We start from the raw sequence: 70,125 nt of genomic DNA on the forward strand, positions 1-70,125 counted from the left end.
TGTCACATGGATTTTATTTTAGCTATGTTGTATTTTGTATCGTCCATCTCTCCACCAGCGGAACCCTGTAAGGATGATGTCACATGGATTATATTTTAGCTATGTTGTAGTTTGTATCATCCATCTCTCCTCCAGTGGAAGCCTGTAAGGATGATGTCACATGGATTATATTTTAGCTATGTTGTAGTTTGTATCGTCCATCTCTCCACCAGAGGAACCCTGTAAGGATGATGTTACATGGATTATATTTTAGCTATGTTGTAGTTTGTATCGTCCATCTCTCCACCAGAGGAACCCTGTAAGGATGATGTTACATGGATTATATTTTAGCTATGTTGTAGGTTGTATCATCCATCTCTCCACCAGCGGAACCCTGTAAGGATGATGTCGCATGGATTTTATTTTAGCTATGTTGTAGTTTGTATCGTCCATCTCTCCACCAGTGGAACCCTGTAAGGATGATGTAACATGGATTATATTTTAGGTATGTTGTAGTTTGTATCATCCATCTCTCCACCAGTGGAACCCTGTAAGGATGATGTAACATGGAATGTTGTTGTGTGAAAACCACAGTTGGAGAAGGGCTGAGCGCCTTGCTGGCTGCTCCTGGTGGGGCTGTATTACTGATGTACTCTTGTTCTACAATAAATACTCTTGAAACATCTCAACAAGCTTGGAGTGATTACTACACTCACAGGCCAGGGAGAAGAAGCGCGTGCTGACCCGGAAGTGAAACTGTTCAGTTTCTTACAGCAGAGGAAGGTGAGGAGAGGAGGGCCAGAGGGAGGGGGGAACAGAGGAGGGGGGCAGAGGGGGGAGGGGCAGAGGTGGAGGGAGGAGGGGGCAGAGGAGGGAGGAGGGGGCAGAGGGAGGAGGAGGGCGCAGAGGGGGGAGGAGGGGCAGAGGGGGGAGGGGCAGAGGAGGAGGAGAGAGAGGAGGGGGCGAGGAAGGGGAGTGGGGATAGACGGGGTGGGGGACATGAGGTGGGGGCAGGGGGGGATTGGCAGAGGTGCAGGGAGGAGGGGCGTAGAGGGGGGAGGAGGGGCGCCAATAGGGGGGAGAAGGGGGGCAGAGGGGGGAGGGGCAGAGGTGGAGGGAGGAGGAGGGTAGAGGGGGAAGGAGGGGGGCAGAGGGAGGAGGAGGGGGCATAGGGGGGAGGGGCAGAGGAGGAGAGAGAGGAGGGGGCAAGGAGGGGGGAGGAGGGAGGAGGGGGGCAGAGGGGGAGGGGGAACAGAGATGGGGAGGAGGTGGCAGAGAGGGGGTAGAGGGGGAGGGGCAGATGTGGAGGGAGGAGGGGGCAGAGGGAGGAGGGGGGGCAGATGGGGGAGGGGCAGAGGAAGGTGAGGAGAGGAGGGCCCGAGGGAGGGGGGAACAGAGGAGGGGGGCAGATGCAGGGGAAAGGGGGGGAAGGGGGTAGATGAGGGGAGGAAGAAGGCAGAGGAGGGGTAGGATTGGGAGGAGGGGCAAAGGAGGGGGGAGGAAGGAGGAGGTGCCCAGGGCAGAGGTGGGAGGAGAGCCCAGAGCAGAGGAGGGAGGAGGGGCTGGAGCAGAGTAGGAAGGAGTGGGAGGGAGGTGAGGGACAGGGGAGGGGGCGCTGGGGCAGAGGCGGGGGCAGGGGAGGGTGGCTGGATCAGAGAAGGGGGAGGGGGGCCAGAGCAGAGAGGGGAAGATGGGCTGAACAGAGGAGGGGCTGGTGCAGAGGATGGGGGGAGGGGCCAGGGCAGAAGAGGGGGAGGAGGGGGCCAGTGTAGAGGGAAGAGGAGGGCCCAGGACAGAGGGGGAGGAGGGGCTGGAGCAGAAGATGGGGGAGAGGGCCCGAGACAGAGGATGGGGGAGGGGGGAGGAGGGCCCAGGGCAGAGGTGGGGGAAAGAGGAGGGAGGAGGGGCTGGGGCAGAAGAGGGGGGAGGAGCCGGGGCAGAAGAAGGGGCTGGGGCAGAAAGGGGGAGGGGCCAGGGCAAAGGAGAGGGGAAGAGGAGAGGGTGAGACATAGGTGGGCTGGGGCAGAGGTGGCGGAAGAGGGGGGAGGAGGAGCCGGGGCAGAAGGGGGGGTGGAGGGGCCGGGCAGAAGAGGGGGAGGAGGGGCCGGGGCAGAAGAGGGGGGAGGGGCCAGAACAGAAGAGGGGGGAGGAGGCCCTGGGCAGAGGAGGGAGGAGGGAGGAGGGGCCCGGGCAGAGGGGGAGGAGGGGCCTGGGGCAGAAGGAGGTAGGAAGGGCTGGGGCAGAGGGGGGTAGGAGGGGCTGGGGCAGAGGATGGAGGAGGGCCCAGGGCAGAGGTGGGAGAGGCCCGGGACAGAGGGGGGAGGGGCCCAGGGAGGAGGGGCCGGGGCAGAGGGGGGAGGAGTGCCCTGGGCAGAGGGGGGAGGAGGGGCCCAGGCAAAGGAGGGAGGCCCCAGGGCAGAGTATGAGGGAGAGGCCCGGGTAGAGGGAGTAGGGCCCCGGGCAGAGGAGGTGGGAGGGGGGCTTGGCAGAGCAATGAGGAGGGCCCGGGGCAGAGGTGGGGGGAGGTGGGGCCTGAGGCAGAAGAAGGCAGAGGGGGAGTGCCTAGTTGGCGCAATATAAAACTAAAAAACAAAAACCAGTGGGTGCAGAGAGTTGAGCAGCATTGCAGGGGGCAGCACCAGGCCTCCTGCAGTCCTTGTTTGCAGCAGTGGTAGCACTGCATGGTGCAGCACATGAGCTCATACAGATGTGAAGTGCTATGACTTGGGGTCAGATGCAGGGGGCAGCACTAAATGCTCACACAGTTGTACGACTCATAGCGGGGTAAGTTCGGCGTTAGATGTAGTGTGCATGCATGAGCCTCTCACCCTCGTCATGCAATCTATGAAGTGTGAATGCAGTTCTTGTAGTGCCAACTCTCATAGTTTCCCTCTCTGAAGGGGTATTTACTGAGGGGTCTCTTTCGGTTCCCCGGGGTGCTTCTCTTTCGGTTCCCCCGGGTGCTTCTCTTTCAGTTCCCCCGGGTGCTTCTCTTTCGGTTACACTGGGTGTTTCTCTTTCGGTTCCCCCGGGTGCCTTTCTTTCGGTTCCCCCGGGTGCTTCTCTTTCAGTTTCCCACAGTGCTTCTCTTTCAGTTCCCCTGGGCGCTTCTCCAAAGGTTCCCCAGGTTGCTTCTCTTTAGGTTACCCGGGGTGCTTTTCTTTAGATTCCCCAGGGTACTTTTCTTTCGGTTCCCCGGGTGCTTTTCTTTTGTTTCCCCAGGGTGCTTTTCTTTTGGTTCCCCGGGGTGCTTCTCTTTTGGTTGCCGCAGATGCTTCTCTTTCAGTTTCCCAGGTGCTTCTCTTTTCTTCTCTTTTGATTTCCCTGGGTGCTTCTCTTTCGTTTTTCCAGGTTGCTTCTCTTTCGGTTCCCCGGGGTGCTTCTCTTTTGGTTGCCCCAGTTGCTTCTCTTTCGGTTTCCCTGGTGCTTCTCTTTTGGTTCCCCCGGGTGCTTCTCTTTTCTTCTCTTTTTCACAGAGCAGTGAGGCCAGGAGTGAAACCAGACAGTAGTGACAGCAAGCACACAGAGCGGAGGCGCGAGGCCCCAGGAGTGAAACCACACAGTAGTGACACCAAGCACACAGAGCAGTGATGTCGGGCCCTAGGAGTTAAACCACACAGTAGTGACACCAAGCACACAGAGCAGGGAGGCCAGGAGTGAAACCAGACAGTAGTGACAGCAAGCACACAGAGTGGTGGTGACAGGCCCCAGGAGTGAAACCACACAGCAGTGACAGCAAGCAAATAGACCAGTGACGCCAGGAATGAAACCACACAGTAGTGACCGCAAACACACAGAGAAGTGACGCCAAGCCCAAGGAGCCAAACCACACAGTAGTGACACCAAGCACATATAGCAGTGACGCCGGGCCTCAGGAGTGAAACCACCCAGTAGTGTCAGCAAGCACACAGAGCAGTGACGCCAGGAGTGAAACCACGCAGTAGTTACAGCAAGCACAAAGAGCAGTGAGAACAGGCCCCAGGAGTGAAACCACACAGTAGTGACAGCAAGCCCACAGAGCAGTGATACCAGGAGTGAAACCACACAGTAGTGACAGCAAGCACACAGAGCAGTGACGCCAGGCCCCAGGAATTAAACCACACAGTAGTGACACCAAGCACACAGAGCAGTGACGCCAGGCCCCAGGAATGAAACCACACAGTAGTGACACCAAGCACACAGAGCAGTGACGCCAGGCCCCAGGAATGAAACCACACAGTAGTGACACCAAGCACACAGAGCAGTGACGCCGGGCCTCAGGAGTGAAACCACCCAGTAGTGTCAGCAAGCACACAGAGCAGTGACGCCAGGAGTGAAACCACGCAGTAGTTACAGCAAGCACAAAGAGCAGGGAGAACAGGCCCCAGGAGTGAAACCACACAGTAGTGACAGCAAGCCCACAGAGCAGTGATGCCAGGAGTGAAACCACACAGTAGTGACAGCAAGCACACAGAGCAGTGACGCCAGGCCCCAGGAATGAAACCACACAGTAGTGACACCAAGCATACAGAGCAGTGACGCCAGGCCCCAGGAATGAAACCACACAGTAGTGACACCAAGCACACAGAGCAGTGATGCCAGGAGTGAAACCTCACAATAGTGACAGCAAGCAGACAGAGCAGTGACGCTAGGCCACAGGAGTGAAACCACACAGTAGTGACACCAAGCACACAGAGCGGTGGCGCCAGGAGTATCACAACTGTCGCAACTGGGCCCCAGGCTGCCAGCACTGCTCAGTGTTTGGCGATTTCAGGATCCTTTTGTTTTGGTTCCCTGGGTGCTTCTCTTTTGGTTCCCCCAGGTGCTTCTCTTTCGGTTCCCCCAGGTGCTTCTCTTTCGGTTTCCTGGGTGCTTCTCTTTTGTTTTCCCAGGGTGCTTCTCTTTTGGTTCCCCAGGATCCTTCTGTTTTGGTTCCCTCGGTGCTTCTCTTTCGGTTCCCCCGGGTGCTTCTCTTTCTGTTCCACCCGAGTGCATCTCTTTCAGTTCCCCCTGGGTGCTTCTCTTTCTATTCAGCTAGTGGCAGGATTATAGAGGACTTGTGGGTGGGAGACTGAGCCTTGCCACTGTCTGCAGATGTCTAATGCCATGGGTCTACTATCCTGCAGTCCTGGTTGGACCAGACTATGCTTTAGTCCTTAGGCCGTGGACGTGGCTCTACGGATCTGGGCCCCGGGCTGCCAGCACTGCTCAGTGTTTGGCGATTCTGGGGTGCTTACACCATCCCCCTTGTTAATGTTGGTCCAGATTTTACTAGGTTCCGCTGCACTTTCTGGTTCTGTTAATTCAATTATTCTCAGTAAATCATCACCGTTTCATCTGCTCTCTCATGCAGGATCGTTCACTTTTTAACCTTGTGCACGCGCACCCTCTGCAGCCGCTTTGTTTGGGGCGGAGATAAAATGGGCAATCTGCACCATTTTGTCTTGATTAAATGAATTGCTGTCCTTACTCAGAGCCCAAGGGAGCGGCAGACAGAGCCCTATTGTGAGTGGAGGACTCGTCGTTTTGTGCCAACTCACATGCTTGTGTGATGTTTAATAATTGTGAGTCTACATGACCCACTGTTATATATGACTCCCTTCATTTAGCAATAGCTCATTAACAGCACATTCCATTATGATATTTTCATACTAACAGGGCTTAAACCCAAACTACATGTCCCAGAATGCTATGTATCCTTGCTAAAAGTTAGGACTTGATGTGTACTGAGCAATGGGGTCACTTTGCGACCTTGTTATAGAACATCAAAGATTCAATCTGGTCTGAGTGTGTGGTTTCAAACTCCTTTATATTGTGAAAGGGTCCAGAATGGGTCCCTTTGGGATTCTTACTCATTTTCACTAATACGTGCTTGTTTTTTTATTTTTTATTTGGGGGAGATTATCACTCTAATGGATTAACAGTTGTGCTAGAAGGAAACAAAAGCGTATTCTTACAGAAAAATATTAGTTTCATCTTTTGTAATACATTCCCAAGCTCTTTTGCTCACAGCTCTATACATTGAACTCTTTGATTTCCAAACTTTGTTCTCCAAAGTATTGTGAGGGTTTTATTAAAGCAGATTTATAAAGCCCAGCTAATTACCCACTGTGGTATCCAGGCACTGGTAGCCATGCTGCTCGGGTGAATACGTTGAACAACCAGGTCTGGAGTCCCTCCCTGAATGGAGGTTGAGGCCGGAGGGGGAGGCTGTAAATGCGAAAATACCTCTAATTAGACCCTTATGATTTCATTAGGTGATTATATCACAACATATTTCACAGAGGATGCAATGTGAGGGAAAAGATTTTTATTTTATTTAAACATGTTAATATTTTTTTTACTTTTCGATTTTTTCTCTTTTCGTCATTTTTAATACACACTCATTTCTTTATAAAAAAGGAATTGATCAACATTTTATATAGTACACTTTTTCTGGCATATGTTTATAGAAAAAAATCCTATTCAAGAAAAAGAACCTCTTTTCATGATACGGAACCCCAAAAGTTCAAACCATTCATTCTGTCATACATACTACTTCACTCACTACCACAACCTATAACAACAGACGTTAATAGAAATACACAAAAATACAAAAAAATATAAATGTATATAGCTGAGAACCCCTATAGGTCTTACAAAGTCAAGAGTTCAAGATCTTTCACTTTATACATTTACCATTTCTCTAAATTTCTTTTCTTCTTTTTCATTTTTACATTATGAGTCTCTGCGAAGGGGTCTCAGATGCGTACGGCCGGAGGGGGAGGCTGTTCCAGGACTTCGCTGCGAGGTAGGAGAAGGAGCGTCCCCTACGGTTGCTTCGGCGTATGCAGAGCGGTGTGAGACAGGGAGGTGGAGCGCAGATGTCTGAAGGGTTGATGGAACCTTAGGGGGTGGTTGACATATGCTGGTCCCTGGTCCTTGGTTTTGCAGGGCTTTTTAGTTGTGGGTCAGCGTCCTGAATTGACAACTTTTGTGGACAAGGAGCCAGTATAGTTTCTTGAGGTGTGGGGTAATGTGGGTATTCTTGGCCACTGAGTTCTGTGTGGTTTGCAGACTCTTCAGGGTGTGTGGTAATTCATGCATAGGGTGTTGCCGTAGTCCAGGCGGCTAGTAATGAGAGCTTGAGTGATAGTGCTTCTGGTGCTGATTGTGAGACATTTGAAGATCTCTCAGAGCGTGCAAAGAGTGAAGTAGCAGGCGGAGGAGACTGCGTGATGTGTTTTTTTTGGGTGAGTTGGTCCAGGAGGATGTAGAGGTTCCGGGCATGGTCTGTAGGAGTGGGTGAAGGTCCTAGGTCAGCAAACCACCAAGAGTCGGTGTTCCCGAAGATCAGTTCTTCTGTTTTTACTGTGTTGAGTTTGAGGCACTTGTTTTGCATTCAGTCGGCGATGCTTGTTCAAACTAGCTTATGAAACTATAACTTACAGTTCATTGAGATATTAAGGGTTTGTAGAGCCCCGGGCAACACATATTTGGGGCTCCCTATTTGGAATACATTTGAATTTATTATCACTTGTAGGCTCAATTGAAGTCCCTATGATGCTAAAAAAAAGATTGAATCATGTTAAACCTTCAGAACCCGGGGCCGGCAAAAGCATCTAAAAGCCCAGGCTGAATATAGTCCACCAGTCAAGTACTATCAAAAGAAGCTTGAACAAAAATTGATAAAGATATTTATTTTTGAGTTTGGGTCTAGATCTTTTACTTGCAAAAACATTTTAAGTGGATATCCAGCCAGCTTGTTATTCCCATTGCAGGGAAACCTGCTACGTTTAGTGGACTAGTGCATAATATTACAATAAAAAGACCTATGCATATAGCACTTGAAATTGTAGCTTTAGTTGCAGAAAATGTGTTACCGTAAATATAGCCTTCACCATTGGCATTCCTGCTACAGCAACGAAAAATCAAAGCACTGCTCTGAGGATTTTCACAGTCCCATCTAATAACTATCCCTTTATGTGTCTTCCCCTTCCTTGTCGATCTTCACTTTTATATATGTATAAACCTCTCCAGCTAGACAGTTATCTGTGACCCTGCTAAATAAGATAATGGGGCCGGCCAGGACACAGGAGATGTACAGAGACTTAAAGAGAACAGTAGAGCCAGAGACATGAAGTAGAGGTGGAAGCGAGAGACGGAAATTATGTAGAAGATATGGGAGGTGGAGAGAGGAAAAGTATATAGAAAAATGTGAGGTAGCTAGATGGAATGATGAAGAATCGTAGATAGAGGAAGATGTGAAAGAGAGGTAGAAAAATAGGTAGAGTTTAGGGAGAAGGTAATGTAGAAAGACAGAAGAGGGCAGTTTTCCAAGGGGGGAGGTGAAGAGAGAGGCAATGTAGAGGAAAGGTGAATTAGAGAGAGGTACAAGCAGCAAGAAGTAGACGATGCACAATAGAGAGTGCAAAATGGGAAGGGATAGAGCACAACATTTCAGGTTACAAAAGTAGAGAAGGGTGAAGTGTAGAAAGAGGAATCCGCTGTAGAGCGAAACAAGGAATTTGAAAACATAAATGAACTGGAGAAAGATAGGTGATGTTAAAATGGAGATATCGAGTTGTGGGAAAATTAAAGAGGAAGAGACAGTTAGGTAGAGCGATCCGGACAGATAAAGTTTGAGAGAGATAGTTGAGATGGAGGGGGTGAGGTGAAATGGAGAAGGAGATCCAGAGAATGATGTGTGTTTGAGTGAAAGAGCGAGTGATGGAGAGAGAAAGAGAGAATAGTTAATGGTTGAGGTAGAGCAATTGAGGTAGCCAGCAAGTAGTAAGATATTTCGAGATGTGAAGGAAATGGAACAGAGGTAGAGGGTGAGAAAGGGAGTTGGAGAGATTAGGTAGTAAATGAATAATTAGTTAAATCTAAAATATATTCAGTGAGTGAGGGGTTGGTGGGGCAGAGAGAGGTGAGGCAGAGAGAAATGAGCTAGAGAGCAGAGGAGAATGGTGAGGCACGGAAAGGGATGAGAGAGAAGGCGAGGGAGGTAATGTAGTAGGACATGGAGAGAGGATGGAAGTGAGGTAAAGCTGGAGATGAGTTTGAGTGAGAAGTTAAATGGAAGGAGGAGAGAAACAGGGATGTAATAGAGAAACAAAATAAGTGTGGTACAGAGATAGGGATGAAGTAGAGCGAGTTGAGTAAGAGAGCGGGGATTAAGAGTGATATAGATGTAGGTACGAGAGACTAAAGAGAGAGAGAGGCAAGGGCATGAGAGAGAGGTATACAAAGGGTGAAAAGAGTGACACATATTGGATGAGAGGTGAGGTAGATGAAGCTGAGCTAAAGATTTCAGAGATAAAAGAGAGGGTGGAGGTACACAGAGAAGTATAGATATGTTAAGCGGGACGGTAAGGTGAAGTACGGAGAGAGTGATAAGACACACTCATTTCACTGTAATTGTCACTAGCTGCTGGATCTTGTGAGGGGTAAGACTAGGCAGATGATACATGCAAAAGAGAATGTGTGGTTTAAGGCTGGGCAGACCAAGCATGCACAAGAAAATGTGAGGGTTAAGTCTGGGCAGACGACGCATGCACAAGAGAATGTGAGGGTTGAGGCTGGGCAGATCAACCATTAACAAGAGAATGTGAGGGTTAAGGCTAGGCAGACCACGTATGCACAAGAGAATGTGAGGGTTCGGGCTGGGCACACCAAGCATACACTAGAGAATGTGAGGGTTGAGGCTGGGCAGACCAAGCATGCACAGGAGAATGTGAGGTTTAAGGCTGGACAGACCACGCATGCACTGGAGAGTGTGTGGGTTAAGGCTGGGCATACCAAGCATGCACAAGAGAATGGGAGGGTTAAGTCTGGGCAGACCACGCATGCACAAGGGAATGTGAGGGTTAGGGCTGGGCACACCAAGCATGCACTAGAGAATGTGAGGGTTGAGACTGCGTAGACCACGCATGCACAGGAGAATATGAGGGTTGAAGCTGGGCAGACCAATCATGCACTAGAGAATGTGATAGTTGAGGCTGAACAGACTAAGCATGCACAAGAGAATGTGAGGGTTGAGGCTGGGCAGACCAAGCATGCACAAGAGAATGTGAGGGTTGAGGCTGGGCAGACCACACATGCACAGGAGAATGTGAGGGTTGAGGCTGGGCAGACCAAGCATGCACAAGAGAATGTGAGGGTTGAGGCTGGGCAGACCACACATGCACAGGAGAATGTGAGGGTTGAGGCTGGGCAGACCAAGCATGCACAAGAGAATGTGAGGGTTGAGGCTGGGCAGACCACGAATGTACAAGAGAATGTGAGGTTTGAGGCTGGTCAGACCAAGCATGTACTAGAGAATGTGAGGGTTAAGGCTGAGCAGACCAAGCATGCACACTACTGAGCAGATGTATTATTTTTTAGTGCAACACAGTGCACCAATTAGTTGGAGCACAATGATGTGCGAGGGGGAGAAAGCAGCGCTGGGCCAGATTTATGAAATACTGCACGCTGCTGCTCACTGCCCCAGCACAAGTACACAGTCTACCTAGTGCCACGCAAAACCTTTACACCGTAGGACAGAGGTGTGTGTGCTGTCCAGCATAGGATTCATACTGGGAACACACCATTCCAGTACAAAATCATATACATAAAGTAATCCTTACACACTCCACAGGTAGTGTTTGTGCTGTGAAGTGCAGCGCACATGCAATGTGTGGAGTGTTTAAAGAGGTGACAAAGTTTCTCTGTGTTATCACCCGCTTCGGTGGCTTTTTTATTATAAAATTCACAGATCCTCAGTACTCTCACAATGCGATATTGAAGCGCCGTACATTTTTCCATATTTCCGCGCATTGCTAATATATGAAGTATCGCGTGTCCATGGTGGTGATAGAAAGGAGGAGTTTATTTCTTACAGAATGCTCCATTCGCAGATCTGCTTCCTCCTCAGATACTGACACCTTCCAACTCCCTCAACAGCATTCCACATTGGGTGTTGCCTCAGAGACTCTGGGATGTTACAGCTCTGTTGAAGAGGCTGCAAGAACTTTGTGTGAAGAGTGAGCCGTGATTATTTGGGCAGTTGCATGTCATTGTGCAGATCTGTGCCCGCCTTCTGCCCGCCCTCTGTGTAGATCTCTGGGAGTAGGTGATGGCTGTGAATGGCTTAAATGAGCCTAATGTTCCGGGACTAAATGTATGGAAGTGATTTGTGTGTGTGTATGTGCTTGTTTGTGTAACTGGTCGTCTTGGGTGGTTAAATTATACATGAGTCTGAAAGCGACTGATCAGTCTGATAAAAACATTTGCTTCTTTCTAATGTGTACGTCTTTGTACCTGGGGTACAATCTGTGTATGAATTGTGTTTCATGAAATGTGTCTGCACGGCAGAGCTGAATGTCTGTGTAATTGTATGTCTTTGTGCAGCATTGTGTGGAACTGAAGATTTTTGATTTGTTTGAGAGATATCTGATGTGTTACATTAATCCATTTATAAATGAGGTGTGAGGCTGTACAAGAAGAGTTGGAGTTTGTGTCACATCTGTGCGTATCCAGTTGAATAGAGTTTTTCAAGAGCAAATTTTTTTGTGTGCGTGTGTGTTGCAAACATTTTGTGTCTGTGTTGCAAGCATTTTGCCAAAGACAAGCCTGTCTGCTCCCAGGCATGCCTAGCCACATCCTCTCGGACCAGGAGTCGGGTAGCATACTCAAAATGTTGCATATTCAGCATGAGATCTATTGTCTTTCAGGTACAGAGATTTTAGTATCCCCCATGCTTGTCTCAACTTTAGAAGCAAATGGTGTGTATGCCAGCCACACATATAGAGTAATCTGGTACTCAACAGCCCTCACTGCGGACAAACAAACAATAAGACTCTTCTACATCCTCAGATTGAGGAGTCGTTAAAAGCAGCTTAACTAAACCCACCCTCCCTAGGCAAAGATAAGGTGGAAATACTAAAATTATTAGAAACTCCTAAGCCGGATATCCTGTTCTTAACTGAAACCTGGTTGTCAGAGGAATCTACTCCAGATCTCCAGAAGCCATACCCTAAGATAACCAAAAGAGAACGAGCTCAGAGAAAGGAGGTGAGATAGCAGCAATTATTCACCAGTGGATCCGCACATCTCTGAAAAAAATTACTCAAACTGAAGGTGTAGATCTGGTCCCTTTCTCAATTTTGGAATTGATGACTTCAACTCGGTCCCTAAAGATAATGAATTTGCTGAGTGAATAATGTTGAGTTTACACCAACACATTACATGCTCATCTCCCAATAAAACAAAATCCCTTAGATCTAATCTGGGTGTATAATTTGAATCAATCCAATATAATCATCCCTCCTTGCATATGGTCCAATCAGTATTTGATCAGCGTTTGTATTCCAGTAGATTTTTCTAACTTGATCCACAAGTAGCAAATAAAACCATACACACATGGCGACACATTAATACAGAGCCAGTGTTATCAACACTCTCACAATTCCACCCCCGCCACTCTTCCCATCAATTGTATGTATGTATGTATAGGCATTTATATAGCGCACTACTTACCCGTAGGGTCCCAAGGCGCTTCGACCGCTGCGAAACCCTTCCTGGCTTCCCTGAGAGATGGTCCCTTAATGGGTATCTCCAGGGTGAGACCAGGCATCCCCGGCGGTCTGGTGGGGCCGTTAGTGAAGATGAGGCAAGCTAATGCCCAGAGTTGCCGAGTGTGAACGCTGATCAGAGTGGGCACCCAGGCGAGAGAATTATCGAGTCCGCTGACCCTGGTCCAGAAACCTGCCGCGCCGGGAATCGAACCCTGGTCCCGGGCCGTCCTCTGCTCTCGGGTCTGCCGCCTCTAACCAGTGAGCCACACTACTTCACATCAATTGAAAACATTCTCTCCAAAGAAAAATAATCCACATTGTGGCTCAGACAGGCTAGTTATAAACCCCACCAGACCAGTACCCTGGTACAAGAAGGCGAAACCTGCATTGCTTTGACACTGTCTGGAAAGGGATGATAAAGTCCTCTTAATAGGAAAATAATAAAAATTATTTTTTTATATCCTGAATGATTTGTCGCCCCAGATGAAATGAGAACCTCCCTGACTCCCATCGAGGCATTCTGTGACAATCTAAATACTTACAAAAAAATTCTTCAAAGATAGTATATACAAATACAGCAGCAGTAATTCTGAAGTCAAATCAAATCAAAACGAGCTTTATTCGATTTTAGGCATGTACAATCATAAAAGCAGTCAATTAAAAACATCTCATCTCACTTCTAAAATACAATGGTAAACATAAATATGTACAAGTTCATAAAACAGTTCATTTACTGTCGCTATTTCCTGTTCGTCAACATAAAAATAACACATCCCATATATTTTCTGTCGGACACCTAACATTTAAAATGTTCCTTGCTCTCAGTATGCTTTTTAGGTAACCCACCATCGTTCCAATGCGATAATAGTTATCCGACATCTGTAAATACAAAAGAGCTGGATGGCATTGTCTCCATACCCCCTGTTTTAATAGAGGTATAATCCATCAACGTCGTTCATTTATGTAAAATTTACAGAATAGGATTACATGGATAGTTGTTTATGGAGAGATATTATTGCAGGGACACGGGCATTATTCCCTTGACCAATTGTTCATGTTTGGGTGACTAATCAAACGATGGAAGGTCCCAAATCTAAAACATGTTATCACGTTCCTATGGTATCCCCCTATACAGCACAATAAATACGGTTGGATGTTATACGTAATAGTAATTATTTGGTGCTGAACCACCATACGTTTATTCATTTCCAGAGCTAACCTGTTCTCTTCCAGGAAAGTCACACAAGCTGTTTTGAATTCCTTCCGATGTATGGAATTCATTGCTTCAGGTAGGCAAAAGTATTCTGGATGCTCAATATCCTGCATAAAGTTTTTTACGTATTTTAGCCAAGTAATCTTGCTGGCATGGTCTAATTTCATTGCGTCAGTTAGGATTTCCTTATTTAGGCCTGTGCTGGTGGAGGTCTAAATTCTATGCCAGAGCAGCACAGGTTGTACCTTTATTAAGTCTGAGATGTATGATACACCTAACTCGTGTGGCAGTTAAAAACTGGGGCGCTGGTGGGAACTGTCAATATAAATCTTAAGGCGTTTTCAACATGTTGGAATGGTGCACAATCGTGAAATCCCCATATACCCGCCCCAAAGGTTGCTATGCTCACGCATTTAGCCTGGTAGATTTTCAGGAGAATTTTGGGCGGCCTTTTGCCCAGTTTTTCGTAAAATGAATTCAGGCCGCAGTAGACTTCATCAACAAAAGGCTCCTATTCTTGATCACTTGAGCCCAAGACCCAGTACGGTTAAATAGGACACCGAGATATGTAAAATAGTTAATAGGTTCCACCCTGCTCCCTGAAGTTTGAAAGCTTCTACACTTTTGTTTCCCTCTCCCACAAGTCATTATAAAGCTTTTCTTTGCATTCATTTTCAAACCCAGGATGTCCATAACACTAGTATAAAAAGTAAGACCCCCATGTAAACCAATCTGTGTACGTGCCATAAGTAACGCATCATCAGTGTGGAGAAGGGAGACTATCGGACGCTTATTTACATATGGCGGGTCCCTAGCGTTTGACACCTACTCCTGTTCCAATGCGTTGGTATAAAGAGTGAACAGGAGTGGTGCCAAAACGCATCCTTGCCTCACTCCCCTCTTCACTTTGAAGAGTGCGGGACACTCTCCCTTAAGTCCATAACAAACTTTAGCTGTGGTACCAGAGTATTACTGTCTTAGAAACTGGATTAGTATTGGGTCGACCTTGAGATCACTAAGAATGCCCCACAGTTTGCTGTGTATAATGCAGTCAAATGCGGCAGTAAGGTCGACGAATGCCAAATAAAATGTCCCTGATTTAGCCTGAGTGTACTTTCCAATTAAAATACTAAGATTAAGAGCCTGCTCGTTGATTCTGAAACCAGATCTAAAACCATAGTGTACATCACTTAAAATATTATTTTCTTCTGCCCGTGTTTGCAACCTATCTAAAACAATCCTTCCTGCTACTTTCATAAGTGACTCTAATAAGGATATCGGGCGGTAGCAGGCGCGATTTTCCCGATTCCTCCTTCTTAAAATTGTGGGACAATGATCGATTCGCACCATGTATCTATAAATCCTTTTGCACAGCATGCTCATAAACCTGTGTTAATATTGGGGACCACAGCTGCGGAATTGACCTAAATACATTAATTGGTACCCCATCCAGGCCTGGGGCCTTGCCACTCTTGCTTGCATTTGTGGCCATGGTTACATCTTCCAGCATGATATAAAAGTCAATAGGCAGAAAACCCTGGTGGTCCCCAGCCCCCTGCCTTCCCCCCTAACCCCCCTGAGGACTAGCATGCAGTCTGTTTCCATCTCTGTGGCATTCAGTAGGGAGTAAACATTTAAAAAGAAGTCCACCCAAGTTTTTTCATCAATTGCTACCTCAATAGAAGGCACATCGGGCTTGTTAGTAAAAAAAGGAGCGTTCACGCCCTGCCAAAATAGGGAGCTGTTTTTACTCGTTGAAGCTTCTTTAATGTTCTCCCAAGCCTTCTCTTTCATTTCATTTATCCTAGTTTTTCTAGCTTCATTGTACAGCTTCCTACATTTCCTATTTTCCTCCTTATCTCTTACTTTCTTATGTAGGGCTTTTTTTTCTGATGTCAAGTATAAAAGAACTCCACCACCTTATCCTTGTTTGAAGAAATAAACAAGCTTCATGAATTTATGATCAAGGTCAAATCCGGGTCACCAATGACCCTTGCCCTCCAGCAGTCATATAATCTCTGACCTCAGCAATCAATCAATCAGCATTTGTAAAGTGCACCCCTAATGGTGTCTGGGCGCTGAGGCTGCTGTGTCTCCGTCAAAAAGCGAGGTCTTGAGCAATCCCCTGTAGAGCGTTTTCATCAATTCAGCAGCTCAAGCTTTCGTTCCAAATGTGTTTCAAAATTCTGTGGAGCTCACGATACTGAAAGAGCAGGGAGAAGTCCCGGATATAACCAAGAATTATAGGGCAATACCTCTGCTCCCTTAACCTGCAACAACTATTGGTCAGAGAACTATCTTCAAGAGGTTCCAGGCTTTATAGCTACACCAGCTCTCAGATAAATCTTATCAATGGAATATCAGCCTCACCACTCCAGTCTCAAAATATGATGCAATTTGATGATTACTTGATGAGGTTGAATAAGCTAAAACCGTATGTGGACAAAACTGAGATTGTAATTCAAAAGAATAAGACCAACCTTTGGAAACAACTTTACTCACCAACAAAAATGAGATTGTTGCCGGAGCCTAAACCCACAGCTAAAAGCCTCTGAGTGATAATCGATAGTAATCTTAGCAAGATCCAGCTGCTGGAGCAGTAGGATCTAAATGCAGATTTATGCTGAAACTGCTTCAGAAACTAACCCCACTCCTCCCACTTTAGACAAGAAAAGCAATAGTGGTGGCTGCAGTCCTATCTAGATCGCATTATGCCAACCGAGTATATCTAAGAATGCCCAATATCACCATTCATAGATTACAAGTAATTCACAGCGACGCAGCTTGTGTACTACATCATCTTCAGAGGTGGGCACACGTCACACCTATATAGAAATAACAAATCCAGTCTACGACCCTCTGTCTGAGCCCTAATGGGTTGAGAGGTCTAGCCCCTCACTTCATTGCAAGATACACCCGCAAAAATACTTACGATCGCACTTGAATTTACTTGCTATTCCGAAATTACAGAAGATCAGATCAGGTGGACGCAGCTTTGTGGTACAAGCTCCTTCCATACGGGGCTCTCTCCCGGCTAAATCCATTTGAATCTAACTTCAAGTGTTTTCCCAGAAATCTAACAGTCCACAAGCCTACTCATACCACATTCTTCCCTGGTCTGATTCGTTGTCTTCTATTTTGCATATTTCTTATTCAATTCCAAGAAACCCCAGGTTGAACATGCTCTCTTTATATGTAATGACATAACAAGCGTTTTGTAGATCCTGTAGAGGTTTGGTATGTTGGTGCGTGCTTCCGTCACTGAACTGAATATTGCAAAAGAGAGCTGCACAGTGCAAGTGAGAATGATAGAGCAGTCTTGTCTACTAGGGTATTATAAGCCTTTCATTGCTGCAAGGCTGTTACAGTATAAATTATTTTTACAAAAGTTTGCAATTTGAGCAGACCAAGGAACACACATAGTGTTGGAAATGCATTTCAAATCAGTGCCTTTCATAATATATGAACTATGTTATGGATATTGTTGAATTTTAATGATTGATTTTTTTCTGGCTTTAGAAATTCGCAATTTCCTCTGATCACATTGGGGTTGGTGAGATAGGAAGGAATATTTTGGCCTAGTGGTCCTGTGATAACGTGTTGTCTTTTCTCTTTTCCTCTCCTCTGTAGACACTTGAGACTTGAAAATCAGAGTACCAGAATGGGCAGAAGACGGGCTCCAGGAAAGAAAGTGACAGCGCAGTGTTCACGTGAATCTCTCCATGACATCTCAACTTCAGGATCCCGAAATGGTGCTCAGAGGGACCAGGACCTGGAACCGCTTTCAGAGAACCTCCCCCACATTATCCTTTTATCCATGCTGGAGGAGTTGGAAGCCAAACTGGATAACTTGCTGAATGCTGTGGAGGACGTTCCTTCTAGAGTCGCTGGGCTGATTAAGAAAATCTGGATAGAAAAGGATCAAGGTTCCCTAGATAATGCTGGAGTGTCTTTGGAGATGGTATGTCCAGTGAGCATTAGAGATTGTACTGTTAGCCGCTCTCCTGTGACACCTCAACTGGACAGGCCAGGGGATCCGAGCTTGTGTCTTCAGACAGTGTTTTCTGATGGGCATGCACCAAAGCAGGGGTGTACGCTCTCTTCTCCGACTGATGTTCAAGTGCGTCCATATGAGCCAAACCTTTGTCTACAGCCAGTGTTTCCAGATCGACGTGACCCACGGGAGGACAAGTGCTTGCAACCTGGGTTTCTAGATGTACATGAGTCGAAGCGAGACCAGCACATGCAGCCTGGGTTTCCAGATGTACACGAGTTGGAGCAGGAACAGTGCATGCAGCCTGGGTTTCCAGATGTACACGAGTCACAGCAGGACCAGTGCATGCAGCCTGGGTTTCCAGATGTACACGAGTCACAGCAGGACCAGTCCATGCAATCTGGGTTTCCAGATGGAAATGGACTGCAGCTGGATTGTACTCTGGCCAGATGCTCTCAGATGGATCCTCCAGGCAGATCACTGGAGGCAAACCTGTGTCTTCACTCAGAATTTGTTCTTGGCCAGGCACCAGAGCAAGACCAGAGCATACAGTCAGCGTTCCCAGAAGAGAGAGAACCAGATGGGCACCTGAAGCAAGAACCATCCCCATTGTCTGCTAATAGCTGGGACCAGCAACCAAACCTCTGCCCACACCCAGTATTTCCTGAAGGACACGAACCACAGCAAAACCACCGTATACCACCCGCGCTGCCAGATGGGAAGGAACATGATGATCCCTTGGAGGAAGAATTGATGTGTTTTGATTTCCAAGATCCCCAGGATAACCGCAGCCTACAACCTGTGTCACCTGATGGGATGTCATCAGACGAACACATAGAGTCTGGGCTATTGTCATTGGATGAGTTGGGGTCACAACAAACCCAGCGCCTACAGCAACACCTATGCTTGAAGCAGGATGCGCAGGATCCAAACATGAACTACGAGCTGGAATCTATGCATCCTGAAGCACGGAAACGAGAGCAGAAAGACGAGCTAGAACAGACCTGTGCAGATGCACTGGGTTCAGATCAGAACACGGTGGAACCACTGCACACTGCTGCACTGGATCGAGAGAGAGGATCGGTGCTTCCTGAAGCACAAAAAACAGATCAGAACAACACGGTGGAACCACTACACACTGCTGCACTGGATCAAGAGAGAGAATCGGTGCTTCCTGAAGCACAAAAAACCGATCAGAACAACACGGTGGAACCACTACACACTGCTGCACTGGATCAAGAGAGAGAATCAGTGTTTCCTGAAGCACAAAAAAACGATCAGAACAACACGGTGGAACCACTGCACACTGAGGAGCAGGATTCAAATCAGAACTGCAAGCTAGAACCAGCTTGTACTGATGCACAAGGTTCAGATCCGAGCTACATACTCCAACCACTCCATCCTGAATCACAGCATCAACATCAGAATTGCAAGGCAGAACTGCTCTGTCCTGAAGAGCGGGGTCAGCCTGTGCCCCCATCATGCCTAGAACTGGACACAATTACTGCAGATGAAGACGCCTCCTCAGACTCAATGGAGACAGGACCAACACAGTCACCTTTATTGCCGTCCAGAGCCACTCCAGGTATGTGTTTCACTATAAATGGACACGCAGAAGGAATACTAACACATGTAACCTCTTTAGAATGCATATGGGCAGATTTTAGTAAGTCTCCGAGGGGATTAATATGGTTTGGGTGGGTGGAACCCCCTGAGAGATACTGACCCCCAGAGTACACAGGGTGCAGATGTGTCCCTGCACTCTTCTCTGGTTCCACACAGGACTGCATCCTTCCTGTGCAGAAAGAGGCCTGGTAATGGGACTCTGCATGAGACAAATAGGCCAGTACCTCTCGTCCTTCCTTATTCGGCCCTTATTCCAGGCTGAGGAATTGGAAATAGCGCTATTCATGGGAATTACTGGCTGGAATCAAACTTAATAGTCTGATGCAAGTGATGTGGTGTTCATTGAGAATAGCAGACATGCGCAGTCTAGAGAGGGAACTGTTTCCTGTTGCACAATTACAGTGGGTAAAACGCAGTCATCTCCAGTTCCTGATATAAAAATCCTAGCCTGTATTCAGCCTCAACAGCAGAGCCCACCAGGGATGTTGTTGTCCCAGCAGGGTTCTCCAGGAGTGCACACCTTCTCATGATAGACAGATACACAAAGTGATTTGTTATGTGTCACTGGTGAGTTCACCCTCCCAACCTCTAGCTCAGTCCCAAGTGTGTTATGAATTGTTTTATGTGCAGACAAAAGTAGCGATGATCTCCCTACAGCAACATCCTGCCTTTAGCAAACTCTTTAAGTATGCAAAATCTCATCGCATCATGAGTTAGGGTTTGCACACCGGTAGTGCGAGTTATGGATTATGGTTCTAACTAGAACTTGCATATTGCAGTGGTTTGATCAGTTTTAAGTTTTAACTATAAATGCACTTCACCCTTGTTTTTTAAGCAAATTTATTTTTTATTTTTTTAAAGATCCATTAAGGTGTTATAACAAAACCAACTATAATTTCACTTTAACCTTATTCAGTGAAAATATATTAGGGATAAAGTACCTCCGGCCACACATTATAAGAATATTGCATGTCAGCGAGGAGTTCCATAACTATATAGAGGAACGAGGCCGAAGGCAGAGTAATTTATAAGGTTATGTGACTCCGAGGTGACTTCCAGTAATCTTATAATGTGCGCCAGGTGGTACTTTACCTTTCCTCTATCTAAGGAGTTGAATAAATAAGCTTGTTCTCTCTGCTTGTCACAGTAAGCTAGCAAAATAGAGCAGAAGAAAGAAAATCAACATTCCATGTGTTGCTTTAAACAGCTGCTTCAATTATGTTTTGTTAGACCTAGCATCATTGGTGTGGGTCTCCCTTCCTCTTTTCGCTTCCTATCTTTTATGTTGGATGGATTTAGATGCTCTGGGCACCGTGCCACTGCTAATCACTTGTGCCACAGCACAAATGCTCCCTGTGTAAAGATGACTGTATGAATTAGGATAACCATAATGCCTAGGTCTGTGTAGCATGTTCTAATAGCGAGTTACCCTCCATTTCACTGTTACCATCGTTCTCATAGGCCAGAATGGGCAGGTTGACGATTACCTTCTATAATCCTATCTAACCCCCAGAACCTGATAGGAACTTCAAGTTTGATATGTTTATGCTCAGGACATTGAGATACACCTTTTCGTAAGAACCATTTATATATCCCATGTTCGAAAATGGCTCTTCTGGAAATGTTGGTGTTTTCTTGCCTAAGCTTTCCTGTAGGCTTTGCTAGTATATGTATTGGCCATCTGGTTTTGGAGCAGCAGGGCCAGCTGGGTCAGACCTGGCTGGAGAGTTCAAGTTCAAGTTCAGAGATTCGTATAGCGCACTACTCACCCAGAGGGTCTCAAGGCGCTTGAGGGAGGGTGGGTGATTTACTTATCGAATAGCCAGGTTTTTAGTTGCTTTCTGAAGGAGAGGTGGTTCTGTGTGAGGCGGAGGTGGGTGGGGAGAGAATTCCAGGTTTTGGCCGCTAAGTAGGAGAAGGATCTTCCCCCCATGGTGGATCTATGGATGCGCGGAATTGCAGCGAGGGCTTGATTGGACGATCGTAGTTGGCGGGTGGGTGTGTAGAAGGACAGTCGTGTGTTGAGGCATTCGGTCCTAGGTCGTAGAGGGCCTTGTGTGCGTGGGTGAGGAGACGGAACGTTATTCTCTTGTTGATGGGGAGCCAGTGGAGGTCTTTCAGGTGACCGGAAATGTGAGCTTGACGGGGGATGTCCAGTATGAGTCTGGCTGAGACGTTTTGGATGCGTTGGAGTTTTTTCTGTAGTTTGGCTGTGGTTCCGGCGTAAAGGGTATTTCCGTAATCCAGTCGGCTTGTGACCAGTGCGTGGGTGACTGTCTTTCTTGTTTCGGTGGGGATCCAACTGAAGATTTTTTTGAGCATATGTAGGATGTTGAAGCACGATGATGAGACGGCGTTGACTTGTCTGGTCATCGAGAGGGAGGAGTCTAGGATGAAGCCCAGGTTACGTGCGTGATCTGTAGGTATGGGTGCTGTACCCAGGGCCGGTGGCCACCATGAGTCGTCCCAGGCAGAGGGGGAGGATCCTAAGATGAGGACTTCCGTTTTGTCTGAGCTTAGTTTTAAACGGCTGTTCTTCATCCATTCGGCTACTTCTTTCATTCCTTCGTGTAGATTGGTTTTGGCGGTGTTTGGGTCTTTGGTGAGGGAGAGGATCAGCTGGGTGTCGTCTGCGTAGGAGATGATGTTGATGATGTGTTGTCGCGCGATGGATGCGAGGGGACTCATGTAAACGTTGAAGAGGGTGGGACTGAGTGATGATCCTTGTGGTACGCCGCAGATGACTTCGGTGGCCTCTGATTTGAATGGGGGGAGGCGGACTCTCTGGTAAGACTCTCTGAGAGAGAGATCGGTATTCAGAGCATGGGGAGGGGTGACTCTTTGATCTGAGCAAGGCCGTGCCTGCAAGGTGAATGATGGCTCCACCTCCCCCCCCCTCACACTGTGCGTCTGATAGGAGACCCCCGCATTCTGAAAGGGCAAGATGTCGCCTCATAAACCAAGTTCTCCCCGACCCCACCGAACTTGTTCTGACTGGATTGAGTGATTTGTGGCTTTAGAGAACAAAGACTTTTTAGGTATAAAACACTGCCCCGGAACCTTGTCCAGGTGTGTTCCTTCTGGATGTCAAGACGAAACTCTGTCCGAGTGAACAGAGGAAAGGGCTTTTGAAACTTTCACCAAGCTTGCTGAAGAAAATACTCCAGGGCCTGAATCGAGGGCGCCTCCTGCCGAAGTCTCAGGGACATTAGACTTCACCCCGTCAGCCGTCGGAATTCCTGTGTGAGGAATTCTGCTTGCAATCCGGAGTCTCTAGTTCTACTGTGAGGAACGCGGACTGGGAACCTTTGCTGAATCAGTGTGGGGCGCTGCAGCTAAGCGAGAGCTGCCGCAACTGAGAGCCTGCCTGAATTTGAACCTCCGTAACCTTTGCTAAATCTATGTGGGCCCCTGCAGCTTAGAGAGAGCTGTCACCGCTGAGAGCCTGCCTGAATATGAACCTTCGGAACCTTTGCTGAATCTGTGTGGGCCGCTGCAGCTTACAGAGAGCTGTAGCCGCTGAGTGCCCACCGTTGTGCCAGCCTGGTCGAGACCATCCTTCATCCTGTGGGCCGCCGTAGCTAAGAGGGAGCTGCTGCCGCTGAGTGCCCTCACCTTTGCCAACTTTGTATTACTGTGATTTGTCCTGTGGGCCACCGCAGCTAAGAGAGAGCTGCTGCCGCTGAATGCCCGCACCTTTGCCAACTTTGTATCACCGTGATTCGTCCTGTGGGCCGCCGCAGCTAAGAGAGAGCTGCTGTCGCTGAGTGTCCGCACCTTTGCCAGCTTTGTATCATCGTGATTCCTCCTGTGGGCCTCCGCAGCTAAGAGAGAACTGCTGCCGCTGAGTGACCGCACCGTTGCCAATTTTGTATCACCGTGATTCATCCTATGTGCCGCCGCAGCTAAGAGAGAGCTGCTGCCGCTGAGTGCCCGCACTGTTGCCAACTTTGCATCATCGTGATTCTTCCTGTGCGCCGCCGCAGCTAAGACAGAGCTGCTGCCGCTGAGTGCCCTCACCTTTGCCAACTTTGCATCATCATGATTCGTCCTGAGGGCCGCTGCAGCTAAGAGAGAGCTACTGCCGCTGAGTGCCCGCAATTTTGCCAACTTTGCATCATTGGGATCTGTCCTATGGGCCGCCGCATTTGAGAGAGAGCTGCTGCTGCTGAGCGCCCGCACCTTTGCCAACGTTGCCTCATCGTGACTTGTCCTGTGGGCCGTTGCAGCTAAGGGAGAGCTGCCACCGCTGTGGGCCCACTTCTTGCTCACCATTGTCGAGGATTTATATAATTGCTTTGGAAGCCAGATTGGGAGTTGTTCAGGACATGGTTCGCTTAGATGAACTAGGAGAGTTGGATGTTGAGGGCCTTTTCGATGACCTTGGCAAGGGAGGGGAGGAGGGAGATAGGTCTGAGGCTGGAGGTCTGTCGGGTCTGCAAATGGCTTCTTCAGTAGGGGGGTTGATCTTGGCGTGTGTTCAGGTGGCAGGGAAGGTGGCCGTTTTGATGGCGCAGTTGATGGTGCTGCGGCTGCTCAATGGAAGATGTGATACGGGCAAGGATCCAGTGGGGCTCTGGAGTGGATGGTTGAGTGTGTCATCTGTGGTGAGTGGAGTCCAGTTGAGCATGATATGTTGGGGTAAGGCCTTGTTGTACGCGGTGGTGGCAGGCATTGTAGCGGGGTATTGGGTGTCAAAGCTGTCGTAGTTCTGCCTGATCTTGTGGTGAAGAATGTGCTGAGTTTGTTGCAGAGGTCTTAGGGAGGGTGAAACATCTGTGGTCTCGCTGTTGGGCCTGAAGAACTCCTTGACGATGGCAAAGACTTCTGTGTTGTTGTGTGCATAGGCGTTGATTCTGTCTTTGATGGCCGTTTTCTTTGTGGTTTTAAGCAGAAGGTGGTGTGCGTTGACATCGGTTTGCTTGGGTTTCTGGCAATTTGTTGTGCCTCTATCTCTTCTCGAGTTGTCTGCTGGTACGTTTGGACTTGTGGAGGGCTGAAGTGAACCAGGTGGCTTTCTTGAAGTTTGGCCTGCCTGGTGTCTTCTTCAGGGGTGCTGGTGTGTCGGCTCAGTTGGAGATCCATTGATGACGGTTGTGTGCTGCAGTGTTGGCATCTGCTGGTGGTGCGGTCATGCTGAGAAAGTTGACAAGAAGTTCTTCGGTGGCCTTGTTTCAGGTACAACAGATGGGGCAGAGGGGGGTGAGGGTGTTGGTGAACGGTGGGAATGGCTAAGTGCACACAGTGCGGGTTGATCAGGAAGAGTTTGGTGGTGTGGCTGTAGGTGTGGTTCCCACTGACGGAGAAGATGAGGTCTAGCGTGTGTCTGGCTGTATGGGTCTATGTAGTGACTAGCTGCTTGAGTCCGATGTTGGCGAGGTTCTCCAGTAGGGAGTCGGTGTTTTGGTCACTGGGGTTGTCCAAGTGAAAGTGGAGGTCTCCGAGTAGGATGTAATCGGTGGATGCTAGAGCCTGGTGTGAGATGAGGTCTACGATGGCTTCGTTGAAGGTCGGGTGGGGGCTGGGGGTCTTGTAGATTAGGGAGCCACGGAGGGTGGTGTTGGGGTTTCTCTGGATCTGGAAGGGGAGGTGTTCCATGGTAGTCATTGAGTCATTCGAGTAAGTGGTCAGTTGGTGGGTGTTCTTGCGGATGATGGCTTTGCCTTCCCCTGCTCGGTCGACGCTGTATTTGCGGGTGATTTTGTAGCCGCAGGGGATCGCAGTGGCATCACTGATTTTTAAGTCCAACTTTTTGTGCCTTCAGTGGGCATTATCAATAAAGTATGATTGTGAGGTATACCCCCTTTACCCTAAGTAGTGCACTGAGAAATGTAAAGAAATTCAATATTTATAATCTTGCAAGGAAATTATGGCTTTTTTTAACATGTGTTCCAGAGAGTGTCAGTAGTGGGAAAGTTTGCAGATTCGACATCAGTAAGCATCCTATGTGCCCGTGTAATTCCCAATCTTTATTCAGGCCCTTGACTTCCTCGGTACCCAGCTCTGTATTAGATCTTAAATTGATTCTTTTCAATTTCTTCTCTTGATCACCTCCTCTGATATAAGGCCAAAGAAACCGAGCGAGTCTACAAAGATATCATGGCATTTTACAAAATCTCCAGACACTGGTGAATTTAAGTCCGGGTGTTTGATGCCTCTCATGTGCTCCATCACTTGCCAATGGGGAACATCAAGTTGGCCACATATTGTTTTCTGTGTGTGCATTCTTTCACGTATATATACACAGAAATCTGTGCTACAGGTTATGAATTGATTGCTTTTCCTTCCTGTTATGCAGAATAACCTCCTTTATTTTGATACCAGATTTACAAGCCATACATTTCCCTCATTTCTGAAACCTTTTAGATTAGATGACCCCTTTCTTTCATTGGACTATCTATATAGCTATGGGCTTGTTTGTCCTGGATCGGGCTTTACGGTATGTGATGGAGGGATGTGAGGTAATATCGTGTCCAATCACCTGATAAGCTTTTAATATTTTTCAATGTGTACAATTTGTCTTGCTGCGGTGTACCTCGTATCGTATGTAGTGATGAACCTTACGGTAATATCAGGTCTCTCCTTTGGTGTCTCTGATTTAAAAGTAGTTTATTCATGTTCTGGGTTCTCGCTTGGCTGCTGGCCGCTTACTTTTTTCTTCCTTCTCATACACTTCTAGGCTATCACAGTTTCTATGGATCCGTAGCATTTCACCATAGGGGATACTTTCTATCAGTTTCTGTGGATGCACGCTATTCACAACTCCCTGCTTTTTCCTTTCTATGTAGGCTTGTGACCATGTGTGTTTCTGTAACTCAGTATGGATAGCCAGATAATTTATAGATTTATTTCTTATCTAATGAGTGAATTTTCGGTTGAGATCAGTTTTTGTCTGTCTCCGGAGTAATCTTTTAGACTTTTCCCTACTTCCGTCCCACAGCAGGGAAAGGTCATCTATATACCGGATCCAAATCAGCGCATGGTTTGTCATGTTTTCATTCTGTGATGTCCAGACCACCTGTTATGTGCCCGGGTTAGGCCCATGTAGCGCAGTGTCTCATCTCATATATTGTGCCTATTTTTTACAGTAACATTTCTGCTGTGACCTTTTGCACATATTTGCATGCACAACAATTTTGGATTGGTTTCTCTGACACTACTTTGTTTACACATCTAGCTTCGCACAACATTATCATGATGCCTCAAATGCTAAGTATAAGGCCTCTTGACGCACTATGTACAAATATCGTATCTTCATCCACAGGGTGAGAGGGATATCTACATATCTATAACATTGTCTAACCAATACGTACATCACAAAGATGGTTTCTATTATAAATATTGAGCATCCCAATAGATTAGTAGAGGAGGCGCTACAGCTGACATACAGGGTCCGTGCAGGCTGAGACTTCACTATGCAGCGGGCTGGCATCTCCGTGAGGGGAGTTCAGTTTGTAACCAATTCGTGGTCTGCATTCTCTCCTGTCATGTCCCTTAGTGGGGATCTTGGCTTCACACCCACACACACTCTAGATGCACGCAGAGTAGGGGGTGCATAGTAGGAGTCCGCCTGATTACTGCCTTGTTTATATGCCTGCATATATACACTGTTTTAACACCATGGTAGAACTATATCTACTATTTACGTGCTTGTAATCGCTTTCAGCTGCTTCAGTCTACTGATTATTGCAGCTTATGTATTCTATACAAGAATAACGTTGGTTCAATAAATATATTAAAAACGTCCCTCTGTGTTTTCTCTGTATAATTCTCTGAGAGCAAGTAAGCTTGAGTGACTGAGCGAAAGGTTCTGTTCTGTTTCCACGATCCCTGAGGGGGTCAGGGTTGACCCGTTCAGAGGTTGCCAGAAACCACTCGCTTCCTGGTAAGGTTAGGGAGTCTTATTTTGGCACTGTGAGCTAGCTGGTCTCTAGGCCAACTCATCCTGCGGAGGCGCCCAGAGCCAGTCTAGGCACTAATCCAAAGTTTATGTTGTCCAACAAATGCGCAAGTCCTACAGATTAGTGGGAACTACACGACACACCTGTTCCTTCCACCATACCACAAATACATTTGCATAGCTTGAAAAACAGGTGCCGATTGCTGTCCCTGAGATTTGTCTGTAATATCTATTGTTAAATATGAGAATATTGTTATTTAGGCAAAAGTCATGGTCCTAAGCATCCATGTATAGTCATATGGAGATATTGGTCTATTGCAAAAAAAATGTTCGTAGGCTCTTAGACCTTGCGTGTGTTGTATACATAATTAGCAAGATCACATCCTAGGTAATTGTCAAATATGATTGTCTCCTGTGTATATCTTTTGTAGAAAATAATTCTCTCTATCTATACAATATGATTGGAGGCTCTCCACAAGAATCAGCAATACATGGTTTTAGTTTATTGCTGTGCTTTCCAGTGAGCTATTGTTGGAGGGCACTATACGCCCCCTTGTTCTTGCATACATTTGTTAGAAGGTAAAAGCATGGGACAGTAGAGGGTAGTGTTTTACACCAATGAAAATGTTGCCATTCCCATTTCACAAAAATCCGTATTTAATAATTATTGAAAAGCTTTTTGTTCATAATTGCAAACAATCATTAAAACCACATTCTTGCCCCTTATCGGATTACATTGGTTCTTATGTTGTCATTACGTAATGTGTTAATGGCCTCCCTATGTCCATTACTCAAGTTGGATCTGATTCTTCTCCAGTATTAGGGGTGTCTTTCATAGATTCACATGCTTGAATATTTCCCGTCGTCGAAGTGGGAGTCCCACGGTACATAAAAATAGCAATAATGCTAATATAAAATAAGTGATAACATAATACATAATAAAATAGAGATAATACATACTGTAAAAACCTCTGCAATGGTACTTCCATAGGAATACATTATAAAGAGAAAAACTAATTTGTAACATATCAGTGTCATTATGTTAGTCCAAACTGCAGCCAATCAGGCTCAAGCACCCTCTAGAACCTTCTTCTCAGAAGCTCAAGCCCTCAGATTTTCTACCGCACGTCGTGTGAAGGGAGTCTCCCTGAGCTCTGCTCAGTTTTCTTCAAGTTCTATTACTTCAGTTGTTTTTTCTCCAAGATGTCAAGTAAGAAGTCTTTGTTTAGACCTTGCTCTTCCTGTGGGAAACTACGTTTGTTTGAAAAGGACCCCAACCAAAAGTGTATTTACTGTTTATATCCAGAACACAAGGTGGCTGACTGTAAATTCTGTAGAGCTTTTCCAGCAAAGACTCTCAGAGACAGGGAAGGTCGTCTTCTTCTGTGGTTGAAGCACCTTCAGGATAAAGAGGACGTTTTATCAGACGCAGAGAGTTTCCAGTCAAGCTGTTCTACTGTTGCTTTCAAGCGTGGCAGTGTTCAGGAGTTACCTTCTCCTTTTTTGAAGAAGAAAAAGATGGCTTTGACAGTGGCACAAGTAAAACCTACTGCTCCTGTGGCTTCTGTGTCTACGCCCACGAGACCTGGCTCTCAGGCGTCATTTCCAGCCTCTATAAGTGTTGTTACACTTCTAACACCGCGGTCGTCGACGGGCTCGTCGACGACCATTCCATCAACGAGGTTGGCTGCGGTGTCTTCGTCGACGATTACAGTGACGATGACGTCTGCTTCCTCGTCGTCGACGATTGTTTCATCGACGTCTTGCACGTCGACGAGAGCTTCAATCTCCACAGTCTCGTCGACGATCCTGATTGTCTCGTCGGCGAAGAAACTGCCGTCGACGAAGAAATCATCGTCGACATTGAAGGTTCCGACGACGAGTTCCACATCGACGAAGGTCCCGTCGACGCTGAAAGCTCCGTCGACCAGCTCGTCGACGACTCTTTTACCGTCGACGAAGGCTTCGTCGACGAAGAAGATGACATCCAAGGATTCGTCGACGAAGATTCCGTCGACGAAGGCACCGTCGACGGCTGAGGCAAAACGCTCGTCGTCGACGACTACTTTTAAAAAGACACCGTGTCTGACAGCTAGATCGTCGACGGCCGCCGTAGGAACAACTGGCTCGTCGACGGCAACGGCTACGTCAACGGCAGTTTTGCCTTTACCTTCAGGATCACAGCAGGAACACACAGGATCCACGTCAGGAATGGGTTCTTTCGCCACTATGCCCCTAGTGCCTTTGCCTTCTATGGACAGTTGCAAGGAGTCTACTCTCCAATTGCCACCTCCTACTCTCCAGCCACCCTCACCAATGATGGCTACTGACCACGAGACGGAATCTATTGGGGACGACGATGTCCTTGGTGATGCCCATAGTCCATCGGACTTGATTATTAAATGTCAGGACACGAGTTCTGAGGACGATGAGGAGGAGGACGTTGACCAACAAGAGGAACAATATGTACAAGTTCCTATGGCAACATTTCCGGTATCTTTATTTTCCAACCTCCAGCATATGCCGGACGATTACAATAGAAGATTTACTCCGACACCTCACGGTACACCAGGCCATGCTACATCTGAGACACCAGGGCCTACTCACCTTCAGCACTGTTCAGAGCAGACTGCTCAACCAGAACGGCCCCGTCCTGCTATCCCCGCAAATTCTCAACAAGTTGCGGAAGATGAGGCGGAGTCGGACAGAGAGGAAGGGGAAGTTCCCCAGGATACTGATGAGGACCAGGACCCAAATATGGCGGAATTCGATGATTATCGAATACAGACGCCCTCTCCTCAGCAGGCAGACGCCGGTGATTCACCTCCGGTTGACAACGCTAGCTTCCATGTTTTGATGAATAAAGCTGCGGACCGCTTTAAATTACCGAGAGCACAGCGACAGGAAGACTGTTTTCTCTATGATTTTAAAAACCAACCTTATAAACAAGTCCACACCATACCTATTATCGAATTCGTATGGAAAGAGGGTATAAAGATCATGCACGCTCCTAACTCCTTGCCTGCTCAACTCCCTCGCCTGGAGAAGAAATATAAGGCTCCAGCTGGTTCCCCCGCTTGTTTGCTCTCGCATCCTAAGCCGGATTCAGTGGTAACCCAGGCAGCGCAACGACGATCACGTAACCCTGCAACTCCTATCGCTGCTCCACCTGATAGAGAGGGTCGATGTTTGGATGCGATTGGGAAAAACTTTTCATCCATGCCGTCTACATCAGTCCGTGCCGCAAATGCGTTGGCCATTTTAGGTCGTTTCGACCGGCAAATGTGGCCGGATTTTTCTGCGCTAGTTTCGCTGATACCGGAGGCGTCCAGAGCAGAGGCGCAACAGATCCTTCAAGATGGCATGAGGGCATCAGAAGAGATGATCGACTGTGCGATTGATGTGGCGAGTACTGGTTTTCGTATCCTTGCCAGTGCTGCGGCGCTCCGACGTCAGGGTTGGCTTAAATCCACATCATTTCGACAAGAGGTCGAGTCGAAGATACTCGACATGCCATATGACGGTGAGTTTTTCTTCGGCTCTCACATCGATGAGGCACTTGAATCAATAAAGAAAGACACCGATACGGCAAAGTCGCTTGGATCCTTGCAATTCAAAAAGCAGCCCTTTCGTGGTGCACGTGGACGAGGCTCGTCTTCAAGCACTTTTCGAGGAGGACAATCTCAGTACCGCCAGTACAATCAAGGAAACCAGCGTTACTCCAACCAGCAGTCTCATCGTCAGCCACAGTCAAAGCCCTATAGAGGAAAACCTAATTATAGGGGCTCCACCAACAAACGTCAATGACTTTCAGGTTGCGCAAGGAGTTGGAGGGAGAATCTCGCAGTTTTATTCCCAATGGTCTCTGAAAACATCGGACCAATGGGTATTAGACATTGTACGCAAGGGTCATGCCTTGGAGTTCACAGAGTTTCCTCCAAATTCTCCTCCATCAGGCCCGCCACCTCCCCATTTCGAGGAATTGCAACATCAAGTTCGTCTTCTGATACAAAAGGGTGCAGTCGAAGTGGTTCCTATATCTCAGCGAGGGAAAGGTTTCTACTCACGGTTTTTCCTCATTATCAAGTATACGGGAGAGTGGCGGCCCATTCTGGATTTAAGAGCACTCAATTTCTTTCTAAAACAACAATCTTTCCGCATGCTGACGCTATTGGAAGTCTTGCGACTTCTCTGCAGCAGAGATTTCCTAACAACAATAGACCTGCAAGACGCCTATTTTCATGTGCCAATTCTCCATCAGCATCGCCAATTTCTGAGGTTCAAAGTGGGGCACATGCACTACCAGTTCAAGGTGCTACGTTTTGGCCTACGATCGGCACCTCGTGTCTTCACGAAGGTTTTGGCCCCGGTCATGGCTCATCTGCGTCTTCAGGGAGTGCAAATCTTTCCTTATCTGGACGATTGCCTTCTAAAATCCCCATCCCCTCAACAGCTGGCTCACGACACATGTCTCTGCCTGCAGACATTCGAGTCACTGGGGTTGACCATCAACATGGAGAAGTCACACTTTGCACCGTTGCAAAGAAGAAACTTCCTGGGAGCAATTCTAGACACGGACCTGTCAAAAGCCTTCATCTCCCAAGAACGACAACAAAAGATAGTCCGTCTGGTCACCCTCATCCGTTCAAAGCAGTCAGTTTCTGTGCGGACGTTGAAGTCGTTTCTGGGGATGGCATCGTCCTATATCGCTCTGATCCCGAATTGCAGGTTGGGCACTCGCCCTATACAGGAGGAATTGGACCTGCAATGGCGCCAAGTGTCAGGGTCTTTCAACGACCTAGTGCGAGTCTCGTCCCACATGAAGGACAGTCTGCTTTGGTGGGAACAACCATCCAATCTAGACGAAGGAACTTCGTTTCTAGCCCAGTCTCCGGATCTAACGCTGACCACAGATGCGTCCATGGAGAATTGGGGCGCTCATCTCCTGGATCTTTCAATCAAGGGCAAGTGGACGACGGCACAACGAACCTGGCATATCAACAGGCTGGAGTTGATGGCGATCTTCCTAGCGCTCAGATCCTTTTTGCCCGTAGTGCAGGGAGAGTCCGTGCTGGTTCAAACGGACAACACCACCAGCATGCACTACATGAACAAACAGGGCAGCACAAGATCTCAGCCACTGTCTCGGCTAGCTCAAAGGATCTGGGATTGGGCTCTTCGTCATCAAATTTCTTTAACGGCGGTCCATCTGCCGGGGGTATCAAACATCCTAGCGGATTCTCTGAGCAGGTCCACGTCATCCACTCACGAGTGGGAATTACATCAGCCTACTCTGGACATGGTGTTCCGCCGTTGGGGTCATCCCATGATAGACCTTTTTGCAACCCCACTAAATCGGAAGTGCCCCGCCTTTGCGAGCTGGCATCCCCATCCAGAGTCCAGCGGAAATGCCCTTCTCATGGATTGGAGCGGCCTGTTTGCTTATGCATTTCCTCCAATCCCGTTGGTGCCGAGAACGTTGTGGAAGATGCGCAGGCAATCCTGCCACTTGATACTGATCACCCCTCGTTGGCCCAGACAGGCTTGGTTCTCAGAACTTCTTCTGTTATCCCAATGCGCTCCCATTCATCTGCATCCACGTCCAGACCTCCTGACGATGGACGAAGGTCAAATTTGCCATCCAGACCCAACCACGCTTCAGTTATGGGCATGGAACCTGAATACATCGAATTCGCAAATTTAGATATGCCCCAGGAATGCAGAGACATTCTAGCTTCTGCTAGAGCTCCATCAACCATCAAAACGTACAAGCTAAAGTGGAAGTGTTTTTGTCATTGGTGCGCTGCATCCGATATCCATCCAGTCAACTCCACTCCGGAGCAACTTTTGCCTTTCTTTTTGAGCCTCGCTCAGTCTGGTCTCTCTCATACCACCTTGTGAGTCTTTCTAGCAGCTATTTCGCGTTTTCGACACAATGGTTCAACGTCTCTCTGCTCATCCAGAATAATCCGACAGTTCTTTAAAGGTCTCTTCAGGAAGTTTCCTCCTATTAGGCGCCCTCCTCCGGCATGGCACCTCAACGTGGTGTTGTCACAGCTTATGAAGCCTCCTTTTGAGCCAATTCACAGGGCAGACATCAAGTTTCTTACCTGGAAGGTTGCATTGCTTTTGGCCTTAACATCTTCTCGTCGTGTAAGCGATCTTCACGCTTTCACAATCAAGCCTCCGTATTTGCAATTTAAGCCCGATGGAGTGTCTCTTCGTACCAAGCCCTCGTTTTTGCCGAAAGTACCTACTGATTTCCATTTGAACGAACCTGTCTTCTTAAAGACTTTTTTCCCGGATCCAAGATCACCGGCAGAACAACGACTACATTCTTTAGACATCAAACGTTGTCTAAAGTTTTACATTTCAAGGACTACCCCTTTCCGCAAATCCGATCAACTGTTTGTAGCATATGGAAGGATGCGGAGGGGACACTCAGTGACAAAACAAACAATTGCAAGATGGCTCTCAGCAGCTATATCCTTCTGTCACCAACAAGCTGGCAAGCCTTTACAGTGTTCAGTAAAGGCACATTCGACGAGAGCGATGGCGTCATCCACCGCTTTGTTTGCTGGGGTGCCTCTACACCAGATTTGCCGGGCGGCGACATGGTCCAGCAGGCACACCTTTATCAGACATTACTGTTTGGATTCCATCAACGAAGCGGATACCGCAGTGGGGCAAGCAGTGCTTCGTCATCTCTTTAAATAAGGTGAGCCTCTGTTCCCTCCTCCTTTTCTTTCTGTGATTGTTATATGCTTTTAAGCTATATGTTTTGCCTTCAACTTTGAGAATCTGTTAGCAATCCCAGTTCTAAGGAGTTACTGCTATCTATTCTATTCAAGTATGTGAATCTATGAAAGACACCCCTAATACTGGAGAAGAACAATTGTTACTCACCTGTAAACAGGTGGTTCTCCAGTATTGGTGTCTTTCATAGATTCACATGCGACCCACCCATCCTCCCCTCAGAGGCTCTCTTCTCCTCATGCGCTATTATTACTAGTGCTACGAAAATCTGAGGGCTTGAGCTTCTGAGGAGAAGGTTCTAGAGGGTGCTTGAGCCTGATTGGATGCAGTTTGGACTAACATAATGACACTGATATGTTACAAATGAGTTTTTCTCTTTATAATGTATTCCTATGGAAGTACCATTGTAGAGGTTTTTACAGTATGTATTATCTCTATTTTATTATGTATTATGTTATCACTTATGTTATATTACCATTATTGCTATTTTTATGTACCGTGGGACTCCCACTTCGACGACGGGGAATATTCAAGCATGTGAATCTATGAAAGACACCAATACTGGAGAACCACCTGTTTACAGGTAAGTAACAATCGTTCTTCCCTTCTTGCCTTGACTGGTGAACAATTTATTTGAACAAGTCTTTGGCGACCGAGTCACTAAAGACATCCAGATTATCATGAGGCAAGGAGGAGTTATGTGTAGCTTGCTTTTTGAAGCGAGTTAGGCTTCCCTGATCTATCTGTGCCTCCTTTCCCAGCAATGCTTCCCGCTCTTTCGTAGCACATATATTTCCATTATCCAGATCAGCCAATGTCATGAAGTATCTGCGTCTCTTGAACACAAGTCATGTTTTCTGTATTGGGCTCCCCTATTCTCATGTTCATTGGCTTGTGTCTGATTTTATGTTGATATCTTAGAAACGGAAATATGTCAATTCTACATGAACTGTAATTTAAGTCCCTCCTGGGGCAAAATTATAAGCCAAGGTTGTGGATATTTAGTTCATCCATTGTCAGTTAATGTTGTGATGATTAAATAATCATATCTCGCCTTGCTCTATCACCTTTCTCTTCCTATGTGGTGAGTTATCTTTTTGTCTTCCATTTGCTATTTCCTGTCTTTCTCTTCCTCTGTTTGTGCCTCTTGCTTTTGTTTTTCCTTTTTTATGATATTCCATTGTCCGTCCTTGTCTCAGTAACCCGTACTCAGCGGAAAAAGTGGCAAGTAGGTTTTTTTCTAGGTAGTTGCTAGCAGAGTCGTCTGATTCACCTTCTGAGCTTGATTCCTCTGTCAGCAGTTCATGTCGTCTTTGTGTCAATGGAATTTTGACTGCTCTCCTTACTTATTCGTATCATCTTACAAAGTTTAAGACTCTTCCAGGACAGTAGTCTTGCTTTTCCTTTTAAAATTTTCTCTTTTGTAGCTGTTACCTCTTTCTTATCACTTGTTCATCATTCTCGTTGTCCTTAAGTTCAGCTCTTAGTTTCAAGTGCAACAAATGCGAGGTTGGAGAACTCCATCAGACTGCAGACTTAGAACTGTAACAAAAAAAAAAGTTAGCAGGCCTTTTCCATCTATGAACTCATGATCTGGAACAACATCCTTGTATCCATCAGGACCGCCCGACATTGCTCCCGTTTAGGAAAGAGTTGAGGACTCCCTTCTTTAAAAATAATTTATGCTCATTTTTGGCTCTAGCTTCAGGCTAGGTTTGCAGTATAGAAATAACATATGAATACATACATAAAGAAGCTGGCCTAGCCTACATTAACGTTTGAATACTTTTGAAAAAACTCTTGTGAAAATGTTCATGGGAGAGTTGAGAATGGTTATCCCACCAGAGCACCCCTGGCATCCAGTTAAGATTTTAATGTTGTCTTATCAAGTGTAACAATTCCACCTTTTAAGCCACCACATCACTGCAAGCCTTAATGTAGATAGTTGTGTACCTAGTAGCAGTCACTTCCTCAAACAGTTAGCAAACTCCACACCCCATAAGTAGATGAACAGTTCCTGCAAGTTTACAAAGACAAAGTTAAATATGCATCCAGTGTTAAACATGCACTCATGCTCTACATTATCAGAATTGAAAATGTATGAAAAATAAGAAATTTTTTTACCAGCACAATTTGGCATATGATTTTCTACTCGTGCGGAGACTAGTGGTGGGCGGAATTTGTGTAGTTTTGTTACACAAAACTCGGCAAAAAAAATCTCTGTGAGCACACAGAGATCTGCAAACACGCGGAGTTGCTTCTTCTGCCCGTTCACAATGCTTTTTTCCTGTTCGCGAACGCTGACTGCGTGCTCGGGGGGAAATATCTCGCGAACACACATTTTGAAAGCGCGAACAAGCAAAAAATACCACGAAGCCGCAGATCACGGAAGTTTTGTCAATTCCACGTTTTACACGGAACTCGAAAATACCCAAATTCCACAAATTCCGCAAGCGGAACTGAATTTTCCGCCCAGTCCTAGTGGAGACACCACATAGAAATATCATAGGCTGAGTCCACGTGTGATAAAGATGCAACCGTGGCTTTTCAACCCAACATAGCTCTAGTAGATATTTGTAAAGCAGAAACATGTGGTTCTGTGCATCCTTTCATAAAATATTTCTCTGGTGACATCAATGCAAGGAAGAAGCCCAGAAGTGCTTAATTGTTCTAAGCATATTAGTAACTCAATTAGCCATTCTTTCCTTTCAAACAATCAATCAATCAGCGGTTTATAGAGCACGCTACTCACCCGCGAGGGTCTCAAGGCGCTGGGGGAACGGGGGTGGGAGGGAGCAGCTCCAGGTCAGTCGAAAAGCCAGGTCTTGAGGTACTTCCTGAACATGTGGAGCCTTGGGGAGCGTCTGATGTTGACCGGGAGCTCGTTCCAGGATTTTGCTGCGATGTAGGAGAAGACTCTCCCGCTGGTTCTGTTTCTGCGGATGCGGGGGACCTCTGCCAGGACGAGGTCAGTGGAGCAGAGTTTCCTCTTCGGTACCTGGAGACACACTCGGTCGTTGAGGTATGTGGGTCTGATGTTGTTGAGTGATTTGTAGGCGTGGGTGAGGAGTTTGAAGATGATCCTCTTCTCGACGGGGAGCAAGTGGAGGCTTCATAGGTGCTGGGTCATATGTTCGTGGCGTGGTGTCCCTAGAATGAGCCTGGCTGCGGCGTTCTTGACCTTACAGATTCTTTTAAGTTATTGCACAACCTGTGATGTGCCACAGATGCTGCAAATGGAAAATGTTACTCTCTTGAAAAATACTGTCAATTTGTCATGTTGACGGCTCACATGCATCACCCACTTGCTGTATGGTTGGAAAGTATATAGGTTGCTCAGATTAAGCAGTTTATTTTTTTTATTTTACACATATAAGCAGTTGTACTCCGATGGAGAACACAACACAATGATTTTAATTGAAGTCTGCGCGCTGATGCATTATGCCTTTCTTGTATGGGATTACGAGTCGTTCTCCAGATCAAAACTCAATCTTTAAATAATTTGTTTTTAGTAGTCAGAACCCTACCCATGAGAGATCACCACATGTGAACTGTAGTACTACAAGCAACAAATGATTGTTTACAGGTAGTAACATTTTCTTTCCTTCCTAGATATTACTGTCCACATTTTTCATATTATAACCGTGCATTTCTTTCAAGAAATATTTCCCATGTATAATTTTCAGTGTTCTTTTCATTCTGCAGCACAGCAGTCGCAGACAGAAAGTATGAAGAGGAATGAGAAACGTAAAGCTTCTGGAGGAAGGAAGAATTTTGCTTATAAAATGAATGATAGAAAACACCAAGGAATACACATGAGGGAGAATTTTAACAATAAAACACTACTTGCAAGGCAGAAAAGAATAAGCACCAGCCTAAGAGCTTTTGCCTCTGCTGAGTGTAAGAAGACATTTACTGGAAAGACGCGTTTTTTACTGCATGAACAAACACACACAGATCCCTACACTGAGCATGAAATGAGGTTTGATGATAAGGCAACACATGAAAAAACTCACAGTGGAGAGCGGCCCTTTCACTGCAATATCTGTGAGAAAAGTTTTACTCAGAAGGGACATCTTCTAAAACATCAAAGAATACACACAGGAGAGAGACCTTATCACTGCACTCTGTGTTCCAAGAGTTTTTCTCGGAAGGGGACCCTTGTACGGCATCAAAGCGTGCACACAGGAGAGAGACCTTATCTCTGCACTGTGTGTTCCAAACCCTTTTCTCAGAAGACAAACCTTGTACTACATCAAAGAACTCACACAGGAGAGAGGCCTTATCACTGCACTGTGTGTTCCAAGTGCTTTGCTCGTCAGACAAACCTTGTGCTGCATCAAAGAACTCACACAGGAGAGCGGCCTTATCACTGTACTGTGTGTGAGAAGAGGTTTTGTCGGAAGGCGACACTTGTACGGCATCAAAGCATACACACAGGACAGAGGCTTTATCCCTGCACTGTGTGTAGCAAGAGCTTTGATCTTAAGGCAACCCTTGTACGCCATCAAAGCGTACACACAGGAGAGAGGCTTTATAACTGCACTGTGTGTTCCAAGAGGTTTTCTCAGAAGGCGACCCTTGTACGCCATCAAGTCACACACACAGGACAGAGGCTTTATCACTGCACTGTGTGTAGCAAGAGCTTTGATCTTAAGGCAAGCCTTGTACGCCATCAAAGAGCACACAGGCGACGGCCATGACGCCGCACGGGATATGGAAGCTGCTGTAAACAAAAGGTGGTGCTCAGCAACCTCAAGTAACACATACAAGATGGAAGCCTTCTCGAAGCACTGCCAAAAAACCTTCATTTAAAAAAAAGAAATGTGATCTTTTACATCATCTAAGAATCTACAGCTGAAGTTAGACCTCCTATGACATCTAATGATCCTTCCGGGCTGAGTTCCTCCCTTTTCTCTGAACGTCAGAAGAGTTTTGAGTTAAAGGACAAACTCTAACGTTCGCAGTGCCTCCAAACAGAATGTAGGTTCTTCAACGTCACTAACGTCACTTCACCAAGCAACGAACTTCACAGAGGCTGCTTCACTGCAAATTAAACCTGTCCGACTCTCATGAAATGTGTGCAGTGTTGAGGACATGTTACCAAGAGTGGATCATAAACTGTCCTGATAGACATAACTTCTAGGATTCAACAAACAATTATTGAAAGACCGGAGTACATGGGAAAAAGAAACTAGGAGAAGAAATAGGAATCAAAAACCACTTGAGGACAAAAAAAATATAAACTCCTTTCATCACTAATGCAGGAACATCTACTCCCTATCAGTATCTTCAGACCGGCTGTGTAAATATTCTGTACAACCCATCCAGGCCGAGAGATCAAAGAGGATTCATGGCTGTCCAGATTCTAACAACTTACAAAGGTGGCACCAACCATATAATTCTGCAGTTTCAACTGCCGAGACCGTTACACAATTCGTATTGTTTTGAGATGGTTTATTCTGGTGAGAATTTTTTTGGGGGGGATAATCAATTTTATTATCATTTTGTAAAACAAACAAAAAGACAGCATACATCTTACACAGTAAAGCCAATTCCATCTCCAACAGACAGTAAAAAAAAAAACACTGTTAGGGCAGGAGTATTTATGCAAGCCACCCAAACAGGAAAGAAACACCCCGTTACACGGGAGAGCCAAAGCTGGCAATTTAAAACAGTAGGTTCAGCCATTTGCCCCAAACCCTATGGAACCTTTCTGGAGAACCATGTCTCTGAAAGAGTGGTTCCTCCTGGGCCCCGCACCAGTCCACTCCCGGCGCCACTTTCACAGGGTAGAGGGGTTGGGCTGGGCCCAAGCCGCTGCAATATTTCATTTAGCCACAGCGACCGCCGTTCCCAGAAAATGTTTGTCTGCTCTAGAGCCGTCCAAACCATCAAATACACACAGGAGAAGACGTAAGGGATCGTGTGGAACCTGCCAACCCAAGGTCTGTGTGAGCTCAGATTCCACCTCGGACCAGAATGGGTCAAGACCTGGGCAAAGCAGACCATATGGTAGAAGTCGGCCAGGGTTTGGCCGCTATTCTGGTGAAAATTAAATACCCAAAAACTAACTTTCACATACAATACAAAACAAAGCAGATTGTCAGATAAAGACACTGTAAGGAGTATTTCATTGCATGCTGTGATGTGTTTTGTGAGGTCAGTTGTGTCCTGTTCTAGTGTGAGGGGTGAGATTGACAACTAGACAAAGGACACTGCCACAGTGAGCTGTTTGCCAATAAAACTTTGCTAATAAACTAGTCTGCCTGCCTGTTTCATGTGGCGATGAGACGGGAAATACTTCAAACTCATCAGGGCGTTCAGAGTGTCTATTTCTAGCCTGGTGATTAGTCTGTCCTGGAAGAGGGTGGGCAGGAACTTACGCTCCCCTGCAGCCCTCCCACCACCAGCCCCTCAGATGTGAGGTATTCCAGTGTGTAGTTCACTCCATCACTGTGTTTATTAGAGTAATGCAAGTACAATTTGCATTGTTGATGTTTCCAAAGACAACTTTTAACATTTAATAGTGTAATTGCTTTGGGAACACCTTTGTCCCTTGGACCTTTTCCTTCACTGAGCGTATTGGTTGGTTTAAAATAGTCTGATAACTCTGGACTCTCTGCCATCTGTGAGCGCACAAGGCTTGCCTCCAAACCATTATATCGAAGCAACAGCACTAGTGTATGGAGTCTGAAGCATCCTTGTGAACGCTGTGTCCCCCACAAGATCAACTAGTGGTCAGCAGTGACCATGTGTGATGAGTTTCCTTTAGGGCCCACTGAGCTCTCCCTCATTTTAGCCACACTGTATGTGACCATGGAGCAAGAGACAGACTGATGCCTGCTGCTAGGTTTTGTGCGAGGCTCCTATGGAGTCACTCAGATTCCAGTACCCAGGTTGCCACCCACATTTGGGTGAGTGCTCGGAGCTTGCTGTGGTTGGTAGCAAGCCCTGGATCTGCAGTGACATGTGTGGGTCTCCAGGAATGAACAAAGTGGTAACGGTGGCATGTATGTGTGTGCAATGATGAGACGCCCTGGGTGCTAAGTGAATGATGAGAGTAGGAATTGGGGGCCTCAGCTGAAGCTGTGATACTGGATTATTGTCACGAGCAAGTCAGTGGGTCACAAGATTGTTACAGCTGCGTTGGAACAATTACGGCATATCAGGCAGACATAACATTTTATTCTGGTTACATAGGCCATAAAAGTACAAGTTACAAGCAAATTAGACTCAAATTTCATTTATTAAAACACATAGATAAACACATTCAGGATCTCAACAAATATAAACATGGTATAAAATGTTGATAACTTAAATCCCACGACCAAGACCAAAGCCCAATCCATTAGCAGTATCTTTTCCTAATTATAGGTGACCCTTTCATGAAACTGATCACAGCAATGCAAATGTCAGGTGGGTCAAGGTGCTGCAGAAATCTAAAACCTCCCTGAAAAGAAGTAAAACTATGAGGAAATAAAAAAAATGCTTTCTCACTGATTTATAAAGGGCTCAGAAAAGCAGAAAGGGCAATGTGCTTTGCCGTAACTAAGGGCAGGAGGAAGGTTCTCAAACCAAACCCCTTGATGTGGGAAAGCAAAGAGAAAATGCAGGGACCACAATCAAAGCCTGCTCAAATAAAACCTATGTTGGGCCTTTTAATACAAGAGAAGTAAAATTCCAGCTTGTTGCCAGATGTTGAAGCAAGGTAATTTGCCAGAGAGGGAAGCTGAGCGGCTTGCTGCTGTGCAAACACTGCGCCTGGTCCTAAAATGGCGGCTTTATCTGATCTCTAGCTGAGCGGGCAAAATGGTTGGGGTTCTTAAAAAGCTCTGAAGCTCCCAGCCTACTAAAGTGCGGTTAAAACACCCTAGTTAAGGAATAACCAGAATGATCCAAGGTCAGTCATTCCTGAATAATGCATTTAGAGAATCCTAGCGCCAGAGTTTGCTAAATTTTTAACCATAATAACAGTGTGGCCAGACCCAGGATATGCCACACAAAATGTAAGCACACTCCCTAGTGACAGAATAAAATTGGTGCGCCCTGTGGCATCATCAAGAGTCTTCGGAGAATAATGCTCTCTGCTGTTTGGAGTCTAGAGCTATCACACATTCTCTAAACACCGGCCCCATACGAGGCTATCGAAAGACACTTTGCTTTATATAAAGTGATCATTTCCCTCACTGGCCTATGACCTAACTGCGCTGCTGAGTGAAAATGTGCTTCCACGGTTCTGTTAGTTTGTTGTACCGTCAACACCATCAAGAACTCCCAGTTAGTTTGTCGATTGAAGGGCAACCCCAAAAAACAACAAGCATTTGCAATGCAATATTTCTCATATTCGCGAGAGTTGTGCACTCATACCCGCGTGCTTGTGGGCCTGTGTGCACTCATGCCTGTGTGCTTGCAGGTCTGTGTGCACTCATGCCTGAGTGCTTGCTGGCCTGTGTGCACTCATGCCTGCGTGCTAGCTGGCCTGTGTGCATTGGATGCCTGCGTGCTTGTGAGCTTGTGTGCACTCATGTCTGCGTGCTTGAGGGCCTGTGTGCACTCATGCCTGCATGCTTGCGGGTCTGTGTGCAATCATGCCTGCGTGCTTGCTGGCCTGTGTGCAAACATGCCTGGATGCTTGCTGGCCTGTGTGCACTGGATGCCTTCGTGTTTGCGGGCCTGTGTGCACTCATGCCTGCGTGCTTGCAGGCCGGTGTGCAGTCCTGCCTGCGTGCTTGTGGGCCTGTGTGTGCTCATGCCTGCGTGCTTGCTGGCCTGTGTGCGCTCATGCCTGCGAGCTTGCGGGCCTGTGTGCACTCATCTCTGCGTGCTTGCGGGCCTGCGTGCACTCATGCTTGCGGGCCTGTGGGCACCCATGCCTGCGTGCTTGCGGGCCTGTGTGCACTCTGGCCTGTGTGCACTCATGCCTGCATGCTTGCTGGCCTGTGTGCACTCATGCCTGCATGCTTGCTGGCCTGTGTGCACTGGATGCCTGCGTGTTTGCGGGCCTGTGTGCACTCATGCCTGCGTGCTTGCAGGCCTGTGTGCAGTCATGCCTGCGTGCTTGTGGGCCTGTGTGTGCTCATGCCTGCGTGCTTGCTAGCCTGTGTGCGCTCATGCCTGCGAGCTTGCGGGCCTGTGTGCACTCATCCCTGCGTGCTTGCGGGCCTGCGTGCACTCATGCTTGCGGGCCTGTGGGCACCCATGCCTGCGTGCTTGCGGGCCTGTGTGCACTCTGGCCTGTGTGCGCTCATGCCTGCGTGCTTGCGGGCCTGTGTGCACACATACCTGCATGCTTGCTGGCCTTGTGCACTCATGCCTGCGTGCTTGCGGGCCTGTGTGCACTCATGCCTGCGTGCTTGCGGGCCTGTGTGCACTGGATGCCTGCGTGCTTGAGGGCCTGTGTGCACACATGCCTGCGTGCTTGCTGGCCTGTGTGCACTCATGCCTGCGTGCTTGCGGGCCTGTGTGCACTCATGCCTGCGTGCTTGAGGGCCTGTGTGCACTCATGCCTGCGTGCTTGTGGGCCTGTGTACACTCATGCCTGCGTGCTTGCTGGCCTGTGTGCACTGGATACCTGCATGCTTGCTGGCCTGTGTGCACTCATGCCTGCGTGCTTGCAGGCTAGTGTGCAGTCATGCCTGCGTGCTTGTGGGCCTGTGTGTGCTCATGCCTGCGTGCTTGCTGGCCTGTGTGCGCTCATGCCTGCGAGCTTGCGGGCCTGTGTGCACTCATCCCTGCGTGCTTGCGGGCCTGCGTGCACTCATGCTTGCGGGCCTGCGGGCACCCATGCCTGCGTGCTTGCGGGCCTGTGTGCACTCTGGCCTGTGTGCACTCATGCCTGCATGCTTGCTGGCCTGTGTGCACTCATGCCTGCATGCTTGCTGGCCTCTGTGCACTGGATGGCTGCGTGTTTGCGGGCCTGTGTGCACTCATGCCTGCGTGCTTGCAGGCCTGTGTGCAGTCATGCCTGCGTGCTTGTGGGCCTGTGTGTGCTCATGCCTGCGTGCTTGCTGGCCTGTGTGCGCTCATGCCTGCGAGCTTGCGGGCCTGTGTGCACTCATCCCTGCGTGCTTGCGGGCCTGCGTGCACTCATGCTTGCGGGCCTGTGGGCACCCATGCCTGCGTGCTTGCGGGCCTGTGTGCACTCTGGCCTGTGTGCGCTCATGCCTGCGTGCTTGCGGGCCTGTGTGCACTCATGCCTGCGTGCTAGCTGGCCTGTGTGCATTGGATGCCTGCGTGCTTGTGAGCTTGTGTGCACTCATGTCTGCGTGCTTGAGGGCCTGTGTGCACTCATGCCTGCATGCTTGCGGGTCTGTGTGCAATCATGCCTGCGTGCTTGCTGGCCTGTGTGCAAACATGCCTGCATGCTTGCTGGCCTGTGTGCACTGGATGCCTTCGTGTTTGCGGGCCTGTGTGCACTCATGCCTGCGTGCTTGCAGGCCGGTGTGCAGTCCTGCCTGCGTGCTTGTTGAGGTTCCGTGACGATTTTACTCGTGTTTATAATCATTGTCGTAAATACATAATTTTGGTATCAGTGAACCGCAAATGATCCATTTAGTATATCCTGGTGTTTTCGCTATGCTACGAGCAAGAGCACTCCTGTTACCAACACATTTGTGATTTACCCATGGCATCCATCTTAGAACACGGAAGCCATTTTGTATTCCTTGCCCTCACATAGTCAATGGACACGCAATGACTTCTTTTTATTTAAGGACACGTAGGCCTTAACCGGCGATTCACCTTGCTAGTGACACGTGCACCTTAGGCCAGCAACGCTGTGGCAGCATGACTCGGGAAGAACTGCCTCCCCAGCCTGAGGCCAGTCCTGCTATACTGGTTCTTGTGTTCGTTGGCCTGATCATGATTAGGCGGCCGAAGCTGGTAACCGTGCCCATTTACGACCCACAAACATTTCTTATCCTGTCTTTCTATCTTCTGCACCTGGCTCTGCTCCTTTCCTTCTGGGCCTTTATTAGGGGGAGGTAACGAAATTTACGATGAGGCGGTCCGGGTCTTGAATGAAGAATTGACATGGGATTATGATGGACTAGTGGGAACCCCTCATTTGTAATGTTTTGACATCAGATACTGTTGACGATCCCTGTGCAACGCCAAATATTTATTGTTTAAGACACGAATGTTTAGAACTGTGGTAACATGTAAAGAATTTGCCTGAAGCCCAATATTTAGTATATAAGGAGCAACCCTCTTTGTACAAATTGAACAGGCTCCTAGATACTGCCCATGTGTAGTTTCTGTGACTTCTGTGTCCCTGCAGTAATAAACCTTTGGTCTTTGACGCCACCATCGAGAAGCCCGTGTTTCTGTTTGTTTGTGCACCGAGACAGGTGGAACTCCGGGGTCTTCGGGTGTTATCCCTGACACCTCTGGACGGAACCAAAAAGTCCAGAACTCCAATTGGCGCCCAACGTGGGGCGACGTCATTCGGTACCGGTCCAAAAGCCTGAAGAGTTCGAGGAGCTTCGTGTGAAGATTTCAGAGGGAGGCGCCCCACTTCATCGATCCCGGCATATCGCAAAAGTGGCCCCGACGTTCTCTTCCACGAGGGTTCCCGTTCAGACGGCTGCAGTGGTCCGTTGCCTTGACCGTCGCCCTGTCTTGGACCCGAGGTGCAGTCCTCAGTACGGCGAAACGCGACGGGTTTCTCCTTGGTGACGTCTTCAGTGCCTCAGTTAAGTATTCAGTGGTTGCTAGTTGGTTATTTTGTAAGGGTTGCTCCTATTTGGATAATCCTTTTAGTTCTCAGTTCAGTTCAGTTCTGTAAGGTTATCACTGGTTATTCTGGTTACGATAATCATTCTGTTCAGTTCAGGTATCGATACATTTGTCAGTTCTGGTAGGCCTAAGTTCTTGGTTCGAGTGCGCATCTTTTCTGTTTGTGTCTTGTTTGTTTTGTGTTCCGGATTATAAAATGGTAAGTCGGAAAAATTGTATGTTGTCTTGTTTTAGTTGCAACAGCGATTCCCAGTTGGAGGACTCGTGTTTGGTTCCCCCGATTGGAACTCCCCTTTATGATCTTTATTGCAAGTTTGGTGTGGGCCCTATCTCTTATAACGAGATATGGATCCACTACACAGAGAAAGATGGTGTCCTTAGTTGGCCACTACATGGTAGTTTTGAACCTGAAGTTCTCGATAATCTAGAAAGAAGGTTGTTTAAGAAGAAAGCCCGGCCGGCAATGTTTGATTCTTTCCGTTATTGGCGAAAAGAATCTAAACAGAGAGAAATTAAAAAGTTGAAGAAAGAACAGAAAGAGCAAGAGTTGACTTTAGAACAGTCTGCTAGGCAGCTGCAACTCAACGAGTCTGAGAAAGCGATGGAGGTGGCCGATAGAGAGCGTAATTTAGCGATAGACAAGTGCTATCCTGCTTTACCATCGAGTACGGCTAAGATAGTAGAGGACCCTGAAAAGGATCCCCTGTTGTCTTACTTGTTACGATCATCCCCCACCGTATGCACAGGGTGCTACGGCTCCACCTATACCGAATGTTCAATTACCGGTTGCTGGACAACCTGGTGTCCCTGTTCCCGCTCCCCTGAATCAAGTTCCTGTACCTCCTGTGGTCAATATTAATGTTCCTTCGACAACCCCTCTTCTAGGGTTGCCGGCTTCTTTACCTATGCCTGTGTCGCTCACACCTGCTACTTCACAAGCTATTTTTCCTGCTACTCCTACTGTTCCTGATCTATCTGTTCCAACTACTACTCTATTCACTGCCTCTGCTAATATTATGACTCCGCTTTCTGTTCGTCGAAGAATCACTGATTCTGTCTCTAATATTTTATCTCCCTTCTATAAAACTCTGATTAAGACTCCTACCTCTGACTCTGTGCAGAGACGTAGTCAGCTTCCCAGTACTGAAGAAAGAGGAATACTAGATTCCACTGCTCTTAGATGGGTTTCGAAAGTTGGAAGATATAATGTACAAGATGTATTAGATACATTTATGCAATGGAACGAACCGACACAACGATATGTGTTCGATGAAATGTGTTTCCTTCTACGTGAGGAATTGAAAGAGGATGACCCTGAATCAAATCTAGGAGAATTAATTAATGTTCAGAAAGAGTTTGCTGCAGGTATGATAGTTGGACAAAATATAAAAGAAGCGATGGAACTGATTTTAAGTTATAGGAATGACTCATCCCTTCGTTCACCGAGAGAATTAGAGAAACGTAGTACGAAACAAAATCGTCAATATCCAATGAGAGAGGTTCCACCAATTTGGCGTGAAGCTGTGCAAGCTAATGCAAACCTTGGTATTGCAGCCGCTCCGGCCCAATTCCAGAGAGTCTGGATACATATTCCATGGAAGCAAGCTGAAGTATTAGCAGTGAAACAGGCCTTGCCAGATCCGCGTAAAAATCCTGCAGGGTACTACAAAGAGTTGGCTCAAACAGTTGACGCTTGTGTATTGAATCTTGCTGACATAGATCTGCTATTTGGTAATGTAGTACCGCAACCAATTTGGGCTAAAATTCGTAAAGAGAATCATCCAGTTGCCCTAGGTGGTGACTGGGCAGCTATAATTGCAGCGGATGGTCAACAAATAGGTGGTTCCAAACCTGAACCTTTAATTGCTAATTTGCCTGGTAGAATAATCGATTTAATGAAAACCTTGATGCCAGCATTGCGCGTTAACTGGGACAAATTGTCCGCGTGCAAACAGAAGAAAGACGAAAGCGTCTCCGACTTTTTCACAAGATTCGAAGAGACTTTCGTGGATCATAGTGGTCAGGATATGAGCACAGAAGGAGGTCAGAGATTATTTGTTGATAAATTTGTGCACAATCTGTTGCCAGAACTCAGTGGTAAATTAAAGAATTCTGAAAGTGCGTGGGCTGTCTCTACGACTGCGCAAATACTTGCGACTGCTCAGTACTATGAAAATAGGGATAAAGAAGAGAAGGAAAAATCAGATAAAAAAACGAAAGATTTAAAAACTAAAGTACTTTTACAGCAAGCTTATCCGCCTCGCATGAATCAGACGAATATGCAGCAAGGGTCATATCAAAGAACGGATTATAATTTTCAAAGGCCACAATACCAATGGAATCAATGTGCTTATTGCAAAAAGGAAGGTCATTACAAAAGTGAATGTCCAGTTCGAACGCAAAATAATGCTGCGGCAGCTCAGAGAGGTCGTGGTAGTTCTATGCAAAACTCTAGAGGTCGAGGACGAGGTGCTATGCCTCCGCAGACGAGTGATCGCCCCTCTAATTATTTCGACCAGCGAAATGGACAATCTGCCCAACAGAATAGGTCTCCACAGTATCATGTCGAAGACTATTATGAAGCTAGTGAGGAAGTTCAGCAAAGTGAGTACTAGGACAGCCATGGACAAAGAGAGGGAGTAGTATCAGTTCCAGTAGATCAGAGTGGGCCTTATGTCGCAGTAGCAACATCAGGTATAGTCGAACCGTTTCTGTTGGATACTGGTGCAGCAAAAAGTTCTATCATACATGCGAAACTCCCTGGCGCACCTTTGTCTGGCTCAACAAACGTTTCAGTAGGTTTTTCGGGCGCCCCTGTTCACAACCCTGTTTCTGGTCCTTTGTCTATTTCTGTTGGACCCCGTCAATTGAAAGCACCCCTGATTTTGACGACAGGTTGTAACGAAAATCTGCTTGGTTTAGACTTGTTAAAACGCCTGTACGCGACATTGTACTGTTCTCCAGCAGGAGTACAGCTTACGTTGGGTAAAAGAATAATCTCTCCGATGTACTTGTCGATGGATGCGCTCCCACCAGAGCTGCGTTCACTCCCTGATACTATTTGGGCGACTGGTCCTAATGATGTAGGTCTATTGGAAATTCCACCCTATGTAGTAACTTTGAAAGCAAATGTTAAACTTCCACGAATTCCACAATACAGAATCTCTAGTGAAGGTGATCGTGCGCTCCTACTGATAGTACAAGACCTGATCAAGAAAGATGTTGTAGAAGAGACTAGAGGTAATGTCTGTAATAGTCCTGTACTGCCTATTTTGAAACGAACTGACCCTACAAAGCCTCCAGTATATAGGTTCGTAATTGATCTTAGAGAGGTTAATAAAATTGTGATCCCACAGTTTCCTGTGGTTCCAGACATTACTGCATTGTTAACGTTGATTCCTGCTACAGCAGCATGGTTTTCAGTTGTCGACTTGAAAAATGCCTTTTTCAGCATTCCGATAGCCGAGGAAAGCAGAGATATCTTCGGTTTCTCTCTAGGAGGACGAAGTTTCAGATTTAAACGCGCTCCACAAGGTTATTGTGAAAGCCCATCCATTTACAGTCAAGCATTAAAAAGCCAGTTAGAGTCCTTCGTACTTCCTAGTGGTTCTGCTTTAGTACAGTATGTCGATGATCTTCTAGTGGCTGCCGATGACAAGGAAACTTGCAAAACAGCTACGATTTCTTTATTGCATCACTTGTCAGATTTGAATCACAAGGTGTCACCTTCAAAAATGCAATACTGCTGCCAAGAAGTGACCTACCTAGGTCATCTCTTGTCAAAGGAGGGAAGGAAGTTGACCCCAGAGAGAATAAAAGCAATTACACAGATGAACGTTCCTAGCACGCAGAGAGAAGTACGTGCCTTTTTGGGTATTACCTCATATTGTAGGCAATGGATCCCAAATTTTTCTCTTCTAGCAAAACCATTGGTAGCCTTGACTGGGAAAGGTGTTCCGAGTCCGGTACCATGGTCTGCTGAATGTCAGCAGAGTTTTTCTGAGTTACGAAATGCACTGTGTTCAGCACCTGTATTGGGTACACCCGACTACAGTAAGCCATTCACGCTCTATGTCCACGAGAGAGAAGGTTGTGCATTGAGTGTTTTGACGCAGAAATTTGGTGATAAACAACGCCCTTGTGCGTATTTTTCATCAACATTAGATCCAGTAGCTAGAGCATTGCCTAGTTGCTTGAGAGCTACAGCCGCAGCTGCAGCTTCCATTCGACAATCTGCTGGTTTAGTAATGAACAACATGCTAGTAGTTATGGTTCCTCATGCTGTGGATACACTCATGAACCGAACCAAGACGCAACACCTTACCAGTGCTAGATTATCAGGTTATGAACTGACACTGTTAGCTAGTCATATTCAGATCAAAAGATGCAATGTATTGAATCCAGCAACATTGTTGCCGACTAGCCAAGAGTCGAGTGATTCCGAACCACACGACTGTTGTTTCAAAACTGAGGAAGAAACAAAAGGACGAATCGATCTAAAAGACACTCCGTTGTCAGATCCAGATGGCACGTTGTATGTTGATGGGTCTTGCTTCAAATTGGAGAATGGTGATGTGACTGCTGCTTATGCAGTAACAACTTTGAGTACGATTGTGGAGACTGCAAGAGTGAGTCAGAATTCTGCCCAGGCTGCAGAATTGATCGCGCTAACAAGAGCGTGCGTTTTAGCTAAGGGAAAGAGAGTGAATGTGTTCACAGATAGTCAGTACGCGTTCGGCGTGGCCCATAGTTTTGGCCGTTTGTGGAAAGAAAGAGGTTTCATTACGTCCCATGGGACTAAGATTCAACATGGTCAGCTAGTTAATGACTTGTTGGAATCTCTAACCTTGCCGACTGAAGTTGCGATTGTGAAATGCAGTGCTCATAAAGCAATCACGGATGATGTTGGTCGTGGGAATGCTTTTGCTGATGAGATTGCAAAACAGACAGCTAGAAATATGATGAGTAGAATGTATGTTGCAACGTCTGCAAGATGGATTTCTGAGTCTGGAATGTGTGAGAACACAGTGGAAAGCGTGAAGGAAATTCAGAAAGAGGCGACTGAGGAGGAAAAACTTGCATGGAGAGAGAGCACGGGTAAATTGGACTCGAGTGGGTGTTGGATTGACTTGTCGGAACAACAGCGTTGGATGTTGCCTGATGCGTATGTGCTTGCAGTAGTAACGATGGCACATGGAACAGCGCACATCAGTTCAAAAGGGATTTGTAAGATGTTGGCTCCGGTCTGGAAGAATGACGGGATTAGTAAGTGTGCAGAGAGAGTGGTGAGAAATTGTATGGTATGCTTGATGCATAATCCTGGCAAGGGAATCCCCACACCTGCAGGTCACTTCGCTCCTCCTTCCTGCCCCTTTGAGGTGATCCAGCTAGACTTCATTCACATGGATCGTTGCAATAATCTGAAATACGTCCTAGTGGTAGTTTGTGCTTTCTCCAGATGGATCGAAGCATACCCACTGAAGGACAATACTGCCTTATCCACTGCCAAAATTCTTCTTAAAGAATACTTCCCCAGATACGGAAAGCCACGGATTGTATGGTCAGACAACGGAAGTGAGTTCGTAGGGAAAGTTATGCAGAGTGTGTGTGCCGGCCTAGGGATTAGACAGAAATTTCATAGTGCGAATCATCCCCAGTCCGCGGGTTTAGTCGAGGGTTACAATGGCACCCTTAAACTGAAACTCGCTAAGATACAAGCATCCACGGGTTTGTCCTGGCCAGACGCATTGCCTTTGGCTTTGCTATCAACAAGAGCAACTGTACATTCTAGAGTAGGGCTTAGTCCTTACGAAATAGTTTTTGGCCGTCCTGCAAATGTTTGGGGGGTACCTAGACCGAAAGAATTTAAGCAGCTGGAATACCCAATGTTAATTGATTACCTTTTCGACTTGACTGCTAAATTGAGTCTTATTCACCAACAGGTTTTCGATGCATTGCCAAAGCCACCGGAGAGTCCAGGCCATCAGCTGAAACCGGGTGATCAGGTGGTCATCAGAAATTTTGCAAGAACAAAAAATCTTCAGCCCAGATTCATTGGCCCTTTCCAAGTCCTGCTAGCAACGAGAACTGCTATTCGTGTGGCCGGAAGGAAAAATTGGATCCATACGACACATGCTAAACGTGTGCCTCTGCCATTTCCTTACGACAACTGGGTAAAGAAAGGAATCGGTGCCTCTGAAACGGAACAAGTCCCCAGGTTCATACCTTTCAGCGATGCAGAACTAATCACGGATTCACCAAATTCTGACTCTCCTCCTGAAACTGCTCTTTTGAACCCTGAACATTTGTCATCCACACCCAAAGAACATTTGCCATCTGCGAACGTGAACATTGCAATGTTAGCTGAAAATACATTGTTTCCAGATCAGACAGCTCCTGCAAAACTGAGATACAACTTACGTTCTCGCAATATGGACAAATAAAGCAGGAAACTGCCTATTTTCAGATTTGAATTTGCTATACATTGCCTCCAGCCAGGAAGTTTGCTAATACTTTGTATTGTTTCTTTTTGTTTTAAAATTGCCTTGCCGTCTGGGTAGCCGTAGGGTCGTGGCTGTGTGCCTAGTTGAATCTGCGGGGGTCAGACACAAGGTCGATCTTTCTGTTAGTTCTGGGAACTCCCAGGGCTGATAGAGGCATTTTCATCTACGTACACATCATCAGTGGTCGCGAACGGTCGTAGAAGATGGAGCTTCCTGAGCTACAACGAGAAAATGTAATTTATGTTCGCAGAAATAGACTGTACAGAATACTACACAGCAAATGCTTTCTAATGCAATGTGCAGTTACATTTTTAATTGTTTTGATAACGTTGGTGGGTGGAATCGTCTTTGGTGTACATTTGATTTTTATGCCAGTAACTACAGTACCTTCCCTTGATCCTACTACTTCTACGGTTTCTTCTATGCATTCTTTTCACTCATTTCCTGAACACGAACAAGCTCAACGCTCAGAATTTATTAACAATACATTTGTACAGCTCTTGCATCAACACCAACTGATAGTTAATACTACAGACTGCTGGGTGTGTGGCTTGATACCCCACACTATGGATAAAGGCATTCCCTATCTAGTCTTGCCTTTCAGCTATAATGGATCATTTCAGGCCTTTCAGACCATTTTTTCATATGCCCTTGAGACCTATCCTCCGCGTCCACCACGGTCCACTAAATACAACTCAGCCAACAAAGCTTTAGTCCAGGGAATTATTGACATGATTAAAGACGTCAATAATACTCCATCTTATCCTAGAGATGAATTACTGGTGTATTTGAGTTGGAACTCTACAGAGTATCGCCTTAGTTTGGGAGAAAGCAAGCGTAAAAGCTCCACTTCAGTTTGGGTCGTGCCTCACCGAGGTCAGGTCTGTTTGCAAGGAAATGGGAGAAATCCGAGAGCTCAGCTAGGGAGGAGTGAGTGCGTTGAGACTTACGTATTTCCGTCTAACTCCTCCCCTGCCTTTCTGACTGCTAGGGGTACCTACTTCATTTGTCAGGACAGAGCATATACATGGCTGCCTGCTGACTTTTCAGGTTCATGTTATATTGCTCGATTGTTACCCCCGACATACACTGCTTCTTCAGATTATCACAAAACCAGAGTAGCAAGAGGTGTCTTCAGCAAGGAAGATACCGCTGGTCAAGAAGCTGGAGACTTTTTCAAAGGTTTCCTTCCGTTTTGGGGGCCTATGGCCAATAGTAGAAATCTTCGTCAACTAACACGGGTAGTTGAATCTACTATTACAGAAACTGCTGGTGCCCTTAGTAACTTAACAGCTGAGCTTCAGGCGGATCGTCTCATGACGTTGCAGAACCGTATGGTTCTAGACGTAATACTTGCAGATCGAGGTGGGGTATGCAGAATGATCCAATCAAGCTGCTGTGTCTTTATTCCAGATAATGCTCCAACAGTCTATGAAGCAATCTCTAAGCTACATAAGATTTCCGACTCTATACACGTAGATAAGGGAAACTGGTCCTTCATGGAGTGGTTTTGGACTCTGGTATCAGCGTGGGGATGGAAGGTTCTGATGGTCATTGGTGTCATCCTAGTATTTCTGTTCTCGTGCTGCCTTATTATCCAATGTGGTCCCGCTCTGTGTAGCCTCTGTGCTGCAACCTGTTTCAGAAAACCACCTACATTAGGAGAAAAGACACGAGACAGGATGATGACGCAACAACATGTTGCTGACCTAATGAGCATAGAATTAGACTCTGATATAGACTGAGTAATTGCCTATGTAAGGGCAAAAGGAGGGTCTGAGGTTCCGTGACGATTTTACTCGTGTTTATAATCATTGTCGTAAATACATAATTTTGGTATCAGTGAACCGCAAATGATCCATTTAGTATATCCTGGTGTTTTCGCTATGCTACGAGCAAGAGCACTCCTGTTACCAACACATTTGTGATTTACCCATGGCATCCATCTTAGAACACGGAAGCCATTTTGTATTCCTTGCCCTCACATAGTCAATGGACACGCAATGACTTCTTTTTATTTAAGGACACGTAGGCCTTAACCGGCGATTCACCTTGCTAGTGACACGTGCACCTTAGGCCAGCAACGCTGTGGCAGCATGACTCGGCAAGAACTGCCTCCCCAGCCTGAGGCCAGTCCTGCTATACTGGTTCTTGTGTTCGTTGGCCTGATCATGATTAGGCGGCCGAAGCTGGTAACCGTGCCCATTTACGACCCACAAACATTTCTTATCCTGTCTTTCTATCTTCTGCACCTGGCTCTGCTCCTTTCCTTCTGGGCCTTTATTAGGGGGAGGTAACGAAATTTACGATGAGGCGGTCCGGGTCTTGAATGAAGAATTGACATGGGATTATGATGGACTAGTGGGAACCCCTCATTTGTAATGTTTTGACATCAGATACTGTTGACGATCCCTGTGCAACGCCAAATATTTATTGTTTAAGACACGAATGTTTAGAACTGTGGTAACATGTAAAGAATTTGCCTGAAGCCCAATATTTAGTATATAAGGAGCAACCCTCTTTGTACAAATTGAACAGGCTCCTAGATACTGCCCATGTGTAGTTTCTGTGACTTCTGTGTCCCTGCAGTAATAAACCTTTGGTCTTTGACGCCACCATCGAGAAGCCCGTGTTTCTGTTTGTTTGTGCACCGAGACAGGTGGAACTCCGGGGTCTTCGGGTGTTATCCCTGACACCTCTGGACGGAACCAAAAAGTCCAGAACTCCATTGTGGGCCTGTGTGTGCTCATGCCTGCGTGCTTGCTGGCCTGTGTGCGCTCATGCCTGCGAGCTTGCGGGCCTGTGTGCACTCATCCCTGCGTGCTTGCGGGCCTGCGTGCACTCATGCTTGCGGGCCTGTGGGCACCCATGCCTGCGTGCTTGCGGGCCTGTGTGCACTCTGGCCTGTGTGCACTCATGCCTGCATGCTTGCTGGCCTGTGTGCACTCATGCCTGCATGCTTGCTGGCCTGTGTGCACTGGATGCCTGCGTGTTTGCGGGCCTGTGTGCACTCATGCCTGCGTGCTTGCAGGCCTGTGTGCAGTCATGCCTGCGTGCTTGTGGGCCTGTGTGTGCTCATGCCTGCGTGCTTGCTAGCCTGTGTGCGCTCATGCCTGCGAGCTTGCGGGCCTGTGTGCACTCATCCCTGCGTGCTTGCGGGCCTGTGTGCACTCTGGCCTGTGTGCGCTCATGCCTGCGTGCTTGCGGGCCTGTGTGCACACATACCTGCATGCTTGCTGGCCTTGTGCACTCATGCCTGCGTGCTTGCGGGCCTGTGTGCACTCATGCCTGCGTGCTTGCAGGCCTGTGTGCACTGGATGCCTGCGTGCTTGAGGGCCTGTGTGCACACATGCCTGCGTGCTTGCTGGCCTGTGTGCACTCATGCCTGCGTGCTTGCGGGCCAGTGTGCACTCATGCCTGCGTGCTTGAGGGCCTGTGTGCACTCATGCCTGCGTGCTTGTGGGCCTGTGTACACTCATGCCTGCGTGCTTGCTGGCCTGTGTGCACTGGATACCTGCATGCTTGCTGGCCTGTGTGCACTCATGCCTGCGTGCTTGCAGGCTAGTGTGCAGTCATGCCTGCGTGCTTGTGGGCCTGTGTGTGCTCATGCCTGCGTGCTTGCTTGCCTGTGTGCGCTCATGCCTGCGAGCTTGCGGGCCTGTGTGCACTCATCCCTGCGTGCTTGCGGGCCTGCGTGCACTCATGCTTGCGGGCCTGCGGGCACCCATGCCTGCATGCTTGCTGGCCTGTGTGCACTCTGGCCTGTGTGCACTCATGCCTGCGTGCTTGCTGGCCTGTGTGCACTCATGCCTGCATGCTTGCTGGCCTCTGTGCACTGGATGGCTGCGTGTTTGCGGGCCTGTGTGCACTCATGCCTGCGTGCTTGCAGGCCTGTGTGCAGTCATGCCTGCGTGCTTGTGGGCCTGTGTGTGCTCATGCCTGCGTGCTTGCTGGCCTGTGTGCGCTCATGCCTGCGAGCTTGCGGGCCTGTGTGCACTCATCCCTGCGTGCTTGCGGGCCTGCGTGCACTCATGCTTGCGGGCCTGTGGGCACCCATGCCTGCGTGCTTGCGGGCCTGTGTGCACTCTGGCCTGTGTGCGCTCATGCCTGCGTGCTTGCGGGCCTGGGTGCACACATACCTGCGTGCTTGCTGGCCTTGTGCACTCATGCCTGCGTGCTTGCGGGCCTGTGTGCACTCATTTCTGTGTGCTTGCGGGCCTGTGTGCACTGGATGCCTGCGTGCTTGAGGGCCTGTGTGCACACATGCCTGCGTGCTTGCTGGCCTGTGTGCACTCATGCCTGCGTGCTTTCGGGCCTGTGTGCACTCATGCCTGCGTGCTTGAGGGCCTGTGTGCACTCATGCCTGCGTGCTTGTGGGCCTGTGTACACTCATGCCTGCGTGCTTGCTGGCCTGTGTGCACTGGATACCTGCATGCTTGCTGGCCTGTGTGCACTCATGCATGCGTGCTTGCGGGCCTGTGTGCACTGGATGTCTGCGTGCGGGCCTGTGTACGCTCGTGCCTGTGTGCGCTCATGCCTGTGTGCTTGCAGGCCTGTGTGCGCTCATGCCTGCGTGCTAGCGGGCCTCTGTGCGCTCATGCCTGTATGCTTGCGGGCATGTGTGCGCTCATGCCTGCATGCTTGCGGGCCTGTGTGCGCTCATGCCTGCGTGCTTGTGGGCCTGTGTGCGCTCATGCCAGCGTGCTTCTGGGCCTGTGTGCGCTCATGCCTGCGTGCTTCTGGGCCTGTGTGCGCTCATGCCTGCGTGCTTGCAGGCCTGTGTGCACTCATGCCTGTGTGCTTGTGGGTCTGTGTTTACTCATGCCTGCGTGCTTGGTGGCCTGTGTGCACTGGATGCCTGCGTGCTTGTGGGCCTGTGTGCACTCATGCCTGCGTGCTTGCGGGTCTGTGTGCACTCATGCCTGCGTGCTTTCTGGCCTGTGTGCACTGGATGCCTGCGTGCTTGCGGGCCTGCGTGCACTCATGCCTGAGTGCTTGTGGGCTGTGTGCGCTCATGCCTGCGTGCTTGCTGTCCTGTGTGCGATCATGCCTGCGTGCTTGCGGGCCTGTGTGCACTCATGCTTGCGGCCCTGTGTGCACTCATGCCTGTGTGCCTGCGGGCCTGAGTGCACTCTGGCCTGTGTGCACTCATGCCTGCATGCTTGCGGGCCTGTGTGCGCTCATGCCTGTGTGCTTGCGGGCCTGTGTGCACTCATGCCTGCGTGCTTGCGGGCCTCTGTGCACTCATGCCTGCGTGCTTGCGGGCCTGTGTGCGCTCATGCCTGTATGCTTGCGGGCCTGTCTGCGCTCATGCCTGCGTGCCTGTGGGCCTGTGTACGCTCATGCCTGCGTGCTTGTGGGCTTGTGTGCGCTCCTGCCTGCGTGCTTGCGGGCCTGTGTGTGCTGCTTGCGGGCCTGTGTGCGCTCATGCCAGCGTGCTTCTGGGCCTGTGTGCGCTCATGCCTGCGTGCTTCTGGGCCTGTGTGCGCTCATACCTACGTGGTAGCGGGCCTCTGTGCGCTCATGCCTGCATGCTTGCGGGCCTGTGTGCGCTCATGCCTGTGTGCTTGCGGGCCTGTGTGCGCTCATGCCTGCATGCTTGTGGGCCTGTGTACGCTCATGCCTGCGTGCTTGCGGGCCTGTCTGCACTCATGCCTGTGTGCTTGCGGGCCGGTGTGCGCACATGCCTGTGTGCTTGCGGGCCTGTGTGCGCTGCTTGCGGGCCTGTGTGCGCTCATGCCAGCGTGCTTCTGGACCTGTGTGCTCTCATGCCAGTGTGCTTCTGGGCCTGTGTGCGCTCATGCCTGCATGCTTGTTGTTAGAAGGGGCGATCTCAGAGGGCCAGGTTGTGCTCACCCGACCACCCCAGGATCCACCTCTCCCACAGATCTTGCCGAGTATTATCGTGAGGTCCCCACCGGGGAGGACTTCGAGTCTAGGATCGTACACACTGAGCTCACACCACACTTACGAACGGACACCGCACCGTTGGATTTTAGTAACAAGTTCTTTATAAGGAGTAAAAAGAAAGTAGCACTCTTATGTACAAATGATCGAGGGATCACAAAGTCTTTGAGGGTTCAGGGAGAGGGAAGCGGGACAGTCTTAAGCCTTTGGGCCAGTACGAGGCGTACCCCGCGCACAGCTCTCAATCCTCGAGCCGGGGGGTACGGGAGATGATGGAAGTACTGGCTGCTTCACTCACGTTGAGTCGGCTCAAGTCGTGATGGTATCGTCGATGGTCCAGCTGGACCAGAGTACTCCTCGAGCCGCGACGAGGTCAGCAGGGCTCGAGCCGGAGAAGTTCTTGTGGAGCCGCGACAGCGTCAGCAGGGCTCTGATGGTTACGAGTTCAAGCTCGAGCCGCGACAGCATCAGCAGGGCTCCAAGGTCTTTGCAAGGTCAAGCCGCGACAGCGTCAGCAGGGCTCTGAGGTCTTTAGAGATGGCGAGCCGCGACAGCGTCAGCAGGGCTCTGATGTCTTAGAGATGGGGAGCCGCGACAGCGTCAGCAGGGCTCTGGTGGTTCAGTTCCGTGTTGCGAAGAAGGAGCCGTGACAGCGTCAGCAGGGCTCAGCGATACAAGGTTGAGTTCTTCTCAGGGTCAGCCGCGATCAGATCAGCAGGGCTTCAGGTCCAAGATACAACTGCCCGCTAGTTGTCGGGTGGGCCCTGATATAGTCCTTGGCCCTTTGATGTCCGGACCCTCGCAGGCGGAGGTCTCATGCCCTGGGGGGGCTGGTCGTTGGCGAGGTCCGGCGGTTGGCTCTTTGATCCTTGGAAGATGTGTCCGGGAATTCCCAGACGCCCAACAGGTCTGGAGCCAGCACTCAGGGAGGCCAGAGGGCAACCGAAACTGGCTCCCAGGGGGAGGCCAAAGGTGTGACAGATACCAGTCTCTCAGGGGAGGACGGAGGTGCCATCGAAACTCCCTGGCTTATCTCACTCGGGGAGCCCTTTACCCCCCAGCTGGGACTGGCGTGCCTTTGGAGTCTGGGTTTCGCTGGGGCCGTGGTCACGCTAGGCCCAGGAAGTCAGGGATCTCAGGAAGGGAAGATGGCTGCCGGGCCTTGTGGGTCATGCAGGTTTTAGGCGCTCGGAGCCGGGAGTGGGACGGGATAAGCGGGGCTAGTCGTCGGTTACGGGGTCTGGGCGTACAGGGAGCAGGACGACCAGGGGCTCGGGGTGCAGGCTACGCTAACGGGGTGCTGCGCAGGGAACTTAGGGTGCAGGGCTACGCTAAAGGGATGCTGAGGAACGGGGGGAACCACGCCACAAGGCCAGGTCCAACACTTGTGGGCCTGTGTGCACTCATGCCTGCGTGCTTGCGGGTCTGTGTGCGCTCATGCCTGTATGCTTGCGGGCCTGTGTGCGCTCATGCCTGCGTGCTTGCTGGCCTGTGTGCACTCATGCCTGCGTGCTTGCGGGCCTGTGTGCACTCATGCTTGCGAGCCTGTGTGCACTCATGCCTGTGTGCTTGCAGGCCTGTGTCCACTCTGGCCTGTGTGCGCTCATGCCTGGGTGCTTGCGGGCCTGTGTGCACTCTGGCCTGTGTGCGCTCATGCCTGGGTGCTTGCGGGCCTGTATGCGCTCATGCCTGCGTGCTAGCGGGCCTGTGTGCGCTCATGCCTGCGTGCTAGCGGGCCTGTGAGCGCTCATGCCTGCGTGCTAGCGGGCCTGTGTGCGCTCATGCCTGCGTGCTTGTGGGCCTGTGTGCGCTCATGCCTGTATGCTTGCGGGCCTGTGTTCGCTCATGCCTGTGTGCCTGTGGGCTTGTGTACGCTCATGCCTGCGTGCTTGTGGGCCTGTGTGCGCTCATGCCTGTGTGATTGTGGGCCTCTGTGCGCTCATGCCTGCGTGCTAGCGGGCCTCTGTGTGCTCATGCCTGCATGCTTGTGGGCCTGTGTGCGCTCATGCCTGTATGCTTGCGGGCCTGTGTGCGCTCATGCCTGCGTGCTTGTGGGCCTGTGTACGCTCATGCCTGCGTGCTTGCGGGCCTGTGTGCGCTCATGCCTGCGTGCTTGTGAGCCTGTGTGCGCTCAGGCCTGTATGCTTGCGGGCCTTTGTGCGCTCATTTCTGTGGGCCTGTGTACACTCATGCCTGCGTGCTTCTGGGCCTGTGTGCGCTGCTTGCGGGCCTTTGTGCGCTCATGCCTGCGTGCTTGTGGGCCTGTGTGTGGTCATGCCTGAGTGCTTGGGGGCCTGTGTGCACTCGTGCCTGCGTCATTGGGCGTTTGTCTGATAGACTTCTTGAAATCGGGTGCGCTTGTCCGCTCATGCCTGTGTGCTAGCAGGCCTGTGTGCGCTCATGCCTGCATGCTAGCGGGCCTGTGTGCGCTCATGCCTGCGTGCTAGCGGGCCTGTGTGCGCTCATGCCTGCGTGCTAGCGGGCCTGTGTGCGCTCATGCCTGCGTGCTTGTGGGCCTGTGTGCGCTCATGCCTGTATGCTTGCGGGCCTGTGTTCGCTCATGCCTGCGTGCCTGTGGGCTTGTGTACGCTCATGCCTGCGTGCTTGTGGGCCTGTGTGTGCTCATGCCTGTGTGCTTGTGGGCCTCTGTGCGCTCATGCCTGCGTGCTAGCGGGCCTCTGTGTGCTCATGCCTGCATGCTTGTGGGCCTGTGTGCGCTCATGCCTGTATGCTTGCGGGCCTGTGTGCGCTCATGCCTGCGTGCTTGTGGGCCTGTGTACGCTCATGCCTGCATGCTTGCGGGCCTGTGTGCGCTCATGCCTGCGTGCCTGTGGTACGCTCATGCCTGCGTGCTTGTGAGCCTGTGTGCGCTCAGGCCTGTATGCTTGCGGGCCTTTGTGCGCTCATTTCTGTGGGCCTGTGTACACTCATGCCTGCGTGCTTCTGGGCCTGTGTGCGCTCCTTGCGGGCCTTTGTGCGCTCATGCCTGCGTGCTTGTGGGCCTGTGTGTGCTCATGCCTGAGTGCTAGGGGGCCTGTGTGCACTCGTGCCTGCGTCATTGGGCGTTTGTCTGATAGACTTCTTGAAATCGGGTGCGCTTGTCCGTTTGTATGCTCAGTGCGTCCATGTGTCTGTCCTCTGGACCTGGTGTGGGGGATCTGGCACTCAGGGAGGGGTCCGACAGCCAGCCAGCCCCTGTTGCCCACGGCCCTGCCAGGCTCCAGAAAGGCCCCTTGTGTGCCAGCGGCCCTGCCTTGCACACAGGACCACGTGTGCCCAGGTACACAGACTTCACCTGAAAACAGAGTGCACAGGCCTGGCATGGGGGCCTCGACTCAAAGGGGTCTGGTGTGGGAGCTCTCTGAGGAAGGCAGGCCGAGGAGCGAGGGTGAGCAGGACGAGGAGAGAGGGTGAACAGGACGAGGGGAGAGGGTGGGCAGGCTGTGGAGAGAGGGTGAGCAGGACGAGGAGAGAGGGTGAGCTGGACGAGGAGAGAGGGTGAGCAGGCCGAGGAGCGAGGGTGAGCAGGCTGCGCAGAGAGGGAGAGCAGCATGAGGAGAGAGGGTGAACAGGCCGAGGAGAGACGGTGAGCAGGACAAGGAGAGACGGTGAGCAGGCCATGGAGAGAGGGTGAGCAGGACGAGGAGAGAGGGTAGGCCGTGGAGAGAGGGTGAGCAGGACGAGGAGAGAGGGTAGGCCGAGAAGAGAGGGTGAGCAGGCCGAAGAGAGAGGGTGAGCAGGCCGAAGAGAGAGGGTGAGCAGGCCGAAGAGAGAGGGTGAGCAGGCCGAAGAGAGAGGGTGAGCAGGCCGAGGAGAGAGGGTGAGCAGGCCGAAGAGAGAGGGTGAGCAGGCCGAAGAGAGAGGGTGAGCAGGCCGAAGAGAGAGGGTGAGCAGGCCGAAGAGAGAGGGTGAGCAGGCCGAAGAGAGAGGGTGAGCAGGCCGAGAAGAGAGGGTGAGCAGGCCGAGAAGAGAGGGTGAGCAGGCCGAGAAGAGAGGGTGAGCAGGCCGAAGAGAGAGGGTGAGCAGGCCGAAGAGAGAGGGTGAGCAGGCCGAAGAGAGAGGGTGAGCAGGCCGAAGAGAGAGGGTGAGCAGGCCGAAGAGAGAGGGTGAGCAGGCCGTGGAGAGAGGGTGAGCAGGCCGCCGAGGAGAGAGAGTGAGCAGGCCATGGAGAGAGGGTGAGCAGGCCATGGAGAGAGGGTGAGCAGGCCATGGAGAGAGGGTGAGCAGGACGAGGAGAGAGGGTGAGCAGGCCGTGGAGAGAGAGTGAGCAGGACGAGGAGAGAGGGTGAGCAGGACGAGGAGAGAGGGTGAGCAGGCCGAAGAGAGAGGGTGAGCAGGACAAGGAGAGAGGGCGAGCAGGCCGAGGAGAGAGGGTGAGCAGGACAAGGAGAGAGAGTGAGCAGGTCATGGAGAGATGGTGAGCAGGCCGTGGAGAGAGGGTGAGCAGGCCGAGGAGAGAGGGTGAGCAGGCTGTCATGGAGAGAGGGTGAGCAGGCCGTGGAGAGAGGGTGAGCAGGCCATGGAGAGAGGGTGAGCAGGCCGAGGAGAAAGGGTCAGCAGGTCATGGAGAGAGGGTGAGCAGGCCGAGGAGAGAGGGTGAGTAGGCTGAGGAGAGAGGGTGAGTAGGCTGAGGAGAGAGGGTGAGCAGGCCGTGGAGAGAGGGTGAGCAGGCCGTGGAGAGAGGGTGAACAGGCCAAGGAGAGAGGGTCAGCAGGCCATGGAGAGAGGGTGAGCAGGCCGAGGAGAGAGGGTGAGCAGGACGAGGAGAGAGGGTAGGCCGAGGAGAGAGGGTAAGCAGGACGAGGAGAGAGGGTAGGCCGAGGAGAGAGGGTGAGCAGGACGAGGAGAGAGGGTGAGCAGGCCATGGAGAGAGGGTGAGCAGGCCAAGGAGAGAGGGTGTGCAGGCCATGGGGAGAGGGTCAGCAGGCCATGGAGAGAGGGTGAGCAGGCCGAGGAGAGAGGGTGAGTAGGCCGAGGAGAGAGGGTGAGCAGGCCATGGAGAGAGGGTGAGCAGGCCGTGGAGAGAGGGTGAGCAGGCCAAGGAGAGAAGGTAGGCCGTGGAGAGAGGGTGGGCAGGCCGAGGAGAGAGGGTGAGCAGGCGAGGAGAGAGGGTGAGCAGGACGAGGAGAGAGGGTCAGCAGGCCGCCGAGGAGAGAGGGTGAGCAGGCGGTGGCGATAGGGTGTGCAGGCCGAAGAGAGAGGGTGAGCAGGCCGAAGAGAGAGGGTGAACAGGCTGTGGCGAGAGGGTGGGCAGGCCGAGGAGAGAGGGTGAGCAGGCCGTGGAGAGAGGGTGAGCAGGCAGCCGAGGAGAGAGGGTGAGCAGGCCGCCGAGGAGAGAGGGTGGACAGGCCATGGAGAGAGGGTGAGCAGGCCGTGGAGAGGGTGGGCAGGCCGAGGAGAGAGGGTGAGCAGGCCGCCGAGGAGAGAGGGTGGGCAGGCTGAGGAGAGAGGGTGAGCAGGCCGTGGAGAGAGGGTGAGCAGGCCGCCGAGGAGAGAGGGTGTGTAGGCCGTGGAGAGAGGGTGAGCAGACCGCCGAGGAGAGAGGGTGGACAGGCCGTGGAGAGAGGGTGAGCAGGCCGTGGAGAGGGTGGGCAGGCCGAGGAGAGAGGGTGAGCAGGCCGCCGAGGAGAGAGGGTGGGCAGGCCGTGGAGAGAGGGTGAGCAGGCCGTGGAGAGAGGGTGAGCAGGCCGTGGAGAGAGGGTGAGCAGGCCGTGGAGAGAGGGTGAGCAGGCCGTGGAGAGGGTGAAAAGGCCGCCGAGGAGAGAGGGTGAGCAGGCCGAGGAGAGAGGGTGAGCAGGCCGCCGAGGAGAGAGGGTGGGCAGGCCGTGGACAGAGCGTGAGCAGGCCGTGGAGAGAGGGTGAGCAGGCCGCCGAGGAGAGAGGGTGAGCAGGCTGTGGAGAGAGGGTGAGCAGGCCGCCGAGGAGAGACGGTGAGCAGGCTGAGGAGAGAGGGTGAGCAGGCTGTGGAGAGAGGGTGAGCAGGCTGTGGAGAGAGGGTGAGCAGGCCGAGGAGAGAGGGTGAGCAGGCCGAGGAGGGACGGTGAGTGTGAGAAGTTGGCCTGGTATATGCTGCTCACTAGTTCTAGTGATCACCTTGTCAAGCAACCCTTATGGTGGAGGTTGTAAAGTCAACCGTATAGACAAGCTATCCTAGGGGTACATGGACTAAGCAGTCTTAGGCTAAACTCTGTAAAGGCATGTGAAGCAAGCTGTTTTACCATACACAATCCCCTTGAATACCAAATGAAAGGACACCACACAGATATATATTGAAAATATATATAGATTTATTTCTACAAATATCCCCTATACTCTTTATGAGCACAGACGCAAATGCGTTAAAACAAAACACAGTTTAAATATACAAAAGTTGCACGAATATGGATGAGCCCTAGGGGCCACGTAAACCATATACTAAAATAGTGGTATAATAACCACTATGGGGAAAGTGAACAGGCCTAGGGCCTGGGGAAATCGCTGGAGCTGTTCGGGACTAGCAGTGATGAAGTCGGGAAAGGTCCGCGGGACTCGGGTGCAGCGCTTAAAGCGCACGCATGCACCAATGCAATGTCAATGGTGCGTAAAAGTTACAAAGTTAGTGTTTTAGGAACCTTCCGATGGACCTACAAGGATAAAACTTTAGACACAGGCACTAGAGGTGTATACCAGTGTGGGAACACCGGCGTTGCTGAGTTACCTCACCCACAGGAAGCGGGTGCACAGGTGCGAAGTAGTGTCGGGTTTCGTCGCGCAGGTCGATGGTGCTTGGAGCTGAAGATGCTGCAGGCGGGTCGTCGAGAAGAGTTCCGGTGGATCCAAGGGTGGATCTGAAGAGGTAAAGACCTGAAAGTGGAGGGGACAATGTTCAAAGTCACTAGCCAGTGACTACCGTGGAACCAGGAAGGAACCAGGCAATGTCGGGTGAAAACAGGCGATGAGGTGAAGATTGTCTCTGCAGCCACGTGGACATGAAGAGGTCAAGGACGTCCAGGAGTCGATCACGAGCTGTCCCACGTAGGTTCTCGCTGATGGCGGTGTTGGCAATTTGATTGGAGCAAACAGGCCTTGGGTAAAGCAAGCCACGCAGGAAGTGATTCAAGCTTCTCACTCGGACCAGCAAGGTCAGAGCGGGTGCTCCTTTTCAGGGGAGCAAGGGCCAGTCTGGAGCAACCAGACCAGCGGTGTACGTCGAAGTTTTTGTTGCCAAGATGGCCGCTAGCCACGTGGCAAGTGGCCGGGATGGCGCGTCGAGTGGCACAGTGCAAAAGGGCCCCACGCAGATCGTGGAGATGCTGGGGGGCTGATCTTCGGTGCAAATGCTGCTCGGGGTTGGGGCTTCTCAAACCACAAAGCACAGCGTCAAGGGTGCCTCGGGTGCTGCGCAGTCAGCTTCTCGGGGGTCTTTCAAGAGGTCCGGTCCCACGTCTCTCGGTGCCTCCACGGATCCCTTCTTTGCAGGGACTGTGGATCGGGCTGTGAGATGTCTGGGAGTCTGGGTCTTGTCAGGCTCTGGGCTCGGGCTCGGGTTCCGGCGGGAGGCGGCGGCAAAGCAGACGTCGAGTTGCTGGTTGGTGCCTGTATTCACAGGGTGGTCACTCCTTGGCCACAAGGGAGATTCTCTTCAGTCTTCTGTGCAGCAGAATGTCGAAGTCCAGTTTTCTTCTTAGTTTCAAGTCGAGTTCAGGATGATCTGAAGTCTCAGGACACAGCTCCTACTCTTATTCCAATTCTAGGGGCCGGATCACCTGCTAGGTCCCTCCTCTGGGTGGGACCAGCAAGGGAGGCGGTTACACCCCCTTTCCTTTGTCCAGCTTCACGCCAGGACTGGGGCTGGAAAGCCCCAGCACCTGTTTGAACTGGCAAATGCACGGGGACACCTTGTGTTCCCCAGGCATATCTGATTCTATTCAGCCCTGTCCTACCCAATACACAAAATCCTGTCTGGGGTGGTGCTAGCACCTCCCAAGGCAGGAAACCCTTTGTCCAAGCTGCCCTCGCTGGAAGGACTTCCAGCAGCAGGAGGTCAGATTTGTGTCTGTGGTGGCAGCATCCATTTTGTGATGCTAAGGCTCAGTTTAACTTTAACCGGGGTTCAGGTTATGTACATGTCGTGTCCATCTAGAAGGGTGGAATGCTACCCCCGTCGCCAGAACTGGCGAGAGGGTAGTATTCCAATTCGTATGACACCTTACTCGACATGTTTTGATAAAGCCAAACCAAAGATGGCATATAACCGCGAGGATTATAACGCACTTAAGAGTATATGGTATGGCAGTATCATGAAACAGCTAAAGGACATGGTTCCGAGCACTCTGCCTCCAGGATTGATGAGGCCTTCCATAGGAGTGGCTGATAGGAACATATGTGTCCATTTTAGGTTAGGTATAGGCATACTACACCTAAGTAAGGGGTGGTTACACCGACTTACCCCAGCTGAGTGATCAGTCAGTTGTGTCAAATATGGAGGCCAGGCCAGGGGTGGCACAATACGTGCTGCAGCCATGGTAGGCCTTGGAAGCACCTATGCCCTGGGTACCTGGGTACACTGTTACAGGGGCCAATAAGGTGAACCAGTTCCAATTTCGTAATGCACCTAAAGTGCATTGGCATCAATTTAGAGAGAGAACAGCAGGCTGTGGGTCTGATTAGCAGGCCCACAGCCACATTAAGTCATAAACCAGTGAAGCAAAAAGCAAAAATTTGGGGTGACCATAGGATAGCAGACCCTACTCTCCTACAGTGAGCAGGCCGAGGAGAGAGGGTGAGCAGGCCGAGGAGAGAGGGTGAGCAGGCCGAGGAGAGAGGGTGAGCAGGCCGAGGAGAGAGGGTGAGCAGGCCGAGGAGAGAGGGTGAGCAAGACGAGGAGAGAGGGTGAGCAGGCTGAGGAGAAAGGGTGAACAGGCTGTGCCGAGAGGGTGAGCAGTCGGTGGCGAGAGGGTGGGCAGGCCGAGGAGAGAGGGTGAGCAGGCCGAGGAGAGAGGGTGAGCAGGCCGAGGAGAGAGGGTGAGCAGGCTGAGGAGAAAGGGTGAGCAGGCTGTGGCGAGAGGGTGAGCAGTCGGTGGCGAGAGGGTGAACAGGACGTGGAGAGAGGGTGAGCAGGACGAGGAGAGAAGGTAGGCCGTGGAGAGAGGGTGAGCAGGCCGTGGAGAGAGGGTGAGCAGGACGAGGAGAGAAGGTAGGCCGAGGAGAGAGGGTGAGCAGACCGTGGAGAGAGGGTGAGCAGACCGTTCAGAGACAGAGAGAGGAAATGAAAGACACGAGACAACAACGGCGTAAACAATGCGGCCTATTTACAATGTGACGCATCTAAGGAGATGAGTCCCGTTGTAAAGCCCGGCATCACATTATACCTGCAGTAGGTATAATGTATGCAGGGTGGGAGTTCCCACACAGGAATGCCTCATAAAAGCGATGCAGTGAAATCTACAAGATTTCACTGCGCCACTTTTAGGATACCACTGCGTCAAAACCCTAGTGATGCAGTGTGTGGGAATCAACCTCAACACACATTGCTGGAGTTGCGTCGTGCTTGCGAGACTTTTCCGCGAACAGATGCGTCAGAATTTCTGATGCATCTGTCAATCCTTGTGCCATGGTGTGCCATATTGTAAATACGGCGCATCCATGGTGGCGCAAGCATTTTCTATTGTGGCGCAAGGAAAGTGACGCATCTCTATAGATGCGTCACTTTCTTGTAAATCTGCCCCTCAGTTTGTGCGGATTACGTCCACTGCACGCTGTGTAAAGACACTAGACTTGCAACAGGGGGCGGTACCTTGGCGCCACAGCAAATTATAGGTCTCGCCTTTCATTAAGTTAAAGCCACTTGCTTTCACATACAGTATCATTAGCAAAGCAAATGGCTTTAACTTAATCGAAGGCAAGACCTATTGCATTTTTAATGCGTGTATAATAAGGATGCAGCAGCTACGTCAGGGTGTACGGATCCTATCCTCCAGAAAGGCATGCGCCGTTCTCACACCCTGTAGCAGACCGCCTGCACCAGCATGAATCCTGGAGGGAAGGCAGAGGGAAAGCCTTGCGGGTCGTGATCAGTCAGAGATCTCTGCCAGAAAATAAACACGCACATACATAAATCTATTTTGAAATAACTTTCCAGGCCCCAGACTGGTGCTGCAGCAGGGTGGTCAGAGGAATGGGTCCTTGGTGGCTGTCAACAGGCGTCAGGAAGGGGCCCCTGGGATGGCTAAGGACAGAGCTGGCTCTGCAACAACAGTATGTCAGTCCGAGCGCTGGCTCTCCAGGCAGCAGCAGTGAGGTGAGCTGGTGCACTATGGGCAGAGGTCTTTGGCGGCGTGCTGCCTCCTCCTCCAGCAGAAAGAAAACCCGGCTCACCTTCTGCGATCTGCGGCAAGTCGGGTCACCAGTCACCTCAGAAGAGGAGGGGATGTGAGCCGAGGAGGATGGAAACCAGCTCAGCAAAGCAACAGAATGCTTTTGGTGGCACGTGAAGGGGTAGGCAGACTATTAAAAAGTATGTGTTATCGCGTCTAGAACTTCATAAATTAGATATTCACCAGAATTAATATGCCGGCAAAATGGATAGCAATATGTAGAATTATCCATTTTGAATTCCGCTCGAAGTTATCAGCAAAGAACGTGTACCCTGTTAAATCACAGCAAACCAATATAAAAGATATACTCATGCCGGGCTGATAAAAACGGAACCAACGGAAGATGTGGACTCATCATGGTGGCGCCTGGGCCGTGGACCCAGGTCAGGTGTGGAGCGGGAGAGGACACCGAACCCGGCCAAATGGAGCACACTTAAGCACGGCCACGAGTGGGGCCCTATGTGGTGTGTGCGTAAAGTGGGAGTTGCGGAAACAGCCAATATAACGAATATACAGCAATTTGTGGAAAGCACACTGGTGAGCATAATGGGCAGAGACACTTTTTCAGAGATCTTTGTGGTGGAGCGGGCTCACCGTGCCTTGGCCCCGAAGCCGGTCCTGGGGGCCACCCCAAAGCCGATCCTGGGGGCTGCCCCGAACCCGGTCCTGGAGGCCCCCCTGAAGCCGGTCCTGGAGGCCGCCCCTCGCCCAATAATTGCCAAACTTTCAAACTATAGGGACCGGGATGCTGCACTGCATAAGGCCAGAGAGATTCGGACTCTGCGCCACGAGGGCATGAAGTAATCCATTTATCCCGACTTCACGCAGCAAGTGCAGAACCTTGCTGCCAGTTTGTGACAGTGAAGAGAAAGCTGCGAGAGAAAAAAGCTTGAATATAGCATGATGTATCCCGCTAAGCTCAGAATTGTAAATGAGGGGAAGACTCCCTTCTTTACAGATCCCAAGACAGCACGCCAGTTCCTTGAGCAAATATGAAAAGTTAAAGACAAAAGGGACCTCCCCAAAGGTAATTTGAACGAAGATGAGGACACTCCGGACCTAGAGGAGCAATGAGGTGATGGTAACATCAGAGCTGCCCCCAACTCCCCTGCTAAGTTGGGGATATGAGATCAGGGTGTGGAGCTGCGCTAAGCGCACTGCAAACAATGTAAGCACTCCATGGTTTTATCCTTTGCTGAGAGACGGCTGTGAAAGTGTTCACCTGGTGGGGGAGGAGAATATAGGACCTTCTCATTGGATTATTGGTAAGATGGTACGGAACCATGTAGATAGTGAGCATGGACATACTTGCGTGCAATGGAGACGGGGAGGCGGGGATAGAACTCCTCTGAAGGATTATCCAAACTGGCCCTTGATGTTCTTAACGCTTAGGTAACAAGTGGAACCAAGCAACGTTGTTTGTGCACATTAAGTTTTGATGTATTTATTTATTTAGAAGCTTATAAAGCGCACGGCTACCCCCAACGGGGGTGTCCCGGCATTGCAGACAGAGACCTAAGAGTAAAGATGGCAGCAGCTAGACAGCAAACTTTTAATACAGAAGACAGCGACTAGTGACAGGAGAACAGCCAAGTTTTCAATTTATTACGAAACTGTGATTCCGATGAAGCCAGC

At 49.5% G+C, this 70,125-nt stretch overlaps 1 protein-coding gene across 1 annotated transcript; it reads left to right on the plus strand.

Moving 5' to 3' along the window:
• The first annotated feature begins 591 nt into the window (after nucleotides 1-591).
• On the plus strand, nucleotides 592-40,607 carry LOC144825800 (uncharacterized). The gene is made up of 3 exons (XM_078684181.1): nucleotides 592-762; nucleotides 17,341-19,289; nucleotides 37,692-40,607. The coding sequence occupies exons 2-3, from the start codon at nucleotides 17,372-17,374 to the stop codon at nucleotides 38,687-38,689; spliced, it is 2,916 nt and encodes a 971-aa protein (XP_078540307.1). The 5' UTR covers nucleotides 592-762; nucleotides 17,341-17,371; the 3' UTR covers nucleotides 38,690-40,607.
• Nucleotides 40,608-70,125: the final 29,518 nt, after the last annotated feature.

The sequence above is a fragment of the Lissotriton helveticus genome, chromosome 1_1 (assembly GCF_964261635.1).
Source record: "Lissotriton helveticus chromosome 1_1, aLisHel1.1, whole genome shotgun sequence".
Classification (NCBI taxonomy): domain Eukaryota; kingdom Metazoa; phylum Chordata; class Amphibia; order Caudata; family Salamandridae; genus Lissotriton; species Lissotriton helveticus.

Excerpts from the sequence above, each read along its gene's own strand:
- LOC144825800 (XM_078684181.1), top strand. The coding sequence starts at position 17,372 with ATGGGCAGAAGACGGGCTCCAGGAAAGAAAGTGACAGCGCAGTGTTCA. Across the intron at positions 19,290-37,691 it reads GCCGTCCAGAGCCACTCCAG|CACAGCAGTCGCAGACAGAA; the intron begins GTATGTGTTTCA and ends TTCATTCTGCAG.